General features: G+C 54.3%; 2 protein-coding genes across 2 annotated transcripts in view; both read right to left on the bottom strand.

The window, feature by feature from the left end:
* The window catches only part of Trpv4 (transient receptor potential cation channel subfamily V member 4), a 20,164-nt gene extending 8,636 nt beyond the window's left edge, over positions 1–11,528 (bottom strand). The window contains exons 1-6 of the mRNA XM_051176471.1: positions 11,117–11,528; positions 6,871–7,043; positions 4,204–4,356; positions 3,298–3,438; positions 2,340–2,638; positions 1,225–1,404 (exon numbers count right to left, since the gene is read on the bottom strand). Of these exons, the coding sequence (XP_051032428.1) occupies positions 1,225–1,404; positions 2,340–2,638; positions 3,298–3,438; positions 4,204–4,356; positions 6,871–7,043; positions 11,117–11,502 (1,332 nt within the window). The 5' untranslated portion in view covers positions 11,503–11,528. The remainder of the gene's footprint in view (positions 1–1,224; positions 1,405–2,339; positions 2,639–3,297; positions 3,439–4,203; positions 4,357–6,870; positions 7,044–11,116) is intronic.
* A 22,962-nt stretch (positions 11,529–34,490) lies between these two features.
* Positions 34,491–52,506, bottom strand: Gltp (glycolipid transfer protein). The gene is made up of 5 exons (XM_051176469.1): positions 52,292–52,506; positions 39,549–39,607; positions 38,019–38,152; positions 36,673–36,823; positions 34,491–35,694 (listed from the first exon to the last, which is right to left on the bottom strand). The coding sequence occupies exons 1-5, from the start codon at positions 52,392–52,394 to the stop codon at positions 35,512–35,514; spliced, it is 630 nt and encodes a 209-aa protein (XP_051032426.1). The 5' UTR covers positions 52,395–52,506; the 3' UTR covers positions 34,491–35,511.
* Positions 52,507–60,948: the final 8,442 nt, after the last annotated feature.

Consider the following 60,948-nt stretch of genomic DNA (forward strand, 5'->3'; position numbering starts at 1 on the left):
CAGGGCGTCCCTCTCTCTCTCTACGCCTCCTCTCCTAAGCCATTCTCCGCTACACTCTGGGACGCTCAAGGAGTCACATGGTCTCAGCGTCTGAGGTTCTGCACAATTCTGCCTCAACTGACCCTTCATCTTCTGAAGCACCACAGAACCGGAAATTCCTTAAAGAACACCTTTCTGGGCCACCAGGACGGCTCCGCAGGCAAAGGTGCTTGCTGTGTAAATCTGAGGACTCCAGTTCAACCCCAGAACAGAGGCCACAGAGGCCACAAAATTGCCCTCCGACCTCGACATGCTCGCTACAGTAAGAGTGTATACTGTAGCTGAGTTTGCTGTCACCCACCTGAAATCATAGCACTTGGGAAACTGAGGCCAGAGGATTCCAAGTTCATGAACTACATGGCAATAGCCTCTCTCTCTCTCTCAAAAACAACAAAAACAAAAACTAAGGATTGCCAGGCGTTAGTGGCACACACCTTTAATCCCAGCAAGCAAGGCACCGCACCACAAAAAAGCAACCCCACACACAAATACTTTTCTCATGCTCCTCAAATCTGGTCGCTGAAAGTATACATTCTTGGTTCCACATTCAGAGAGTCTAATCAGGGAACAGATTTGGGGCATTGAGCTCAACAACAATACATCACTGATATGCCATAATTCTCCAGTGATGGATTTTTCACCCAAGGGCAGGCATCAGTAATTGAGCCCTGCACAATAGCTCTCTATACAGTTCTCGCAGAAGATGCTAGCTGTGGATTGGTTTGCACTAGAGACACCACACCCACAACCTGGATCTATGAAGTTGGAGTCTCATCTCAGGGATGAGGGAAGACCTCCATGCCAGAGCCATGAGCCACAGGCAGGGCTGGGAGGCAGGCCACCCACACCTACCCCCCAACATGTTCTGCTCATTGTCCAGCGTGTTGCCCATGTAATGGCTGGGATCCCCATGATAACATAGCCATAAAGCTGATAACATAGCACATTCCTCAGAGTTACGAGACTGACCACAGTACAAATGAGAAAGCTGACTCAGAGACATTAAGTCACTCACCCTGGATCACACAGCATATATCTGACAGAGCAGGACCCTCAACAAGACCTACCTGTCCCGAAGCCCACCCTCCCGCAAATCTGACCTGTTCCCTAGCTGCTGGACACTGGTCTCCCACTTTGGGCCACAGAGGTCACAGCCACCGCCAGACCCCGAGCCCAGGTACTTACCTCAATCTTGCTGTTGTACACCAGGATCTCCAGCACAGACACCTCCTCTCCACACGTGTCCAGGGAGGAGAGATCGTAGAGCGAAGAATACACAGGCCCATAGGCCCAGTCCTTGAACTTGCGAGACAGGTGACGTGTGTCCTCATCTGTCACCTCCCGCCGGATAATGTGCTGGAAGACCTAGAGAGCGGACATTTGCTCTCAGACAGATAGATGATTGACAGGGACATATATGATAGATTGACAGGTTGACATATATGATAGGTGACAGTCAGATGATTGACAGAGACATAGATGATAGATGATTGTTAGCAGATGGATCGATCGATCAATCGATTAACTGATTGATTTTCAGTGCTGGGGGTAGAACCCAGGGCCTTGCATGTACTAGACAAGACTTCTACCACTGAGTTATGTGCCTGGTCTTCCTTTCTAATTTGAGACCCAGCCTCCTCAAGTTACCCAAGTTGTCCTTGAACTTGCTCTGTACCGAGGCTGGTCTTGAACTTTAAATTCTCCCACCACAAGCTTCCCAGTCACTGGGGCTTCAGGCTGCCCTTCGGGCCTGGGTCCTATGGTTAATCCTACGCCACTTCCTGAGCACTTGCCACCACCCTCAGCTGCACAGCAACGCTCCACCACATAAGGAAACTGAGGCACACAGGGGGCAGGGTGGGCGGGGCCTGAGGATCTCACTGAGAAGCACTGAAAACTACAGCCTGGTTCCTAAACGCAGGCTACCCTGGCCTGGCTCTCAGTCAAGGCAATGGCGCCTCCCAAGGGACAGTCAGGCGGAGTCTACAGACACCTTTGACTGTCAGTGCATGGCAGGGGGTGCTGCTAGCATCAGTGGATCAAGGCCGGGATGTCCCACAACACACAAGACAGCACAGACCAACCCACACACAGTATCCACGGTGCGAGGCTGGGAGTCCTTCTCCAGAGTGCTGAGAGGCTGGGAATACCGCCGGCTGGGGCCCCCCCTCCCCCCCCAGCCGCCGCGGGGCTCAGCGCAACGGGAGGGAGCAGCCAGTGGGGATGACATCAGGGTTCTAGATAAAGCCCAAGAGGCTCCTGGGTAGGCAAAGATGGACGGGGGAGCTGGGCCCACTCACCCCGATCTTGCCGGTCTTGGCAGCCATCATGAGGGGTGAAAGGCCATCATTGTTGAGGACGGTCTCCAGGTTGCTGTCAGGGAAGAGGCGGGAACACTTGAGGAGCAACAAGTCGTACATCTTGGTGACAAACTTGGTGTTCTCTCGGGTGTTGTCAGCGATGGCCACCAGCGCGTGCAGCACCGTGTTGCCTCGGGAGTCCTGTCGCCGCATGTCAGCTTTCTTGTGAGGGTTCTCCGTCAGGTAGTTGACGATGTGTGGCTGGTTGGTGCAGGCTGCCAGGGACAAGGGCAGCTCCCCTGGGGAACGGAGGGTCAATGCAGGGTACCAGGGTGGGGCTCTGCTTGTCGCGCTGGGGATGGGGACAGATGCCACCACCTGCTCCGCACAACTTGGTGTGGGCCTGGGGCCTCCCATGGTGACTGCTGGAGCCGCAGGAGTTGGCTATCTGGGGACACGGCCCATGCAATCTGGAAGCTGTGTGCGTCTGGGTTCCTGGTGGCAGGATTCTTTGGGCAACTTTGGCTCCGAGTCCCATGTCATGTACGGTGTTAGCGGGGTGACGTTCAGGAAATTTCATTAGTCCAAATTGTGGCAACGCAGTGGCAATTGGGACCGTGAGATCCCACCCTCTCTACGGTGTTAGGCCAAAGGATGCTAACACATTGGGGTCCTGACACCCCCCACAGCCCTGAGCATTCTCCTGATCTCTAGCGATGGATGGAGAAACTGCATTTCATGCGGTCAGCCACGTACCCAGGGGAAGCAAGGTGAGGATTTGAACCCAGGTCCCGTCTCAGCTGCCTGCAGAGCTCCCACACTGAGGCATGGCCCCAGCAAGCAGGACCCTGGGGTGGGGGTCCCTGCCACAGGGTGGGTCAGGACCTGTGGTAGCAGCTCTGCGTGTGTGGAGTCATCAGACCTGTCCCGTCTCCCACCCCCAGCCACCCCTGCTCACCGAAGTAGAAGTAGCCGCCCTCATCCTTGGGCTGGAAGAAGCGTCCTCGGGCCTGGGCGTGCACGTCGGCCCCCTGGGCCACCAGCAGCTCCACGTAGTGCTTGCAGCGGCGTTCAATAGCGATGTGCAGGGAGGTCTGGCCTGGGGAGGAAGGCACAGAGCGGACTACCCGATGTGGTCAAGCCTTGGCCAGCGATCCCCAGAAGGCTGACATGGGATTGGAGGCCACGATGGCCACAGGAAGAGTGATTTGTGAGCTCCAAGAGCGAGATCTCAGACACACAAACTTTAAGGGCATGGTGCCCTTCCGGGCCTCACAATTTCTTGGACTGCTCCATGTAAGAGGCATGCGCATTGAGTGCTCTCTTAAAGTCTAGCGGGGTGCAAGCCTCTCAGGGGCCACTGATGGAGCACACAGCCTGGGACAATGCCCATGGCGCAGTGGGGGAGGAAGGGAACCCCCACCCCGCCATAGGGTCAGCAAAATCAACCCTAGAGGTCAGAGGGGTGAGAGGTTAGCCAGCTCAGGGGCCTCCCACACACACGTGAACTTCACAGACCTGGTTGGTATTTTACGGCCTTAGTAGAGGCCAGCTTTTGTTCCTAGGCTGTCAGAGTCGGGGAGCAGAGAGGTTATGCACAGGGACAGTTCTCCCTGGAGCCCCTGGCTGAGCACGGTGCCCTGCGGAGCCTCCAGTGGCCTACGTATCCAACCCCACAGTCTCCACGGTTCAGTTCCCTAGGTCATGGGCACCATCCAGCAATGGGATGCTGCATCCCAGAGACTCAGACTCTCTCACTCTGAAATTCAGAGTAGCAAGTGCAAGGGGTAGATGCTACCCCTCCAATCATTCACTCACTCATCCGTTCAGCGACGGCCCATCGACACTGCCCAGCCAGACCCACCTCGGTAGTAGATGTCTCTGAAGGGCGAGTTGATGAACTCGCGCATGTTGCCAGTGCGCTCTGCAATGTCCAACAACACCGGAATGGTGTCGTTGCGCCCGTTGCTCAGGTTCAGCAGCGCCTTGGGCAGGCAGGTCTTCCCCGTGGATGGCTCTGTGGTGGAGGGCGGGAGGAGACAGGGCTTAGCGCCTGGCTGTGGGTCCCTGGCCTGGCTGTCCTACGTGTCTGCGATGCCTTCTGTCTACTTGGTGGGGACACAGTCTCGTGGTGCGCAGGGCGTCCACGCACTTACAGTAATAGATACACTTTGACCTACGGGAGGCCACAGCCTAGACCGGCATGCACGTAATCATATTCGGGGAGAGCTCTCTCTCTCTCTCTGACACAGGGTCTCATTATGAAGCCGAGGCTGGTCTTGAACGCTCCGTCTTCTTGCCTCAACTTCGCGAGTGCTGGGATACAGGTGTGTGCTGCCGTGCCCTGCGCTTGAGGGACATTTTCATTTTATCTATGTGTATGGGCGTGTTGCCTGCATGTGTGTCTGTGGACCACGTACACACAGTGCCCATGGGTGTTAGAAGAAGGCATCAGACTCTAAAACTGAAGTTACAGGTGGCTGTAAGCCACCAGGTGGGTGCTGGGAACTGGGCACAAGGGAAGTGGGAAACTAGGTCTTTGTGCCTGGGCTCCCGCGCCCTCCTTGGTTATGGAGAATCTGGGTCCAACCACTGCTAGGGAGGAAGCAATTCCTCAAGTGACCACCAGGGGGGCTGTCTCTGGCTACGGAGCCTGCTGGAGCCAGAGGCCCTAAATTGCCCATTGACAGTTGTGAAACTACCCAAATTAGGGGCAGGGGGTGGAGTGAGGCTGAGGACAGAGATTCCACCCTAAAATTCAGATGAGCTCATCAGCCCTCCAGCCAGAAAAACATGCAGGGGAGAAACCAGGTTTTGTGAAGCCCGAAGTTTGTACAATTGGGAGGCTCTGCAGGAGGGTTGTGAACTGTAAACACAAAAACCAGTCTAAGAGCCTAGACAGTTTGTTCTTAGCAAGAGAAGCCCTAAAGCTTTGCTGGTGTTGCAAGTCCACACCAGGGCCCCCTGTACTCACACTGCAACCTCAGGCCCAGCCGAGCCCCCAAATTCACTCCGGTATGTCTAGGGGTTCGGGACCAGGCTAAGGGGGCCGTCACCTCAGCCCCAAGCCCAGGAGAAGCCAGAAGCTTGGAGGACCAGCTCCTTGGGGCTCTGTCCTGCCCAAAGTTCTGCACACTGGCCCTGCTTCCTAGATCACTGGCTTTGTGGGGTGCACAGGAGAGGGGGTACATGGCCATTAAGTGTCACCAACATACTCTGTGACTTCTCCAAACTTGCACCCACCACAAAAGCGGGCATCACAGTACTTTGTTGAATCCAGTAATTCTCAATGGACAGACACTATGACTGTGTTAGTAATCAGTCGAGGAACTGGAGAAATGGCCCAGCAGTTAAGAGCACTGCCTGCCCTTCCAGAGGACCCGAGTTCAATTCCCAACAACCTCATGGTGGCTCACAGCCATCTGTAATGAGATCTGGCGCCCTCTTCTGGCCTGCAAGTGTATATGCAGAAGGAACACCATATACATAAAAATCTTTTTTAAAAAAGAAAAGAAACCTTGTCTTAAAAAAACAAGGTAAATAAAAACTAAGTAAAATGTACAAATAATTTACTATTTTAAAAAAAATCAGGTTGATACTCTTGAGTTCAAGGCCAGCTTGGTCTATAGAGTTGAGTTCCAAGACAGTCAGGGCTACACAGAGAAACCTTGTCTGGAAACTCCTGCCCCCAACACATCCCCTCCCCTGCAAAAGAATCAGGCTGATAAAAAGCAAAATACAACAGTAAGAGAGAGAGAGAAAAAAAAAACCAGCCTAGAGAACTCTAGGGAAAGTGACCCCCAGCCTTGGTCATCTGCTTTGACACTAAATTTACCCTGAAGTCTCAGAAGAGGGGGGGGCTCTGGTGACCGCCTCCCCAAACTTTCTCACACTTGAGCTTCAGGCCAACCAGGCACTTTATATCAGGGGCCACACTTTGCACTGACTAGTGGGGTCCTGTGGCCAGTCATCACCAGTGACCCAGTACCAGCACAAGGTTGCAGCTGGCTTGGAGGAAGGGTTCACAGGCCACGAGCCTGGGCACAGGTAAGGCCAGGGTAGCTCACAGAGATCTGGGGTCCACAGAGGGATCTGAGGTTGGACAGGACAAACGGGCCCTGCAGAGGGATAGTTCAGGGTGGTGGCCCAGGGAGCCAGATCTCTAGAAGTGCAAGCAGGAACCCCAACCTACCACCCTGCTACCCTCCAGTCCTTACCGCTGGGGGACAGGGGATCCTAGCTACCTGTGATTAACACCGTATGGCACAGTCGGTCATGCCATGGAGAAGCCACACCACCATGTTAAGTGGAGTTAGAGTCCCTGTGGTTAAACTCTGCATAGCTACTACATGGATGGATATTCGGAGCAGTCAAGACCCAGAGGGATTTTGTAATGTGGGAAAGGGCACACCCAGACTCAGCCCAACGCTCTACTGATGGGTTTCGCCTAAAGAGATAAGCGGTAGGGGAAGGGCATTACCCAAAGCTCAGCAGAACCCCCCACCCCGCCATGCCCGCCAGGGCAGCTCACCCCGGAACTCCTCATCAGTCAGGCGCTTCTTGTGGGTCAGTAAGAAGGACAGCAGTCCGTCCAGGTCAGCAGTGGAACCCCGGGATACGATGTCAAACAGGATGGGCCGGTTGAAGACCTTGAGGATGGGGGGTGGCTGTGGCGCAGGAGCCTTGGGGCTCTGAGGCTGCTTCCTAGAGAAAGGAGAAGGAAGACACTAGGTGCTTATCCTGTGTCTGCCCTGTCTCCCTGCCCTTGAGGAGCCAGAGGCTGGGGGAGATGAAATGCAAAGGGAACACCAGACTAAAGATGCTTTATCCAGGGAGGGTAAGCTGGATGCTGGATGCTGGGCAGAAAAACACAAGGAAAATCACACAAGCCTGCCCATCCTCCTGCCCACCTACCACCCTCTCCCCCTCCATCTAACCACTCAACCAACGGTCCATCCATCCATCCATCCCTCACCCATCCATCCATCATCCACCCATCCATCAATCCATCATCCATCTATCCATCCATCCACTCACCCATCCATCCGTCATCCACCCATCCATCCGTCCATCCATCAATCCATCATCCATCCATCCACCCACCTATCCATCCACTCATCCACCCATCCATCCATCCATCCACCCACCCATCCATCCATCCATCCATCAATCCATCATCCATCTATCCATCCATCCACCCACCTATCCATCCACTCATCCACCCACCCATCCATCCATCCACCCACCTATCCATCCACTCATCCACCCACCCATCCATCCATCTACCCACCCATCCATCCATCCATCCATCCATCCACTCACCCATCCATCCGTCATCCACCCATCCATCCACTCATCCACCCACCCATCCATCCATCTACCCACTCATCTTCCTATCCATTCATCTGTCTACTCGCTTCTCTATCCATCCTTCCATCCATCCACCAACCCCTCTACTCATCCACCATCTACTCAGCCTTCTCCCCATCTGCTCACCGCTCCATCCACCCACCTGTACATCTATACACTCATCCACCTCCCATTTATCCTTCGGTCTCACCACCTAGTTACCGCCCACCCCTCCTCACACATACCCACTTACCTTCCCTACCCCTTTGTCATCCACTGAACCCTGGATATTATGTGTGGGGGGGTGGGGGGGAGAGAGAGAGAGAGAGAGAGAGAGAGAGAGAGAGAGGAGAGAGAGAGAGAGGAGAGACAGAGAGAGGAGAGAGAGAGAGAGGAGAGAGAGAGACTCATGTCTGGTTTCCTGAGAGACATGCAGCCCAGCTTGATCTCGAATTTCCTGCCTTCACTCTTGAGCCACCATGCCTGGTTTCTGCTGGGGATGGAAGCCAGGGCTTCAAGCACGCCAGGCTGGTACTCCACCACCTGCACTTACTGCCTGGCCCTTGCTGAAAACCATCTAAGGTAGATGAAAACAAAGGAAGCAGGGAAGGAACAAAGTAAAAGAACACGTCTCGTTCGCTCCATCACTCACTCATTAATTCCATCATCTGCAGGGGCTTAGCCCAGCACCCACTACACAGTAAACATGCCATACACGTAGCCACAGTCACCATCACCCCCAGAGTCATGTGTCTGAACCCTCTGTGTTCATGGGAGAGGTGCTGAGCTACAGAGGCAGGCAGAAGGGTGATGTGACCCAGAGGGCCGAGGGAAGCAGACACTCGTTCAGCCATTCAGCAAACGTGAAATGGGCAACGGCAGTGTGCTAGGCTCTGGGAGAGAAAGGGCTAGCCTGGACATCATGAGGACAGACACTCCTGCTCTGCCATGTGTCCAGCCCAGCCTTGCACACATGGAATGCAGCAGAACCTGTTAAGTGAGTAAGAGGGCAGAGAGGCCCCGGTGGAAGCAGGGGGCCAGGGAGGGAGGGAAAGGGGGAGCAGCTACAGGGCTGGGAGAGGCAGTCTCTCCCCTTCCTCTCTGCCCAGGGCCCAAGGGAACCATGGGAAAAGGGGCCTTATGAAGTGCGGCCCTGTCCACAGGGGGCATGCTCCAAGCAGAGCTCCTGAACCTGGACCTGTGACCCTCTAAATAGAAAGAGCGCCCGCCGTCCCCACCTGGGGCCGCTGAATGTCTTCACGCTCCCAGTCTCTCAGCTTTGTCCTCCAAGCTCTCTCTAATGCCTTTGGGGACCAGGGACCCAGCTAGGATGAAACCTCAAGAAGACTCGGGAGGGAGGGAGAGAGGGAGGGAGACAGTGACCCCAGCATGCAGGACCCCAGGAGACCCGGCTCAGAGACTCAATACACCGGGGTTCCTTGCTGCCCTGGGCCTCAGTCTTCCCGTCTCAACCATGGGTGGACATCGTCCCCAGTATGTGGTGGACCATGACCTCCCTGGTCCTGACGAGTCACACGTCTGCTCATGTGTTTCCCCCTAGCCTGGGATGTTCTCCTAGTCATGTAGTTGCCCTGTCCAGATGCCACCTTCCTGAGAAGTCTTCTAGAATCACCGCTCCTGTCCCCGTCCCCCCCCCCACTTTCTTGACCTGTCATTGCCCCAGCCACCCTGAAATTGAAGGACACTTCTGCACTGGGGACTGAGATCTGGCCTGACTCACTGCAGGACCCTTGGGACCAGTCCCTTCTGGAGCAGCTGAGGTGCTCCAGAAACACCGGGGGGCCCACAGCCCTTAGCTGTGCAAGGATGGAGACTCTGTGGGGAAGCCAGCCTGGGTGGGCAAGGGCTGGAGGCCCCAACAGCTCCAGGCATCTCTGGACTTCATGGTGGCACTCTAGGACACACAGAGGCCCTGAGGGTTTCCAGGAAGGAAAAGGGCTGATGTCTAAGCCTGGGTCCGCTCAGGACACATTGGAGACAGCAGAAGGGACCCAGGAAGTGTGTGATCATCTACTCAGCAAGATCAGAGGTGGCAAGTCCTCTCATCCTCTGTCCCCTTCCCACAGGCAGAAGCCGGGGAAAGTCTGCTAAGTGCTAAGAGTCAGCTGGGGGCAGTTCATGACAAACACAGGGCTGTGACACTCTGCTTGGCAGGACCCATGGAGAAGACAAACCTAGATGAGTGTCTGGGACTCCCGTCCACAACTGGGCCAGCAGAGAACACAACCCAAGGGACCTATACTGTCACCCATGGGGTGGGGGTGGGGGGATTATCAAACCCTTCCATTTTCCAGCCAGGCCTCCTTCGTGGGAGAGAAAGGGTTAATATCAGGGAGCGTCCAACTCTAAGCAGCCCTAGAAGGCCCTGGGAGGAAGGGAAGCTGAAGGTGTGTGATGATGGGCAGGCTGCAGGGGAGGGATGGGAGATGCATGTATGACTGAGTGAATGCATCAGTGGCCAAGGAAGTGGAGCTGGGTGAGTGGACTGGTGGCTAGGGAAGGGAAGGAGGAGAGGGAGGGGGAGGGGAGAAGAGCCAGGCAGCCATGGAGCAGTCAGTGTGGGGTGGAGGCTCACAGCAGACACAGGAGGAGCTCTGTGAGTTCCAGGCCAGCCTGGGCTGCAGAACGAGTTCCAGGCCCCATAGACATTTCGAGAAGTGGCAGATGGATGAGAAATAGATGGATAGATGACAAATGGGACAGACAAGCAGGGAGCCATTTGAGTGATTGGATTATGGATGAGCAGACTGGACAAGTGGGGGATGGGCAGCTGGATGATGGTGAGGTAGAAGATGGCTGCATGGGGACAGACAGGTGAACACATATGTGGATCATGAGGAACAAGGGCACGATTGGGTGTGTGGGTGGACAGATGGACAGACAATTGGACAGATGAGCTGGTGGATGAAAAGGCTAATGAAAGGCAGGGTGTGGCAGCCACACCTTTAACCCCAGCACTCGTGAGGCAGAGGCAGGAGGATCTCTTTGAGTTCAAAGGCCTGCCTAATTTACCAAGTGAGTTCCAGGACAGTTAGAGTTCAAAAAAAAAAAAGAGACGTGACAGACAGCAATAGGCAGTTGTATAAAGGAGTGGACAAATGTATGTATACATGGATAGGGAGATGGATGGAGAGACGGTGGATAGGTAGAAGGGTGGATAGATGAGGGACAAGTGGATTGATGAATGGGTGGGTAGGAGGTAGACAGACAGATGATAGATGTACCAGTGTATGGTTGGAGGATGGATGAACAAAGAAGCAGACAGACGGGCAAATGGGTGGGGATGATGGATGGGTGGATGGGTGGGTAGATGGATGGATGGGCGGGAGGGTGGGTGGGTGGGTGGGTGGGTAGGTGATGGATTCACTATAGAGGAGACTGCCAGACAGACAGCAAGGAGTACTCACTCTATGACCTTTCTCCTCCATCTCTTGTTGTCACTGGGGTGGTGGCGGTAAGTGCCATAGTCGAACAAGGAGTCCATGGGTGCTTTCTTGGGCCCAGGCACTACCGAGGACTCATATAGGGTGGACTCCAACAGGTCAATGGGGTTGGGAACCCCCTTGCGGAAAGCACCTTGGAACTTCATACGCAGGTTTGGTCGTCCATCACCAGAGCCGGCAGGGCGGCTAGCATCAGCCGGTGAGACCGCGGAGGCGCCTTCCTCCCCCTCAAACAGATTGGCCAGGGAAGAGAGGGGGAAGGCCTCCCCACCGGAGGGGCCACTCTCATCTCCAGGGGGCTCAGCCACCTCGCCAGGCACTGCGCGGGGGCTGTCACCAGGATCCGCCATACTGGCCCCAGACCTGTTGGTACTGTTCAGCCTGGTGGAGAATAAAGGGGGTCAGGCAGAGCCCCGTCAGTAGTGGAGGCTCCAGGAAGCCCCCTCCCACGTGAACAAATAGCACTGCTTCAAAGCCACCGTTGTAATGACAGGGGCTGAGGTGGCCACTCCCAGATGTGGTCAGCGGCCAGCCCCAGGCAGGAGCCATAACAGGGGCCTCTTTGAGGAACCTTAGAGACCCTGGATCAGCCTCCAGCTCAGCTCCCCTGGACACTAGCCGGACAAGAAGGGCTGGGAGCCACCCTGAAGCCTGGACACTGACCCCTCTGGCCTGGTTTCATAGCCAGGCTTCACACAGCAGCTGTGGGACACTAATCAATCAGCATTCCACAGTCTCAGTGTCCCCCCTCTGTGAGCCGGGGACACCAGACCTCTCAGGGAAGCGAGGAGAGAAGATGTGGGACCGTGCCCTGCATGCCTAGGGTGCCACTTTGACCAGTGAGGAGCCGTGTGGTCCCCGAAGAAGCCCCTCCAGCATCATCGTTGACCCCTCCTGCAGGTCTGTAATGGAGGCTCCCAGATTTAAATTGTTGAGGCCAAGTAATGCCTTTCTCCTCAACCTGACTGACTCCTACCCATCTGTGTACCCAACTGTCCCCTCCTCTGAGAAGTCTTCCCCTATCCTTTACTCTCTCTCTCTCTCTCTCTCCCCCCTCCCTCCCCTTACCCCCAGATTAACTATCAGGCCATGAAGCAGGGAACATATCCATCCTAAGTCTCCATAGAAGATCAGAAACAAAGGCGTCCTTTGTACCCATTTCTCAAATGAGGAAACAGAGACATCCAGGGAGCAGACACACTGGCTTGTGAAGACGGATTTGCCCAATGTGTACTCACCCAGACCAGGCACGGCAGGGCCCTCAACAGCTAGGCCCTGGGTACCCTGGAATTCGTTTCCCTGCCAGTTGGGTACTGGAGTTTGTGTGTGTGTGTGTGTGTGTGTCCTCCTTGGGTCCCACACGAAGAAACACACTGATGCCCACCATGTTTGTTCTGCAACTGCCAGGAGGCTTGCCCAGGTGGGGACATGGCAGCAGGCTGCTCTTGTGGGCAAAGCCGGGCACGGAGAGGGAAGAAAGCCTGGCAGGAGCTGCCTTGTCTCTTGACACCGACAAGAAGCAAAGCTGAACTCTGAAGTCACTCAGGCTTCAGTTCTAAGCCCAGTTTTGCTATTTACACAGAGTGTGCCTGTGGTCCAGTTACTGGAGGGCCAGAGCCTCTGTGTTCCCCTCTGGGTAATGGGCACAATGGTGGCTTCTTCAGACCTCTGGCAGGGGGAATAAGGCTGAATCTAGTTGGGATTTCTCTCTCTGGGCCTTGGCTTTCTCACCTGTAAAACTGAGGTGACTACACCTCTTCCTGGGGTCTCCCAGGCACAGTGGACCCTTGGGGACCGGGGACCCCAAGACTGGGGAGAAGCAAGCCAGCCAGGTGCCGTCAGCATTACTGACCATTACACACCAGGCCAGGGCAGCCCTGTGACCACGCCAAAGTCCCACTAAGAAGCTGCCACCATGTCTCATCTCCTCCCCTGCAGAGCTCCACACCGGACATCATCTGGGTTCCTGAGGGGCGACCCTAAGTCAGGACACCCGGAGTCAGCCAGCCGTGGTCATGCCACATGCCGCTGGCATGGCCACACTGATCATGATTAGCTTGGATCACACTGGGATGATTACAAAATCAATCGCCATTGTTGGGAATACAGAGCTTTTACTGCACCCGGCCTCATACACGACCTCCACCCAATCCTCCTGAAATGATGGACCGGGGACGTAGGGCTGTGTTCATTGACACACATGGTTGTCCTACTGTACAGGGGAGTGAGCCACTGGCATCTAGTAGGTCAAAGCCAGGGTGCCATGAACCCTCATTCAACAACACCCAGGGTAACACTGCAAAACAGCCAGCCCCAAAAGCCAGTGGGGCAGAGGCTGAGAAACCTGCCCCGGGGTGGGTAGGCGCCACTACAATTACCCTGGTAAGGATGAGGAAACACAGAGGTTCAGAGACTTGAAGTAAGTTGCCTGAGGCCACACAGGCTAGTGGCAACGCCAAGATTCAAATCTCTAAGACAGCTTCTGGGCCACCCAGGGAGCGAGGCTCATCTTCCTCTAATCCCCTTGAGCCTCGGTTCTCTACCTGTGGGAGGGAGGTGCCAGACAGCATCCTCCACTCCAGGCTGTGGCGGAAAGTAGGTCATATGTCTCCAGGGCACCAACCTCACTGAAGATGTAGCCACTTGTATCTAATCACCATTGTCACAAAGTAACAGTTCTGAGTGTATTCCCCCACTCCTCCCCCTCCCCCGCAGTTCAGCCGCTGGGGAAGCTGGCCACGCCCCTCACTCAAGTCCCCTCCCTCCCTACCCTGATGGACAAAACTGTTCCCATTTCACAGCTGAGAAAAACAAAGCCACCAGGGAGCAAACGACTCTGGAGAGTCCCTGAGAGGATCCTTCTCCCCTCAACCACCCAGGATGCGCGTCCTCTCCCTCCCTCCCTCCCTTCTCTCTCTCTCTCTCTCTCTCTCTCTCTCTCTCTCTCTCTCTCTCTCACACACACACACACACACACACACACACACACACACACAGACTTCCTTCCACTCCTGCTGCCGGGCTCTTTCTCTGTGGCCAGGAAGAGTTCACTCCCTGTTCTAATTTGCCCCAAAGGCTGTTATTACGCATTCCAAGCCTGTGCCAGCCAAGCAGGGAGGGCCCAGCAGCAGAGGGCGGGGGGTGGGGCAGTGTCTCCTCTCTCCCATGTTCTGTTTCTTTCTCCATGTTCACACACGTGCCCATGCTGGGAGCCAGCACGGGCCTTTGCCCCTTCAGGCCAGCATGGTTTGCTGACGCCACTAAGAGAGAGGGGCTCTCCGCTGTACATCTGAGACAGCGTCAGCGTGCATGCAATCAACAGACACCCTCAAACAACGTCCTCACCCCTGCATATTTTAGTCCCAAGTGTCCTTACTGTGTTTTTTTAATTTATTTTTTAAATCTATGTATCAGTCAGACATGGTGTTGCATGCCTGTTATCTCAATATTTGGGAGGTGGAGTGTGTGTGTGTGTGTGGGGGGGTAGGTCAGGAGTTCATTTTGCCACACAGTGAATTTAAGGACAAACCCTGTCTCAGAAAAACATAAGGGCCCAGCGTTGGTGGCACATGCCTTTAATCCCAGTACCTGGGAGGCAGAGGTAGGCAGATCTCTGTGAGTTGAAGACCAGCCTGGTGTTCAGAGCGAGATCCAGGACAGGCTCCAAAGCCAGAGAGACCCTTTCTCAAACAACCAAAAAAAAAAAGAAGAAGAAGAAGAAGAAAAACATAAGGGAATCAAAAGCTATACATCAAAGGGATCCACGCCTTGCCATTCCAGAACTAAGGAGAAAGAGGCAAGAGGCTCAAACTCAAGGCCAGCCCTCCCCCAATCTATTCGGCAAACTGTCATACCCACACACACACACATCATACACACACACATGTCATACACACACACACACACACTCACACACACACATGTGCGCCGTGCGCGCGCGTACACACGGCAGCTTCGAAAGGTCACAAGCCTGTCCACTCCTACAGTCTACACGTCTACAAAACCCTCCTCACTACCTACTGTGCGCCAGACCCGTGTCTGATAGGAGATACCAATGTGAGCAAATTTGGTAGCAATCCCTCCTCAGGGGCAACACACTACACAGAACAGCAAAGTTAGCCAGTGTAGTTGAAGGCTGTAAAGCCCAAGAGTGGCCCAGGGAGGCGGTGTGGGACCCCAGTGGGACCCAGGTCCAAGTCAAGGTCCCCTACCTTCCTTTCTGCCCACATGGCCATGATGGCACACTCTACAGTTGCAGCCCCTTGACCAGTGGGGTGTGGAGAAAGGTGTGCAAGCTGACATTACACTTTCCGAGGATCTGATTGCAGGCCCTAGCTAACTGGTTTCTGCGCTTGCTCAAGGGCAGAGGTTACCAGGTGAGCCAGCACCTGACCCAGGAAACATCAGTAAACAGCTGCTCCAAGGATGCCCAGTACCGAGACCCCAGGATGCCGTGTGACCAGAGGGCTCAGGTGCCAATGTCTGGTCTGTTTGCACAGGGTGGAAGTGGGACCCAGGTTTGCTGGCCTCATGGAAACCTTGGCACAAGTCTACCAGATGCCGACCTGATTATCTGAGCCAGGAAATCTGCTTAACTCTGGGGCAGGTTTGGGCGTGCAGGGCATCTCTCCTCCTGGGGATGGTGGCAGGGGGCTGGTTTCTCTTTTCCTTTTGGATCAATACAGTCCAAATGGGTAATTGTTAGCAGCCGCCTGTGTGCACTGCTCTGGGATGGGCAAAAAGGGATGAAGGACAGGATACTCTATAGTGTGGGGAGGAAAGGCTGGTGGCCTTTGCCTGGGCCATTTGCTGCGTCCGCCATGCCTTCTGTCACTGGCTGGCTCTGGTTCACCCTCAGCTCAACATTTCCTATTTATTTATTTATTCTCCCTCCAATGTTGGGGCAGGAACTCAGGCCTTTGAGCATACTAGGCAGGGCTCAACCCAAGCTGCCTGCAGCCCTGCAAGTCTCCTTAAAGAGACACGCCTTTCTTTAATCACACAGATCTTTGTGAGCTTGAGGCCAGCCTGGTCTACACAGTGAGCTCCAGTCCTGCTTAGTGACACCCTGTCTCAAAGGTGAGGGGTGGGGTCTGCAGGGACGGCCGCTCTTGCAGAGGATCCAGGTTCAATCCCCAGCACCCGTGTGTTAGCTCACTCTGTAACATCAGTCCCAGAGGACTGGGTGCCCTCTCTGGCCTCTGTGGGCACCAGACACACGTGCAGAGGAAACATCCACACACACTAAAATGAATGAAAGCATTTTAGTTGTTGTTCTTGTTGTCTGGATTACAGCTCTGGCTGTCCCGGAACTTGCTCTGTAGACCAGGCTGGCTTTGAACTCATAAGAGCTCTGCCTGCCTCTGCCTCCTGAGTACTGGGATTAAAGGCGTGCACCACCACCACCAGGCCAGAGAGGGAGGAGCAGGAGGAGGAGAGTTTAAAACAAGTAAAAAGGATCACTGGTCTGGAAAGCTTCCCTGGTCTAAATCAACTTTTTGTGTCACGCTGTGGGTGACAGGTGGTGTCTGTGCAGCACATTTCACATCAGCATAAATATCATCTGTTTATCTTCTCTCTCCCTTCCGGAACCCCAGTCCTCTGGGACTTAACACCACACGGGGCCACGGTGGGGCATCCACCAGTATCTCTTCTCCAGACCACCAGGGACCCGAGGCTCCTGAAGGTGCTGGGCAAGGGAGCAAAGTCCTGGGGTGGGGTGGCTGGAGGTGCAGGGCGTTTGGACCAGAGCTTCCTACTGATGGGGGATGTTTCTCTTATTGGTCGATGAATAAAACACTGTTTGGCCAATAGAGGCAGGAAGGTAGGTGGGGCTAGGAGAATTCTGGGAAAGGTAGGCAGAGGGCACGCCATGCAGCCAAGGGAGGAGTAGCAGGTCCGTCCGGACCCTTGTCCGGTAAGATGAGACCACATGGAAACACTTAGATTTATAGAAATGGGTTAATAATTAAGACAGAGCTAGCCAGTAAGAAGCCCTGGCCATTGGCCTACAGCTTTATAATTAATGTAAGTCTTCATGTGTTTATTTGGGACTGAGGAGGGCGGCGGGAGCTGGCGGAACAAGAAAACAACAGTTAGCCCCGACCTACAGTGGGATAAAAGGTGAAATTCAGAAAGTACAGGGCAAGGGCCAGGGGCGAGTGAGTGATTGGAGGAGCAGCCCAGGTAGGAGACCCTGGATCCGACAGACCTTACAGGCTTCTTCCTCTCCATCCTCCGGCTCCTTGGCCAACCTGTGGGAACCCTGGTTCCTGTGGAGCCTCAAGACTGTTGCTGAATGTTAATTGAAGATGTGTTATGTATGCCGTGGAACATTTGTTTTAATGATGCAAGGTTGCGTTGCATTCTTTTATGTTGCGTTTGTTTAACCCTGTGAAGCTGTGTCACTTTGCCTGCCTAAAACACCGGATTGGTGTGATAAAGAGCTGACAGCCAATAGCAAGGCAGGAGTGGGTTAGGTGGGGCTGGCAGGCAGAGAGGATAAATATGAGGAGAAACGAGGAGGAGGAACAAGAGAACAAGGACCGGAGGATGTCAGGGGCAGCCGCCCCGCCGCCCCGCCGCCCCGCCGGACATAGAATAGAAAGGAACGGAAAGAAATACAATATACACAGAAATAGAGAAAGGTAAAAGCCTACAGGTAATAGGCAGACAGGATCATTTTGGTTTTGGTTTTGTTTTTGTTTTGTTCTGAGACTGGGTTCCTCTGTGTAGCCCTGACCATCCTAGAATGAGACCAGGCTGGTCTCAAACTCACAGAGATCCACCTGCCTCTGCCTCCTGAGCACTGGGATTAAAGACGTGCTCTATCACTGCCCAGCCTAGATGGGATAATTTAAGTTAAGAAAAGCTGGCTAGAAACAAACCAAACTAAGGCCAGGCATTTATAAGTAAGAAGATGTCTCTGTGCGTAGCTGGAGCTGGGTGGTAGATCCCTCAATGAGCAAAGAATTCAAAACAAAACAACCAACTACACATAACCATGAATGCTTGCCATCTGGTTTGGTGTGGGGGAAAGGGGCTAGAAGGCTGGGACCCTAAGGCTATCGGGTACCAGAGAGAGCACCAGCTTGTGGCCCCGCCTTCTAGGTCAGGAAGCTAAGGCAGGAAGTCACATCACCACTTCCTGGCTCCTGGAGGGGTAAACAGGGCAACACGCAGACACCGGAGCTGAATTTTCTTTGGAGACAGAGTCTCTTGCCTCTCAAGCTGGCCCTGGCCTTGCCGAGAATCCAAGGATGGCTTTCAGCCTTTGCTCCTGCCTCTACACCTCCCAGGTGCTGGGGCTCCAGGCTTGGACCACCACGTCCGTCCAGCGTATGTTAGGGGGAAGGGATTAAAGCCAGGGCTTTCACGAGCCATGCTCTAGCCATTGAAGCCACTCCCCCAGCCAGGCCTGTGCCTTTAGTAGGCCATTTTACTCAGGGGCCTCAGGTAGGTGAAGGGACAGGAGGGAGACTCTGAGATAGTGCCCTGGCTTTCCTGGGTTGTAGGCGAATGGTGTCGACAGTGGCGCCCTCCCCAGCATAGGGGTCAGGTGACACAGAGTGAGTTAAGCACAGCCAGCACACGCTGGATGGATAAGGCCAGGCTGGTATGTGAGCCCTGGGAGTCATCCTCACATTGTTACTTTCATGAGGACACTCGTGGGCAGGCAGGGGATGAAGGATGAGTGGATGGGTCTGCCTGGGAGGTGGACTCTAGCAGCCACCCCAGAGCAGCTGCCACTGGGAGCGACTAACGGGACCTCAGTCCCTTGGCAGAGTGAGACCCAGGGCCTGCCAGGCTGCGGCTGCCCACAGCTCCCCAAGCCCCTGGCAGGCGGCAGCAGGGTACGTCACACCATGAAGGGCCCTCCCTGCTTGTATTTACCTAGTCTCAGCCCAGCCCATTTCCTGGTTGCTGCACAGTGGCTGTCTGTCCAGAGCAGACAGAGCCCCAGTGTCCTACGGGGTCCGTCCACCTGGAGGGTGTCCCCCTCGATGCTCACACCATCCAAGCAGGACACGGCTGGAGTGAATCACCAACCACAGAGAGGGCCAGGCCAACGTGGCCACAGCAGTCACTTTTTCATAAGCCTTGGAGGGCTGGCTTATGTCACAGAAATACTCCTAGAAACTCTCAGTGAGATGGAGGCATCTCCAGCAGACCCCAGCTCTGGAGGGCTGGATCGGTGGAAAGGCATGGTTCAGCCACTAAGCATCCTGTGGGACTCCCTTTCCTGGTGGGGCGACAGCTCACTCCGGAGTTAGTGGCGACGTTCATTCAGCTGGCACTACTAAAAACCCACTGAGCTGTACATCTTCACAGTGCCAGGGGTGGCTATGTGCTCAGGCCGAAGTGGCCCTTCCAAGCTCACTGACCCCAGCAGCTTCTTGCCGCATTGGGAAGGGCTGAACACATGTAAAACCCCAGCAGCACAGAGCCTGGCACAGAGTCAGGAAGGCTCAGTGTTCTCCCACGGCCCACCAAAGCCAAGCCCCAGCTTGGGAAAAGGAGGGACTGATGGTCTTAAAACACAAGCTTCCTTCTCCCCAGTCAGCTCCTGTCCGGGGGGTGGGGGGGGGGAGTGGGTAGTCCCTGCCATAAAGAACCCTGGAGAGGGTTTTACAGCCTCAAAACATCACCTGGTCCATTCTGCGCCTCTCCGGCTGCTGGTGAAGCCACTCTCCCTACCTGAGCCCTGGTTTTCTCATCTGTAAGTTGGGGGTAAAACTTTCTACCTCCTGGGGGCAGTTGCTCCTATTGCTGTTCATAATTATCTACTTGGTGCACTACGTTCCTGCCTTCAGTCATACGGTGGGGTGTGGCAGCATCCACCTGTTATCCCAGATCTTGGGAGTCAGACAGGAGGATGTTTAGCCTAAGGCCAAGGCTTCTGAGCTCGATGAAGAAGTCCTATCTCAAAAATCCAAGAGCTGGGCCATGTACCAGTGGTGCAGGGGGCTTGGCTGGCATGTGCCAGGCCCCAGGTTTTACCCCCAGCACTGCAAAAGCAACGGCTCCTATCACGAGGGTCTTTGTGAGGATTAAATGCTATCGTTTCAGTCTGGCACAAAGGGAGGGATCAGTAATGGTGATATCAGTGTCACTGTGTCTAACCCCCCTTCAACTCCCAGCAGGAGAGGGAGGACTGGGTAGGCACTGGGACCCAGACTTCCTAGCTCCGAAGCCAGGGCTGGTCAGGGCTCCTTCGGGTGGAGACCTAACCTTTGGAAAGGGCTTTCTCCATGCCTGTCCCCAACTCTCATGTCTGGAAGGTGGTCAGGATAGCCGGAAGACGGAGCTCACCCCCAGTCCCTTAAAAAGTCCTGAGTAGATAGCAGCCCCACAGCAATGGGGCTCAACAGGAAGGGACTCAGAGGCATAAATCCAATCAAGGCCCTGTCTGGGCTGTCACAGCGGGCCACTCTCTCCAGGGATTCTACTTGGAATCACAGGGGAGGCTCAGCTGGAAACCCTGCCCACAGTACCGACAGATGCCTTACACCAATGCTGTACGCGTGCTCCGATCTAAATCCAGCCTCCTCAAGCTAGGTACCACTGTGCTCCCCAGAGGAGCAAACTAAGTCACAGGGCAAAGAAGGATCCAAACTGACGTGTGATGGGGACAACCTTTTACATCTCTCTTATCAGGCAGAAGGGTCCAGATTCTCATCTCCTCACACCAGAGGCCCGGAGACACCCAGACACACACAACTGAGTTCACAGTGTGTGAGGTAAGACACTGTCCTTCCATGATGCCAGCCTGAAGCCCCGGAACGCCCTGGCAGCTGGCATCATGGGTAGTGAGGAGCTGACAGGCTTGGAGTCCACAGATTGGCTCTGACGCGAAGTAACTGTGTGTACAGTGAACAGCTAGTTCACTGTACCTCTGCACCTGCTGTGGGATCCTTGGTCACTGTGGGTGGCATAATGATGGAGTCAGAGATGCAAGTAGTTATCCTCCTTAGGAAGTAGAGCGTCTACCCACGTGACTGCCCTCCTGCCCTCACACAGGTAGTTTACTGAGCACCTGCTGTATACAGGGCCGACTGACCTATGAGATCCAGCGTCCCCATAGCCTGATGCTTCACCCTGAGTCCCTTTGTAGATAAGGGGGCGGAGGCTCAGTTAGGCAGGTCACTCCCCCTAAGTCCACCGGCTCTCAAAGTCAGAGCTTGTGTCCAAATGGGGTTCTGGTGGCGTTCACGGTGCCTACATGCCTGTCCTTCCCTCCTGCCTCCCTCTCCCAGTTCATAAGCATTCTTATGCCCTGCTGTGTCAAGATGATACAGGAAGGAGCCAGGCCAATGGGCCCCCACCCGCAGAGCTAGCTCCAAGACCACTGTCCCCACTCACCTATGGGCTCAACTCGGATCCCGTGAATCCACCACACACACACACACACACACACACACACACACACACACACACACACACACACGAAGACCTGCCCATAGGCAGTCATCTCTTTGGTCAACCGGGCGGACCCCAGGCCACTCCACCCTCAGGAAAAACAGTCGCCCAGGGGACTGAAAAGCTCTTTGTGCAGGGCAGGGAGAACAGTGGGGGGCGGAGGGGGCAGCCTTACTCATTACCGAAGGAAAACACCAATTCCCGCTGCCTGGATGCCCACTGCCCACCGCACCTACTGGGGCCGATCCAACCCCCTGACCTCATCTGGAGTAGCCCCCAGATGATTTCCTGCATCCCCGGCCTGCTGCTGTGGGGCCCTCCCTTACTACTGAGGGACTGTGACTAGACAGGGAGGTGATGTCCCTGGGCTCACACAGCTAGGAGTGGCCAGGGTCTGGGACAGGAATGGGCTTGAGGGTGGGAAAGGAATTCAGAGACAGCAGAAGGGAAGGCCTGGCCTTCCTGCCTGGCCAACTTACAGGACCAAGTGGCCTAATGTCCAGCTCACAGGACCCAAGGCACCCACCGTAGGGAAGCCCAGGCCAGGCCAACGGTGGTAGCTTAGAGTGACCCACGCCTCCCTCCTGCTGGCAGAACTCTGATCTGTAGCAATTCCTGGGAGGCAACTCTGGGAACAGAGAGGTGAAGCCACTTCCTGGAGTCACACAGCAGAGCTGGGGAGTGGGTCAGCCTCAGGATGGCTGCAAGGTGGCTTCTGTGACAACAAGCTGAGCCACTCACTGGCTGCCCTGGGACCCCAGGGGACCAAGAGTTAACCCAGTGCGGGGGTCCAGCTCTGCCAGGGGCCAGCTGTGCCTGTGGGCTTCCTCCCTTCCTGATACATGGTGACTCGGCAAGGCATGTGCAGGCGGGGAAACTGAGGCTGGCGGAGCCCTTCAATCACTCGGGAGCTGGGCTCAAACCTGGGCAGCTGAGGGTCCCTGGAACTCGGCCACCGCCCAGCACTGCTGTGTGGCTGAAAGCCTACATCCTCCATACAATGCAAGTCTAGCTTTGCCTGCTGCCGGGCACAGAGGGCTCCCACGGTGCCAGGAAATTTATCCTAGACTGGACGGGAAGACCAGAGCTTCAGGGTTTGTCTGTGGGTCGCAGGCTGGCCTGGCAGAATGAACCTGAGAGTGAGCCCCTTTCACAGGTAAGGAAACTGAGGCTTGGAAATGCCCGATAACTTTCCCAAACTCCCAGCAGAGAGTAGCAGGCTTAGGGGTTTAGAAGCAATTCCTCAAGTCTCAGGTCATCCCCAGAGAGGGCCCCAACAAATGGGGATAGGCCACGGCAGAGATTAAGGAAATGGATTTTGAAAACAAACAACCAAGACTTAGGTTGAGGTCCCTTGGGAGCGGAGCGACTCTAAGGGAAATGACTTTGCCGTGCAGACCTCAGTGTCTCCCTCTGAATAATGGGTACAATTTTGTTATCTGAATGTACTTAGCATATCTGGCCTATCACCTGGGACATGGCAAGTACTCAGCACATTCTTGTTGGCCAAGGCACAACTGACTCTGTACCCAGAGTTCATAGCAGCAGTTATGGGGGCCAGGACCTTGAGTATCTCCAGAGATCAGAATTAATCGTTAACAGGCGCTCCGAGTCAGTGACATGGAACATTCTAGAGGACCTGTGGTGTGAAACGAATGTTCTCTCAGAACCCTAGATGTTGTTACAGACAGGAACCATCTTCCAGGTCCCGTGGGAGATGGACTGGACTGTCTTCCCCATAGACAAACGAGGAGAAACTGAGGCAGAGCACAGGGCCAGAGCCCACAAGAGGTAAAGACACTGAGTCTCAGACCCCCATACTCTATGTATACAAAACACTAAGGCCCTCTTGCAAGCATTTGCTCAAGGGTTGGGGTACAGCTCAGCGAAGCCCTGGGTTTCTCAAGACTACCAGATTTCCCTAGCCCTGGTACCCATGGCTTCCCAAGCCACCACAGGCTTCCCAGGCCAGCTCCTACAGTCATTTCCACTCTACAGCTAAACAGGACTTTTCTATACCACACTAGCAAGTGCAGAGCCCCTCACCCCAACCTCCAGGGCTTTTAAGTCAGCCTTGGCCTGGCTCACACATTCTGGGCAAATGGAAGTCTCTGATCCACACACCTTACACCCCCCAGCGGCTAATACGAAAGACATGTCTTAACCAGCACTGGCCCCTCCAAATGCCCTCTCCTCTGGTTCTACATTTATTCTTCAAGGTGTGGCCCGGACCAAAGGCACCCTGATGCCTTCTGGGCCCGCCCTCCGCCCTCCCCACCACCTGTGTGCATCTTCCCAGCCCTCCACGATGCTCCAGTGTGCCCTCCTGGAAGCCATCACTGCATGGGGGGGGGGGGGAGACACGCCCTGTTCACACCCCTCAGGCTACAGCTAGGCTAATCTGAGGTACCTGAGTGCCAAGTGGTATCAAGCTTCCAGAGCACCTACTGGGGACAAAGAAGTAGGCAATGCCCAAGAGAGAGAGGAAGATTCCTTCTTTCCTGGCCATAAGGTATCTGGATTTCCCTGGGAGCCTAGGTTCTCAGGGCTCATAGGAATCCTGTCTCTGTATGCCTCAGGTCCCTCTCTCTGGTGAACCCCATGTAAGCACCATCCCTTGTGGCTTCAAAGTGAGCCAGAGCAAAGCGAGAAAGGAGTTTGCCAATTGTGGGGTGCCCCCTCTCCCAGAGACTTCCAGAAAAAAAAAAGTCGAGTAGGGATCTCCTCCGTCTTCAGGTTCCCACATTCCCTGCAGAAGGGCAGGAGGAGGCATAAAACAGGCTTCTTCCTGCTAAGCAGAGGGAATGGCCAGGACCAAACTCCTTCAGGGCCCCACAACAGCGCTGGAGCAAACAGGAAAACACACGGCCCAAGCAGCTAGGGGACTAGGCCAAGGTCACACGGCAGAGCAGGGCAGAGCATGCCCAGAGCCCACCCAGGCAGGGCTCCTGGCAATAGCAGGGCCTGGGCCTGAAGGCACCTCACCTCGGGCAGCCTCAGGCCTGAGCTGTCCCCACATGGCAAAGAGCCAAGGCAGCCGGACTCAGCTCTGCCAGCGTTTCTTACCTCCCCGAACAAAGCTCACATGTGACTTGTTCTTAGAAGTTCAAGGTTCATGCCACCCCCTACTCCAGTCCCTACAACTTCCCAGCCCCAAGCTCTGGTGTGCAGAGCTGGCTGGGGGCAGGCCAGTGGGGAGGGTTTCAAGCCACTTGGCTCCAGCCTTACCCCAAGCCTGGGTGTTTTCATCTGCCCAAGGGAAAGGGGGTGGCCGGGCTGGGCCCCTCTGGAGTGGAAATAGCCCCAGGGGAGTCTGAACTTGGGTTTTCAGTCAGGTGGGGAGTGCGGAGGTCTCTCTGTCCTTGGAGACCACCAGGAGTCTCCAGAGTGAAGCTAAAGTAATGTAAAAGATTTGCAGCCTCAGGCTGAGCCATCTCTCTCCAACTCCAAGCAGCCCGGCCCGCCCGGGAGTCTGCCAGCTCGCAGTTCCCTCGCGCGCGCTCACCCCTGCCAGGAGCCCTTGATGGGGCCGGACCCGGGCAGGTGGCGGCCCTGCCTGGCCATCGGTTTGGGGACTTGGGTCTAGGTGACCAAGATCTGCACCCCTCAGGCCCAAGCCGGCGCCCAATCCACAGGTGACACTCAGAGTGGCGGCGCCTCCCGCTTCCCGCGCGCGGCGGGGACCGCGAGTCTCGGACCCCGTCGGCCCGGGGCCGCCGGGACATCGCGGACCCTTCCCCGTTGTCGCCCCACTCACCTCGGGACGCGGGCTCAGCGCCGCCGCTTCCTGATCGCGCCGCGTCCTCCTCCGGCTGCGCTTGGGCCGCACCGCCCCGCGGGGTCCCGCCCACCCGCGCCCGCCCACCCCAGGGTCCTCCCCGGCCGGCCGGCGCGCAGACACCTGGCTCTGCGCCCCGCTCTTCATTCATCACTGGTCCCTGCTCCCGGGCCATCGCCTGCCCAACCCCGGAGCCCGCTTGACCGGCGGCTCACGTCCATCAAGGCTGGTGGGAACGCCCGGGAGGCTCCCTCACTGCAGAGGATCCCGGCCAGCCACACAGTCTATCCACCAAGCCACGGCCCCCGCTGCAGATCCTGCCCGTCTGTGCCTCAATGTCCCCACTCGGAAAGCTCCACCTGGCCGGCACCAGAAAGACGCTGGGCACCAGGACAGAGCCCCAAACATCAGCCACCCTCATGATTACTTTTCTTCAGCTGGAGGCTGCCCTGGCGAGCACAGGGAGTCCTGGCTCAGCCTTCACAGCACAGCGCTCCGGAGCCCCAGCTGGGGCAAACACTGGCAAGAGGGAGGGGTGTGGGGGTGAGAGGGGCAGGAGGGGTCTAAAGAGGAGCAACACGGGGGAGGGGAGAAGAAACAAATATTATTAACTCACTGATTAAGGGTGTGGTAGCATCAAGTAAACGTCCTTCAGCTGGGCCTGAGGTGAGCTGCCGGGCCCTCTTACGGGTGGGCACAGGGCCAGAAAGAAGGGTGGGTCCCCACAGGCTGCAGCCGCAGGGTGGCCACGGTCTCAGGCAGAGTGAGCTGCCAGTCGTAAGGGGCCTTCTAGGCTGCCCCTTGTCTCCCTGACAAGAAGCCCCACAGCTGAGGCCTTTCATACCTCATGTTGGGGCCGAAACGGGGTAGGGACCCAAGAAGCTGACTTACTCTCCTCCAAGGTCAGCAGAAGGAGCCTTCAACGGTAGCCATGGTCGCCCAGCCTCATCTCACAGACAGGGAGACTGAGGTTCCAAGTAGGAGATGTCTGGCTTGGGCTAGGAGGCTGGTGATTGACAGCCGCGTGGACACCTGGATAAAATCCTGCCCTGCCACGGATCAGGCACAGCCCCCACGTGGTACTCTAGGATCTTCATCTAGAACATGGGTGTTTGAGGAGGTAGGGGACCCAGTGTCCAGTGGACAGGACAAACACCTGGCGCGTAGCAGATACTTTTAAAAGCTCAGGTTGAGGGGCCTGGGAGATGGCTCTGTTGGTAAAATGCCAGTCTGTAAGTGGGAGGCCCTGCATTCAACCCCCAGGATGCACATTTAAGAAAACCTTGGCCTGGTTCCACTCAGCACTGGGAAAGTAGAGTCAGACAGATCCCTGAGACTCACTAGCCAGCTACCACGCCTACTTGGTGAGCTCCGGGCCAGGGAGAGGTCCTGTCTCCAAGAACTGGCGGAGAACCCCAGGAAAACCTGAGGTAGACCGCTGGCTTCCACCCCCCACACACACACACACAAAGCGGGTTGATCAAGGTGTGCAACCCTAGCAAGAAGATGGCAGAAGCAGAAGGGTCAAGAGCTTGAGGCTAACCTGGGCTACATAGCAAGAGCCTGATTGATAGAGCCTGGGTAGAACCTGGGTCTTGTTTGTTGGGCGGAGTTTTAGCTTCACAAGAGGTGGGGAATACAGCAGGTGGATGGTGTGATGGCTGCCCAGTACCAATGTCCTTGGTACCACTGATCCGTGTGCTCTTGAGTCAAGACAGGCTGGGTAGAGGGCTTGCTGAGTGTGAGTCTTTGTGTTCTATCCCGACTCTCTCTCTCTCTCAAATGATGATCTTGATGAACACCTGACTTACTTTAGCATGGGAAGTGAAAACTGAGGGAAACAGGGTTAGTTCAAAGCAGGATATGCCCAGGTAGAAGGGACAAGCAGAGAGACAGAGAGAGAGAAAGAGAGAGGGCAAACCAGCAAATACACACTGGGACCACTGAATACTGTGGGTCCCCTGGTGGATGGTAACCCTCCTGACTACCCAGAAAGAGAAGAGGCTATTGGCCTCTTGCTGGGAGGGAGGAAACATATGAAATCTTTAGTGATGGGGAGTCCCACAGAGCCACAGGGGTGGCTGTCAGTCCTGAATCCCACACAGCTCCAGGATGGCTTACCTGGTGGGCCTGACCACTCCCCTTCCAGGGCCTCCTGGAGAGCAGCAGAGAGCCCAGTCCTTTGCTCATAGGGTACCTCTTGTATGCCAGACCCCGGGCCATGAGACGTGGTGTTAGGACCGGATTGCTAAACAGGACAACTGCACCTCACTTGACAGTTGTCAGAACAAAGCTCTGCCTCATCACCAGCCTGAGACATGGCCTACCAGCCTAGGAGGGTCAGGTTCTCACACCAATGAGTAGGAAAGCCCCGGAGAGGCCACTTACAGAAGATGCTGTCTCTGGAAGGATTCGAACCCAGGCAGCTGACCCTTCGGCAGAGCACATCTGGCCCCACCACGGTCTCTACAGAGGACTTAGTACGAGGATTTGGACACACAGCTCCTATGGAAAACAGGCCCCTAGTTCCTCAAATGTTAAGAACACATGACTCAGCAATTCCACTCCTAAGGGACACAGCTGAAGGAACTGAAAGCTTATGTCTGACAAAAACATGCGAGTGTTGAGAGCTGTGTTAGTCAAAACAGCTTAAAAGGGACCCAAATGCTGAGCAGACAGTGCAGGCTAGCATATCTGCTCAGCACAGGCTAGTGTATCTGTTCACTGGTAAATACAGTTTCACTGTATTCACAGTGAAAAGAAACATTACTAATTCATGGTTCAATACAAACGAACCTCAAAAAAAATGATGGGCCAGCAACATGTCCTGGTAGGATGTGATGTAACAGTTTTGATCGAAACATTCCATCTACAGAGAAGCACTTTGAGCGGGAAGGTAAACAACTCAAAATAGCACCAGGAAGTCCCTGAAACTGGGCAGATTCATTAGGCTCCTCCCTGCCACAGTAAGCAGAGCCAAGCTGGGGAGAAGACTCGGGTAGGCTGAACTGCAGCCATCTGGAAGAAGCAAAACCAGCCAAGCTGCCACGATGTGCTGTGTGATCCAGTGTCATCCATATCCGGTGGGCTTTGGTGATGCAGGTGTCTTTGAGTCATTTCTACCCTTTTAAATAACCCTCACGGGTTATTTATTTAAATAAAACTCACGGGTCCACCTAGTTGGACTTTGTCCAAACTGTGCTTTGGTCTGTTGCAGGCTCTCTATCTGGGATGAATAGATGTGTGTGTGTGTGTTGTCCCACCAAGGAAAGTTTTGTCACACAACAGTGGGTAAAGGTACTTGGCCATCAAGCCTGACAGCCTGAGCTCGACCCTGCGATTCCACATGGTAGGAGAGAATTGATTCCAGCAAGTTGTCTTCTGACCTCCACATGCATGATGGCATGTGTATGAGCACATAAATAAATAAAGCAGCCACACATTGTATGGCTGAACGTTTAGAAATGACAAGACTCCATAGAGACAGAAGTAATTGTGGTCACAGAGCTGAAGAGAGAGGACCATGGGTGACGGCTTGGAGGTGGGGGCATGTTTTTAGGGTGACAGAAACCCTGTGAAGTTGACTGTGATGATGGCCCCTAGTATCTAAGACCATCCTGAAGATGGCTGTATCACCTGCCTCACCTGGGGCATGATTGTGTCCTAGGCTGTCAGGAGAGTAAAAGAAAAATGTGGCCTCTGGTGTCCATCAGTTTCAGGTGTAGCTCTACCATACATCTTAAGTTGTGTGACCCTGGACAGAGGTGACCCTGCCTTCCAGAGCCCGAGTCCCTTTCCTGTATGATGGGGCAGAGCCTCGTGGATTGGGAGGATTAACGACAACAGTGTTCATAAGTCAAGGGTAGTGCCATGGATTCTGCGACCTCTCAGTAAACAATCATGCTCAGTGGTGGGGGATGGTTTGAGAAAGCTGCCATCAGGCAGATTAGCTTTTCTAGAAACACCCCAGAGTGTGTCCACACAGACTAAGGTGGCTATGGTGTCCCTGGGCAGCCTAGTGCCATAGTTCTCATGGCACTTGGCCTTGGTCAACTTGCCATTGTTCCGTGCCAGACTCCGAGGACACAGCACACTGCTTCAGCCTGACCAATTTCGTGTGTTCGCCAGGTTTTCCAGGGCCTTCTGCAGTGCAATGCCATGCTTGCCACTGACCTTGTGAGCGGCCTTTAGTGTCCCACTGTGACAGCAGACATTGCTAACAGGGCTCTCATCCTCTCCCCTACTGCCCTGGGCCCCCACCCCTCTCTCTTCCCTAGGACCCTCAATCCTGCCCTACACTGTGCCCAAGGGCTAGTGACTAGGTCCCCGAACTACAGACAAAGCCAGAACTAAAGCAGAAGAGAAGGGGGAACCAGGCTGGAGAGTCGGTTCAGCAGTTAAGGGCACTGGCTGCTCTTCCAGAGGACCCAGCTCTGATTCCCAGCACCCACATGGCAGCTCATGGCTGCCTGCAACTCCACTTCCAGGGGATCTGGCGCCCTCTTCTGGCCTCTGCAGACACCTGCATGCATGTGATGCCTCAGACTCATAAAGACATGCACAGGGGAGGAAGGGAGGGAGGGAAGGAGGGAGGGAAGGAGGGAGGGAGGGAAGGAGGAGAGAAGGCCTGACCCACCTGCTTTCCTTGGTTACCAGAGTCAACTTCGGCACAACTGGTAAAACCAAAGCTGCCAGCAGAGTTAATGTATTTTCCTCCACACACCTCAAACAAGGATTTAAATGCAGCAAATGAGGGTTGCTCCCTTAGGGTCAGAGTGTCTGTGACCTTGAGTTTGACCATGTTAGTGTTCCTCATTCACCCCCGAATCTAAGGAACAGTGCAACCTCATCAAAACACACCTTACAGTTTCATTTATAAAAGGCATTTTTTAAAATAGTTGCTAACATAGGCTGGCCTCAAATCCATTACAAAGCCAAGGATGACCTTGAACTTCTGAACATCTGACCCCGACCACCCTGAGTGCTAGGTAGTAGACCTGCCACCAAGCCTGCTTTATGCGGTTCTGGGAATGCAGGGTGGCAATTCATGTGCCGCCGCATCTCAGCCTCCTTCAGCGAGAGCAGCCAGCTCATACATTTCTGCTTCTTTTGTTTGATTTTTTGTTTTGTTTTGTTTGTTTTTTGAGACAGGGTTTCTCTGTGGCATTGAAGCCTGTCCTGGAACTTGATCTGTAGACCAGGCTGGCCTTGAACTCACAGAGTTTCATCTGCTCCTGCCTCCCCAAATGCTGGGATCAAAGGTGTACACCACCACCACCCAACTCTCTGCTTCGTTTTTAAACTGAAAATGTAAGCTTGGCTTAACTTTTAAATGTTGCTATACATTATTTCCTTTCCACAATATAAAGGTAGCATGTATATTTACACGTGCACACACATGCTCACACACACTAGGACTGGGAAATGTGCATTTATGTAGCACCTGCTGTGTGCCATGTACTGTGTAAACCTTTGTCCTTTTGAACTCCCTGTGGATACAAGAGAGGAAGCATATACTTACACCCGGAGAGGCAAAAGACAACTAACTACCCAGAGCCACACAGGCTAGGCCAGGATCAGATGGGCTCCCCATGAAGTCACACCCCCCCCCAAGTCTTCCCAGAAGCCATGGAGACACAGGGTGCAGCGAGGCTGGGGATGATGAGCTGGTTTGTATACCCTGGTCCTAAAAAGAGCTGGCTTTCTTCCCAGAGCCTGAGACTCCACCCTGCCAAAGACCCAACTTCAATCAGGCTCTTCTGGAATTCTCCCTAGGGCAGAAACCTGAGGCCAGGTGGGGTGGAAGCCCTTCTCCTCAGATGACCGTTACCATGGGCACAGCCACTCCAAGGGCTTAGCCACTGGGTGTGATGCCAATCCTCCAGGCAGCTGGCCTGGCAGCCTGTGGGTGTGGCCTAGCCACTGCTGGCCAGGGGCACTTCAGAGATTGCACAGGGAGGGAGAGGCCATTTAGACTTGTTAACAGGGGTCCCTGGATGGCCGCTGCTGTGGATGAAGGTCTCTGGGCTGTGAATGAGTGTCTGAAGCAAGGGACTATGGTGGTGTTATTTGGAGACCACAAGTATTCTGGGCTTGCTTTGAATTTGCTTTGTAGCTGAGGGTGACCTTGAACTTCTGATCCTCTTGCTACCATCTCCTGAGTCTAGGATAAAAAGCGTGTGCCAGCCACCACACCCAGTCTATGTGATGCTGGGGCTTTTCCTGGCTTTGCCAAGTGCTCTAACAACTGGGCTATAGTTCTAGACTCAGGACCATGACCCTATCATGTCTGTCCACAAAGGCAGGTAATACAGGTACCCTTGTCTGTACCAGCAGGAAAGAGACAGGTGTGTATTAGGACAGGAAAGGGCACAGCTGTTTTCTGGAGCCCATAACAGGGCCTCCTTGAGCACCTGGAGAACAGCTGCTTACAGTATAAACTTGTCACTGTCTTCTCAGGAACTACAGGGCAGTTCCCTGTTCTTAGGACAGAAACCAAACCCTCCTGCCTAAGCTCAGCACCTAAAGGCAGCACCTTTCCTGACTGTCTGCCTCTGGCTACCCTGGCCTGTTTGCCCCCACTCTTGTCTGGGGCATGGCTCAGTGGTAGAACTTGCCTGACCAGGAAAGACAGAATGCTCCCCATCTGCTCTTTCTGACTCCCTGGCTTGTGCATCAGCTACTACCCGCCTCGCTTCATAGCCCAGTCAGATTTCAGAGAGCTCGCCAATCCCCAGTTTGAATCAGGACTTCACAGATATTCTCATGACACTACCCTCTCTGCCACCCTGCCTAGCTGACTCTCCTCCTCTGCTCTGTGCCTGAAGGCAGGCACCTATGTGCCTTATTGCAGGATTCGCTGAGCCTATGTCAGGGTCTCACACACAGTGCTCAATAAACAGGAGCTGAAGGACTCGGCCCTCTAGGCAGTGACCTCAGACCAAGGAATGATGGACAGTCCATCAGAGCCGCGATTGGCAGCCTTCCCCAGAGCTCAAGACTGCACTGAGCCCCTGCCCTGCATGCGTGGTCCCATCCCAGGCCAAGGACAGAGGACCGATATCACTGCATAGATAGGACAAGCCCAAGGATGGTCTTAGGGCTTAGGTGTCCATTGCAGATTAACAGAACTGGGGAGCCAGAGCTCTGAAACATTTAACCCCACCCTTACCCCCCCCAGTTAAAGATGATAAAACAGAGGTCCCAGAGTCACACAACACACTGGGGGGGGGAGAAGTAGCAGCCAGACTATAAGACATGTTCTAGACTGTTTGTTTGTTTTGAGATAGAGTCTCACTATACAGGCCTGGCTGTCCTGGAACTCACTCTGTAGACCAGGCTGGCCTCAAACTCAGAGATCAGCCTGCGTCTACCTACCAAGTGCTGGGATTAAAGGCGTGCGCCACCACACGGGACTGCTGGGCTGTTCTCTGTTCTTTATCGATGTGTTGCCCGATGTGCGGCACTGGACTTGCATCCTAGAACTGAAACTTTGACTGACAGTCAAAATTTCCCAGGACTCTTCCAGCCAGAACGCGGAGGCCGGCTGGCCCACTATGGGCGTGGCCACCTGCCACAGGGAGGAGGGGCTGGAAGGCCCCGCCCCTGGGTCGCCAGCAGCAGCGCGTATCGACAGCGCCACCTACCCGTATCCTCGGGAACTGCACGCACGTTTCCATGGCCGAGCTAGGACCTGTAGGTACTGGAGCAGCGCGGGTCGGGGGGTGGTGTCGCACCAGGAGCTCTACACTCGGTCACAGCCCACACGCCCTCCAGTTGGGGGTGCAGTCTTAACACTCGCCAAGCAGCTCCAAACCGTTGTAGATGCTGAGGTACGATTTAAACTCAAGCCTGGTAAGACCTAGGAAACTGAGCCCAAACAGCGTTGGTCTGTCGTCGGTGTTGGTTTCTAGGAAGCTCAAGCTCCGAAAGCAATCATAGCGTGGGAAGAACAGCGGCGTTCTGAGTCTGAGCGATATTAGAACACATCACAAAGTAGGAGACAGTTAAAGACTTGGTCCAGGCTTCTATCCCTTATCCATATCTAAGACAACCTTCCAAATTGGGTTATCTGGAGGCTCCAGCTTGGTGGGGTGATCCGTAATTTCCAGGGTGAAGCCCCAATACCATAGTAACAGCATGCGTTCCACACATCTGAGCCCACTCAAGGTCACGACACCGTGTGTGTGTGTGTGTGTGTGTGTGTGTGTTTATGTGGTGTGTGTGTGGTGTGTCCTGGAGTGCCCTCTTCCTGACCACACCCTTTCTTGCAAGCTCTGATTCCTCAAGGTGCACCCTGGGGTGTGGATCTCGCCCAAAGCCCCAACTCCCTGACTCCCTCCGGGACTGGCCCACCTTCACACTAGGTCTATCCAGTCTGGTCAAGGGAAGCATTTCCATCTTGTGTCACCATTGTACCAGAGAGATGGTCAGCATTTGGTCAGAGGGCTGGGCAGGAACCAAGCCAAGGGATGGTCCTTTTTCAACCCCTTATTAAGAATGATTCTTCCCCGCCCCTTGCTCAGCAGTTTTGCTATGTAGCCCAGGCTGGCCTGGAATCACAGCCCTCCAGCCTTAGCTTCTGAAGAGCTGGAATTACAACCACATGCCACCACGTCTGGCTCCTGGTGTTTCAAAAGGAGACACATATGTGACTTTTCTGTGAAATATAACTCAGTTATATTCTTAAAATCGGAGGCCAGAAACCAAGTCCTTGCAGGGTTTGGCTTAAGGGTCCCTGCTCTAGCCCGCTTTCTGTGGCTGTGGCCAAAACCTCAGACCAAAGGCATTTCGGGGGATAAAGAAATCATTTGGCTCACAGGGCAGGCATGGTCCATGGTCCGTCATGGAGTGAAGTCAAGGCAGGAGGAGCCTGGAGATGAGACCACAGAGCGACAATGCTTACTCTTCCTTATACCGCACAGTCTCCTGCCTGCGGGCGGGCGGGTGGGCAGGAGCATCCAGGTGGGCTGGGCCCTGCTGGTCAATTAGCAGTCACAAAAGTGCACCTCAGCTGGTCCCACAGGCCCATCAGGAGGAGGCCATTCCTCAGCTGGGGAAGCCATTCCTCAGCTGGGCCAAGTTAATGGCTATGACATTGCCCAACTGTAACATCCCACACAGAAAAAAAACATTCAGATATGACTTCAAAATAGATTTATTTAATAAGGATTATTTAATTTCGGCATAAAAATCACCAATTGTCCCTCATTGGGTTTTTCTCTCCTTTAACACACATCGGGGTTTGTTTACCCCAATACTTTAAAAAATATAGCTCTTCTTAGCGCCAGAAGGACACTTAAGGCAGCAAGGCAGTTTTTCCTTGGGTCTCCAGAGCTGGCGGGCTCCAGTGACAGGCAGTGTCTTAGGTAGGAAAAGCCATCCCTGAAGAAAGCTATTATGCAGTGGGATGAAAATTCGGTCACAAATGGTCACCTGTGTGTGCCTAGTCATTTGTTTGAAAAGGCTTGCTGGTACATTTCGACTTAAAAACGAACAAAAAACAAAAAACCCTGTCTGACAAAAGACAGAGAGAGAGACAGAGACAGAGAGAGACAGAGACAGAGAGAGAGAGACAGACAGAGAGAGAGACAGACAGACAGAGAGAGAGAGAGAGGGAGAGAGAGAGAGAGAGAGAGAGAGAGAGAGAGAGAGAGGGGACAGGGCAGGCAATGCTAGGTGTGTAAGCCATGTCCATGTGAGAGCTCCCGACAGCTTGCTTTTTCAACAGATGCCACAGTAGGGACCCTGCTGACTTCCAATCAGACGGCTTTGTTCTCCTAACATCTAAGACATCCTTGGGCCAGACGGACCAGGTTTCTTTACTGGGTGAGGTGTAGGCCTCCCCCTAGCTGGGTAGGGGAGGAAGAGACAGAAAACCCTAGGAATTGATCGTTAGCAACGTTAATTGGTTTTGACCACTCTGGGGGGGAAGGTAAAGCCCCGCCTGGGCTTCTGGGAAAGCAGGGGAGTGAGCAGGTGTTCACTGTTCCATTAGAATAGGAAAACAAAACAAAGCGAAGACAATGGCCTCTAACAAGCTGATGCTGTCCCCTGCAGACCCAGGCGGCTGCAGACCCTGGCGGCTGAGCTGGGGAACCCCAGCCTGATTCACAGTGATTCAGGGTTGCTTGCTCCGACGCGGGGCTGTGTGTCCGGGCGCCTACACTGTGTAGTCGAGCTCCGCGTTCATCTTGGTGTACAAGTCATAGATGGCGTCGATGGTGGCTGTGTAGTTGACCAGGAAGAGCCGGATCTTCTCCAGGCACTCCTCCTCCGTCACGTTCTGCCCCTTGGAGAGCGCCTTCAGGAAGTCAGACTTGTAGGGCGCGGCGTACAGCGCTGCCTTGAGAGGGAAGAGAGAAGGCAGGAGCAGCTTTAGCCCGGCGAAGCCTGAGTCCCTGACACCTGTGCTGGGCGGGTCTCTCTGCCCATGTTGGAAGGGAAAAGAAAAGTGAGCGTCCCTTTTCCTTTGTAAGGGACCCTGGTTTATGCGGTGAGGGGGTCACACAGGGCTTTGGGGCCCTGAACCTAAGACTCTGTACACTCTCTGCAGATGACCCCTTCCTTTCCCCAGAGGTGTGAGAGGTGGGGCCACTGAGCTCAGGGAGGCAGGCTCCCAGGTGCCCACTTTTGTTTCTGAGATGGGAATCTGACTATGTTGCCCAGGTAGGCCCAGGCTGAGCCATGGGACCTTGAGACCATCACAGGGCAGAGTGTGAAACAGCGCCCACTAGCGGTGCACTTGCAGGCAGCTGGGAGTGGATACTGTCAGGCCCCAGGGGTGTTTGCAGGGACTCTGCAGGGAGAGTGGGCTGCCCAAGATGACCCGTGGCCTCAGGCCATGTCCAGGTTGAAGGCCCCGAGGTGGCCACACTTCCTGCCTGGACCCTTTCTGTCAGAGCCTGGGCTTCCTGGGGAAGGATGGTAGTCTGACGAGGACATCCTGAGGGGCAGGGTAGCCGGGGACATTTGGGGGGCCTTTTGCTATTCCTTAAGCCTCCCAGCCTGATGAACCTGGGTACCCAGGCTGGCACAAGAGCCCTTTCCAGGAGCTGTGGCCAGTGTCACCCCAAGAGAGGACACAGTACACCGAGGGCCAGAATGTCTGCCTTAGCATCTCCTTGGGGGCTGGGCTCTTCTTCCCCTCTGCCTGGGGTGAGGGGCCCCCGGTGACACTAAGGAGCGCCTGCAGCCACACACAAGGTTGGCTGTGGTTGGATGAGGGCCTCTGCACCAGCCCCAACCCACAGTCCTGCTGGGACCTCCCTGGAGTAAGCAGGGCAGTGGGCAGGGCCCAAGTCTCCCTGCCCCTGGGGCTCACCTTGAAGATTTTCTGCACTAGCCAGCCGTGGTATTTCTTTAGGGCCATCTCATAGGCCTTGTTGGCGTTTACACGGATGAGGTTGGGGTGGTTCTCATCCCGCTCCCCGTCACAGATGCTCTGCAGGAACACCTGGATGAAGCGCAGGCCCCTGTGGCCCAAGGGCACAATCATTTAGGACCGGGGCCCATAGCAGTGCCTCGTTCTGCACACGGGACCCCGCATCCACAGCCAGGTGCCCTTCCAGCCGCTCACCAGCCTCCTGCCTTCTCTGCCCCTCACAGAACCTGACTGCTCCCTTCCTGCAGGCAGGGGGCTGGGGGTGTCCAGGCCAGGGCATCTGGAACAGGGCACTGAGAACAGGCCTCCGTCCCAGCTTGTCCTGTCTGGAAGCTTCATATGGCAGGTGCCTGCCATACTCCATCTGTGCTGGGTTCCACAGCCAGCACCGCCTTCCTAGTCACCCACAGGTCCACAGGTGACTTAGACATGAGCAGCGGCATCACCTGCCTGGGCAAATGAGCTACAGGATGTCCTTCAGTAAGGCCTGCTGACAAGGTTGGGCAGTGTGCCTGGGCAGCTCCCAGGGCAGCCATTCCCTGACCACTACCCGGGCCCTGGAAAGCCGACTTCCCCAGTCCAGTTCACCACAGAAACAAGTGTTGGGGGCTGGGAGATGGGCTTCAGGGGACAAGGTGTCTTCCTGGGTCCTGGCCCAGACCCCTGAGGGCGGGGCAAGGTTCCTGCTTTCTTAGCAGCTGCTGGAAACCCACAGCTAGGGAATTCTGGAGCTACTAGACCACTGAAAAAACTCAAGGCACCTGTGCAAACCCAAGAGCATCCCTACAGGGGTTGGAGGCTGTCCTGGAACTCACTCTGTAGACCAGGCTGGCCTGGAACTCACTGAGATCCACCTGCCTCTGCCTCCTGAGTGCTGGGAATAAAGGCGTGCGCCACCGACGCCCGGCTTCCTACTGTATTTCTATCCAGGGTCATAGCACACAAATCCACTGTGCACGACCTGCCTGCCCCTGTGCAGCACGCCACCTGCCCCACTGCTCAGGCGACCCGGACTGTGACTGGGCCTCCAGATGTCCCTGCAGCCTCCTCCTGAGATGGAGAGGGGCCACAGCTGACTCACAGTGTATGAGACTCTATCAGGTGCACAAAGAACAGAGGCAGAGACTACGGCTGGAAAATGCAGTTCCCCTGCCTTCTCTGGGGCTAGAACAAGGACGCACCCTCACAAATGTCAGTCTTGGGAAGTTTCTTGTAGCTATTAAACGGTAGCGTTGGCGTGCCCTGCCCAGCATGGCCCAGCCACGACCCACCCCCTAGCCCATCACCTTTTGAGCCACAGAAGTGCCAGCGTGGCTCCCACTTTGGGCCACTCTGCTCCGTACATCCCCTTCTCCACTTCCAGGATGTTCTGCAGGGTCCTGTACTTGGCTGGGTCAGTGTCGTACACAGCTTTGATTTTCTGGAATACAGCACAGGTGCCCTCCCATCACACACTGTCCCGCAGTCAGCTTCCGTGCGTGCGCTGAGCAGAGTGTCCCATCCCATGGGCTCTGCCACCCGCCTGCCCGGGGAAGATGGGCTCCTGAAATGCTTCAAGTGCCACCCCCAGAACCCAGTCAATGGACTGGGACCCCGAGGCTCAGGGGCGCTGTGTCAAAGGCCACAGGTTTGGGACAGGGAGTGGGCCCTAGCCTGCTGGCTCCAGAAGCCCCGTCTTCCCGCTGCTATTACAGTCACAGGCAGAGACCCCAAGTCCCGCGGTGAATGGGCGCAGGAGAAAGGGTCCAAAGCTATGCAGACAAAACAGCCCCTGAACTGGCACACGCCGGATCAGTCTGTTGAGACCGGCTGAATCTGGATCCCACCGGTCAGGCTCTTGCTGTGTGACCTCAAATGAGTCAGCAGCCACTCTGAGCTTCAAGCTCCTCATCTGTGTGAAGGCAGTAACTCTACAGAAGGACCAGGCTCAAAGTTCCCTGGCTTGGAGAAGTGAAACCACATAGCAGATCCCAAGCCCCACCCTGCCCTCAGTGTGCCTCTCTGCGGAAGTACCCAGCTTGGAAGAGCCAAGATGGTGCCACCACGAACTTGATTTCTTGTTCTTTTCTTGGGATGGGATGCTTGATGGATGAGATAGCCTAGGCTAGCATGGAACCTCAGGCCTCAGCCTGAGTGCTGGGATCACAGGACTGCATGCATGATGATGCTTAGCTGGACGTGTGTGAACACATGTCTGTATGAACAGGTGTGTGTATGTGTGTGTGAACAGGTGTGTGTCTGTGAGTGTGTGCGCGTGCGTGCGTGCGTGCGTGTGAGTGTGTGTGCGCGTGCATGTGTACACATGTGAATGCCAGTGGAGGCCAGAAGAGGGCACTAGATCTCTGCTAAGGGAGTTACAGGCACTCAAGAGTTGCCCAGTGTGGGTGCTGGGATGGAACTCCAGGCCTCTGAAAGAGCAGCAAGCACCCTTGGCCACTGAGCAACCTCAGCAGCCTTCCCCCTTATGTTCTAGGACATGGCTTCTCGCTGGCTGGGTGATGGGCAGCAGGGCCCACCTCTCTCCACCCTCCAGCACTGGGTAACCCTTGTGCTGCCGGTGACGCTTTTCAATAGGTTTCAGGGTCCCAGCTCAGGCCTGCATGCTTGTAAAACCGAGCCATTTCCCCATGTCCGGAGATCTTGTTTGGTGGGGGGTGGCAGAGAATCTGGCCAACCCTGAATTGTGTGCTTGCAAGGGGGCATTGAGAACCCCTGGCTCTTCAGGGGAGGGGCTAGGGTTACAATCATCCGCCTTCTTCCCCGACCCCAGGTGGGAACCAGGCTGGGGTGGGTTCAGACCCTGGTGATGTACTTACCGTGATATTCCCACTTATGTCCGCCTTAATGGGCGTGAACACCGGGGACCCAAGGCAATCTGTGAACAGAAGAAGAAGAGAGATTTAGACTCCCAGCCATGAAGGCGTTCAAACCATCACAGGCCGTGGACGACCGCCACCTGTGTGTTTAGGAGCCAGGAAGAATCATTTGCAGGTGTTTGGAAAGTCCCGTGGTCAAGTGAATTCAGGAGTGCTGGGCTCTGGATGAGAGCAGGTTGTCATCTCCAGAACTGACCAGAGCCTCTGAGGGCTGCTGGAGTTCTCTCCTCATCACAGCACCATCCAAGAAAACTCTACAGGGGTGGAAACGCCCCCCCCCCGCCCCCCTGCACTGTCCAGCTGGTAACCACATGCCCTCACACCGCCAGGGGCGGCTTGGACACTGCCTTTCATCTGAGCTTCAAGTTTCCCATCTAGTGACCAGGACAGTGTGTGTGACGAGCAGCAACAGACACCCATTCTGTTCACCCTGGAGCACAGTGTTTCCATGCGGAGGTGGGAAGCTTTTTTGGCAGGTCCCAGTACAAGCAGGGACACCTTGGAGCAGAGGGCCCACAGATCAGGAGACACCTGGCCATGTGTGCTTCGAACCCAGGCTCCACATGGGATGAGAACCACGCTCCTGCCTCTTGGCAAGCCATCACCACAGCGGGAATATCACGCCGGCCAAAGCTGCTCCCATAGGAGGGACACAGCCTTCGGCGTCACTCTCGGGACCTGGCAAGGCTGCCTTGCTCTCCTGACACCTTCTTCCTGCTGGGAAGTGGGATACTATGGAAAGTCAGAAGTAGGGGCTGAACCCACAGACGGGAGATGGAGCTGCCCGGAGGCAGACAAGGGCTTAAGGACTTCCGGAATGACCACAGGGGAAGAACTTGTACAGGTCAAATCCCACTGAAAGTGACCAGCACTCAGCGCTGGCCATCCAGAAAGCTCCTTCACTGCCGACTTGAAGAGGTGTGCGGGAGCTCCTGTGGTGACGTCCCACACACAGTGGGACAATGGACGAGGAACCAGCCGGGCGATAGTGACACTGGCCCGACATCCCCTGAGACGAGTCTCCCAGACCGCATGCCTGTTTCCGCCCACGAGAGTCGGGGCACAGAAATCAGGGCTCAAGGCTGTACCAGCCAGGCCTGTGCCGTGCACCTGTAACACCCGCACTTAGGAGGCAGAGGCAGGGAACACCGAGAGTTTGAGGCCAGCCTGGGCTACAAAGCAGAATCTCTGGAAAGAAAAGAAATAATGATGTATCTGGGCTGGGGCGTCATCACCAAAAAACTAAATTAAGGGCCAGAGAGATGGCTCAGTGGCGACCAGAGTTCAACCCCTGGGACCCACATGGAAGGAGAACAGATCCCCACAAGTTGTCCTTTGACCCTACTCAGGTGCCATGGCACGCGCGTGTGCGCGCACACACACACACGCACACACACGCTCACACACACGTGCACACACACACACACACAAATAAATGCAAAACTCAAAAGAAAATACAAAAGAAAATACTTGGAACCTACTTAGCAGGGTGCCCAGCATGGGGCAAAGGCTGGGAAAGGGGCTTTGATCATTCTGTGACTTCCTAGTTCTAGGGTCCGGCTTCGAGACCTATCTCCCAGAACCTCTGCAGAGTGCAAACCCTGCTACACCCCACGTTTCTCTTTCTTCCTGAGATTGTGTCGTGTAGCCCATGGTCCTCCTGCCTCAGCCTCCAAACGCTGGCTGACAGGTGTGTACCACCACATCCATCCCACTGAAGTCCCTCAGGGAGGGACTGCCCTGGTAGCACGGGCACCCTAACCCTGGCTGGGCACCGTGAGGTGAGTGAGTGGCCTCTCCTTGCCTCTCGCCGAAGCCGGTGCCCACTTACTGGGCACGAATCCAGCTCCAGGGATTCCCTGGTCTCCACCCCCCACCCCATACAGACAGCCCAGGTGCTGTTTTGCTCCCTTGGGTACCAGGTGTCCAAACTCAGCCTCGCGATGGCACAGCAGGCACTTTACCAACCACGCCGGCCCCTCCCCCTTTGTCTACCCACCCTCCCCCGCCCAAGACGGCGGAGGGTCTGTGAAGCAACTTTGCTTCAGTTTTGCGCTCTGTGAAGTGAGACTGGGATCCCACGCGGGCTGGGCTGATGCGATGGGAGATGCAGGCTGTGTACATGGCAGGTGTTGCGATCACCAGCCACAGCCTTCGAAGGGAGATGCCGGGAAGCCGGGCTCCGCAGGCTAATATAGGACACGGCTGCGGGCTGTGGTATGGGGCTGAGCACCGCCCTGGTGGCGGCAGAAGGGGCTTATTGTTTGCCATTCTCCTGACAGCCGAGGGTCACAGAGCCGCTGTGGTGAGTGGGCACTGTCCCCACAGCAGTGCTCATTGTGTGTGCCGCCAGTGGCTGCTGCCAGGGCCAAGGCACCCACTCTGCTGTGGGGGGAAGGGTGTGGTGGGTGGAGGCAGATGCTGAGGCAGGGATTGCAGGCTTCATTAAGAAAGAGAGTGGGCCTGGCCTGTCACCCCAGCATGCTGGGCCCTGATGCAGCAGAGTCATGAGTTCGAGGCTAGCTTGGGGGCTACACAGTAAGAGCCTATCTCAGAAAGAAAAAGATGAGGGTGCTGGTGGGAGGTTCCCCACCCTTCCCCACCCTTCCCCACCCCCGTGGATGGGCAGGAAAGGCCCCTGGGGATGTGGGTGGTTTGGCTGGGCAGCTGTGGGGAAGCTGCCTGTCACGTGGGTGTGAATTGTGACTTAAGAACTCTGAGTGTGAACCCTTCACTTTCCTGCAGCCCAGAGATGCTGCGCAGAGAGAGCTCCAAGGACAGAGGGCTGAGGAGGGGTCTGCTTCCCGTGGCTTACATGGGGGCCACAGCAGAGAAGCCAAAGCATCCCACTGACCCGCCTTAGCTTTCTTGAAAGCGCCTGTTGGTGTGAGCTCAGGGGCAGGACCCCCTAAAGCAAGGCTGAGTCCCCACGCTCATGGTGGCCTTTCTAATAGTTGAACCTGTGCTGGTCCCCACCCAGTTACCTGTTCCCACAGCCTGTCAGCCTAACCGCTCCCCCAGAATGCAGCGGGCCCACAAAGCACCTTTCTTGTTTGGCTGGTTTTGCAGTTCCCTCAAACTTGTTTGGCCTCCTTTAACTGTGCTCAGCCAGCCTGGAGGCAGTGGGCGCTTGGATGGTTTTCCAGTTTGTCCTGTAACCCACAGAAGGAAGGGAGCCGCCGCCTTTGACAACAGGAAGGCCCACAGTGGCACGGCCTCCTGCCGCCACACAACCAGCCCCAACAGGCAGGCTGCACGGGGGAGCTGTGGTTTTTTAGAACCGTGTGAAAGGCCTCTTATGACTAATAAAAGGATTTTCCCCCTCAACCCAGAAGGATAAGAAAAGGTCAATAAATCTTATTACAAAGCCCAAGGCCATCAATAAACTGGGGCAGGAAGTGGAGAAAATCAGTAAAGGCTATTTACTATCCCAAATATGTAAAGAGTATTTACGGAACAATAAGGAAAAAAAGTAACTCGTGTTGAAGAAGAAAAGACGCCTGAAATGCAGACGTCTCCATTAACTAAGTGATTTTATGAATACATCAGCCACTGGCTTCGCCATTCTGGATAGTATTTATTAAGACGTAGCAAAGGGGTTGCAGAGACGGTCTAACAGCACTCACTGCCCTCCCCAGGGCAACTGAATTCAGTTCCCAGCACCCTGTCGAGTGGTGTCAACCTCCTCTAACTCCGGGATCGGGGGTCTGACTTCCTCTGTGGGTACCCACACAGACACATATGCACAAATGGAATACTGGACGTTCATTCATTCCTCTTTCATAGAGCAAGTCATTTGTGGCCTTCTAAATAGGGTCATCATAAAGAATATAAAAGGGTGTCCTGGTGATGTTACAGGTTCCCTCAAACCTTCATCACAGGGCGCTGCTATATTGAATGTTTTCCGTCTTTTCAAAAGCACCTCCGGGCAAAACAGCAAACTGTCAAAACTACCCGAAAAAAACAAGAGGAAATGGGAACTAGGAGGGGAATTCATGTGTGCCTTCTGGGACAACTGTGTCTGGACTGGGGCCACCTAGGGCCTCCTGCCTGGGTCTCTACCACTGCCCAGATGAATGACATTGCCCAGAATTGTCTGTCCACCAGCCAGCTTGTCACTACATGCCACCCAGAAACACTCATTCCTCCTTCAGCACAGCTGAACACAGGTCACTGTATTCAGCTCAGCTGGGGTGTGGCTGGGTGTCATGGACAGTGCTTGCCAAGCATGTGCAAGCGTGTGCAAGGCCCTGGGTTCGATGTGGTGGTGCGTGCCCATAGCCTTGGCACTTGGGAGGTTGAGACAGGAAAGTCAGTTTGGGGACTGACTGGGTAACTTAGTAACTGACGGAGTGCCCCCTACAATCTCTCCCCAGAAAGGATCACGGCCCACATCTGGAAATTTCCATCCTAGACTGCAAATGTCTTCACTGGTTTCTCTGTTTGCGTGTACATTCATAAGGGTGCAACAGGTCATCCACAAGGGTCTCTCATTGGCTTGTGGCTTGTTAAGTGAGCTAGACTGGCCAGCCAGTGAGCTCCAGGAAGCTACCTGTCCCAAAAACTTAGTGACGGGATTGTAAATGTGCTCCACCACACCTGAGTTTTTACATGGGTTCTGGGAATTAAATTAAATTCTTCCCATGCCCTGTCTTCTCTCTGTCTGTCTGTCTGTCTCTCTCTCTTAGAGATAAGATTTTTAGGTATGCAGGCTAGCCTTGAACTTACTTTGTAGCTGAAAATGACCCTGAACTCCTAAGCCTCTAGCCTCTACTTCCCAGGTGCTAGAATTACATACAGGCCTGCAGCTTTATCTATAACAACAAAGGGTGTTCCCATTGTCCCAATTTGGAGCAACAAAGTAAGAGATTAGCCATGTCCTGAGCTCATCCACCCACACACACATGACTGAACATGTGCCAGTGGGTACACACACACACACACACACACACACACACACACAAACACACACACTTCCTCTCAGAAATCATTTTGATTTAAGAACAAAATGTCACCCCAGTCCTCGGGGCCAAGGCAGGAAGATGGCGGGTTGAAGGCCAGCCTGAGCCACCTGGCCAGATGCTGTCACTGGTAAGTGAGCAAACACATGAAAACCCAAGATGCGCTCTGCTTTTGGTGGGACACACCTAACTCAGCCCCTGAACAGTTTCCAAGGAGTGGTCACTGTGGGGCAATAGATGCTAGGTGGTGCAGGGAGGCTCTGCTGGGAATGCCTTCATTACAGTAAAATTTGTTAGTCACTCCCAGCAGATTAACGTTACAGGTCCCAAGTTACAAGGTCAGAATGGGTGGCTCACATTACAGCTGATGGAGATGTGGAGATGAATCTTTTATTAATTGGGGAGGGGTGTCCAGGCTCAGGTCACGGCTGTGTTCTGAAGAGGACGCAGACATTCTAAGCCCGTTCTGCTTTATCCTACAAAGGGGAGAAAACACCAGTCCAGAGCCCTGCTTTGAGAAGCCACCTGCGTTGGCACACTGTCTGTCCACAGCAACCCTCTTTAGTAACAGCCAGTCTTGGAGCCAGGCATAGTGACACACACCTTTAGTATCTCCACACTCAGGAGGCAGAGCCAGAGGCAGAGCTAGAGGCAGTAGGATCTTCGTGTGAGGCCATTCCTGGTGGTCTACATAGTGAGTTCCAAGCCAGCCAGGGCTGCATAGTGAGACCGTCCCCTCGCAAAAGCCAGCCTTGAGTTCAGCAAGTACGGTTGGGGAAATCTGACTTGCTGTGTGACCTGGGGGAAGTTAGCTATATCTCTGAGCTGCACTTGCCTCGTTAGTAAAATAAAAGTAATGATGACACCCATCTCACAGGGAGCCGGCGAGGCCTCAGTGAAGGGCTCAGCACAGTGCCTGCAGGGCACCTCAACAAAAAGGCTTATTATTTATTATGCTTATTACATGGCACATAATCTTTCTCAACAGGCAGGGCTTTCCAGAAAGAACATCTAGAAAATAGTGATCCTGGTTTCTGGGAAAGCAGGGGACTGGATCTATGGCACAGGCCTAACATGCGCAACAAGGGGGACTAAAGAAATCTGAGAAGGGAAGGGACGGAACACTGATAGACGGAGGAGGAAAAGCCAACAGAAATCACCCAGGCATGGCTCCAAGGGTGATACAGGGGGCTTGGGTGGGAGTCAAGGGACGTCCTTGGAGCAACAGCCTACAGAAGACTTGAGAGGCTGGGGAAGCTGCCTGCCTTGGGACAGGCCCAGACAGAAGTCTGGTGGTCCCTGAAAGAGCTTAGAAAGTTCAGTTACATTGTAACAATAAAGGGAAGAGGTGTGTGTGTGGGGGGGGGGGTAAGGATGTAACAGAAGCAGGAAGACTCACAAAGACATTTAAAAACAGAAACAATGAAACCTAAAACCAGAGCCTCTTCCACCCCACAAGCTCTAAGCCGTCATATGTCACACCCACCTTCCTCTCCCCAGCCACACAGCAGCCCAGGAAGCTTTTGCCCAGAAGAGGACTCCCCACAGAACACAAGGCTGTCCCAGGGCGGCATCCGACTCACCGTCCTCTTTAAGAAACACCAGATTGCTGGATAGTGGTGGCACACACCTTTAACCCTAGCACCCGGGAGGCACAGGCAGGTGGATCTCTGTGAGTTTGAGGCCAGCCTGGTCTACAGAGTGAGTGTCAGGACAGCCAGGGCTGTTTCATAAAGAACCCTGTCTCAAAAAAACAAACCAAACAAAAAAGCAAAACCAAACAAAACAAAAAACCCGCCACAATCCCCTTGTTTCTTATTCCTTTCATAAGGTTTAGAAATGAATCTCTGCCCACTTCCACGCTTGCCCCCGGGAGCCATCTTAAAGGGGTCAGGCTAGCTGTGGTGGTGGCATACATGTGTTTCACAAGGTCCTGGAGGTCACAGGAGGCCTGGCTTTGGCCCTTAGCATTTTCCCTGTCCTGTGCCTCACCCCTCTGCAGGCCAGGTGAGGAGGTGCCATGATCTGAGAGCCCTTTTCTCCTCTGCTCTCACACTAACAGAGGCCAGGCTCCAGGCCTGGACCTCAGAACCAGACGCCCTGAACAGAGAAAGTCCGAGGAGCCATCTCAGGAGGCCAGGACAAGCCAGTGGATGACACTAGTGGCCCAGACCCACTCCACATGGCTCTCAGCTGCACTGGAGTGATTCTTAGATAGAAGCAGCCATCAGTTGGCCCTGGGCCTGGGCGGTCAGTCACCAACGCTCAGGAACGCTTTCTCTGTGGCAGAAGCGTCGCCCAAGGGCTGAACTGCATGCACTCTGGTTGCCTCTCTCACCCATGCAAACGTGGGGTGACTGTAGGCATCAGTCACCATCACCACCTTGTGAGCTCACCTTCTGGGAGCCTCAGATGGCAAGTGCGTGGACATGGACTAGATGCTTCTGCCGAGATGCCAGCAGAACTCAGCTGGATGAGAGCGTCTGTGTTTCTGTCCATTCACCTGTCCCAGGCGTTCAGGACACGGGTATGGGTTCCTCCCCTCTGCTCCTCAGAGTCAGCCGTCCTATGGACACTCCTAAGGTGCTCACTCGGCCAAGGGCAGCACTGGGCAGGGCTCATCATGCCTTGCTCACTACACATTTGTAAACGCCTTCCTCTGATGCCACGGCACTGCAGGGCTCTCACAGAGCAGCAAACCAGGGCGGGAAGCGTCTCTTTGGCTCTGGTCCCCACCGGGTACTGTTTCTTCTTCTAACTGCCCCTGTACCAGCGCAGTCTACATCCCCTGGTCTGTGGCTAGAACCCAGGTCTCCACATTCCGCCACTGAGATTGTCGCCAGCCTGCTAGGGCGGAGGGGAGGCACAATTCCACCGTGCCTCTCTCAGGAGAGTCAACAGACATAAAATACGGCAGGGCTGTGGACAGGCGTCCTGGAGACCGGCTTCCCTGGTGGCTGGCTGGCTGTCCATCCGGATGAGAGGAAGCACTGTCCCGGCTGGGGTTCCCCAAGCCTAATGGTCCCCCAGCCATTCTGATTTGTACAGCAAGAAGCAGGAGGCACAGGCTCAGAGTGGCAGGAGGGTGCTTGACAGAGGTCCCCTGGAACGACACATGGACATCTAGTTCCTGGCCACTTGCTGTATGTGCCAGGAAAACTACCGGACTTCTGCAGGGGACTGATAGGCTGTGTCCACAAGGTGACCCTCTACTGGACAGGACTCCAGGAGCAGGAGCACTGTATGAGGAGTCCAAAGGCCTGAATTCTGGTCTGGGCAGACTGGGGACTCATTGGCTATGTGACCTGGGCAAGCTTTTTTTTTTTAAAACAATTTATTTAACTTTATTTTATGTGCATTGGTATGAAGGTGTCAGATCTCCTGGAACTGTAGTTACACATAGCTCTAAGCTGCCATGTGGGTGTTGGGAATTGAACCCAGGACCTTGTGCTGTTAACCACTGAGCCATCTCTCCAGCCCCCTGGACAAGTTTTATAATTTCTCTGGCCTCGGTTGCAAGAAGCAGAGGACTCTGAGATCCTAAAGTACTTTGGCCAGCCACCCCAACAGAGCAAACATTATATCAAGAGACAGAGAACCACATTTTGGACTCATTTTAGAAACATTTAATGCCAGGCACCTGCAAGGCCAGGTCCCAAGGGCACTTATTTAATTGCGCTAAGAGTCACAGATGAAGGAAACACATCCCCAGTATTAAAATCTCAAGAAATGAGAGGCAGAGATCATTGCCTTAGACTCCTCCAACCCAGGCTTTTCCTTAGACAATGACAGCTAATAGTTGTCATAGCTGTCACCTCACAGACCAACTTTAATTGACCAAGAGAGTGGTCATTCTAGGAAAGATGCTAAACTCAGAAAGCAGAACTGTGATGGATTAGTAAGGCGTGCCACATGTGTAGGTTGGGCAGAGGTTATGCCTTCTGATCTAATCCCATATTTTAATATGGATTAGCCAAGCATTTTTGGCCAGAACATAAAAGAATGGGTATGGAAAAATAAACAAAAATAAAAAGCAAACAACCCGCCCCCACATCCAGACCCCCTTCATGCAGCCAGGTGTGGTGTAGATCGGTAACACCAGCACTCTGGAGGCTGAGGCAGGGATGATGTCACAAATTCAAGGACAGACTGGGCTACAAAGGGCCTCAAAATACAAAAAAAAAAAAAAAGTAAGTAAAGAATAAAGGACACAGTCAGCAAATGTTCCAGCTTGCAGAGTCCTGGACAGAGAGGCCACTCAGAGCCACAGAATGCAATAGGTCCTAGGAACCACAGGGAGGGGGAAAGACTCTGGGCAGGGTTATGGCTAAGCCAGTTCCTCAAGGGCGAGTGGACTCCAGCCAGACAAAAGGAAGGAGGCCTGTGGGTGGGCGAGTGGACAGGTATGCTGACTGAGGAGGCTAACACGGGGAACGCTCTGGGGACAGGTGGCATATGCCATCTGTGGGTCTGGGAGTCACTCAGAGAGCTGGCAGCTCGGAGTTTAGGATGGGGAGCCACTGAGCCTTCTGGCCGGGGTGGGGGGAGGGAGTGGGGGGCGTTGAGCCTCTTGGACTCTAGAGTGGCTGCATAGCCGACCTAAAAGATAAGCGAGCAGGAGTCACAGGTCAGTCTTGTAACCGATCAGTTGGGAGGATCCAATTACTGGGTCAGAGGGGGGGGGGGAAGATGGGTAAAGGACCGGCCTCTAAGTGGGTATGGGCAGGCCTGAGTGAGCGCAGGAATTCAGGCTGGAGATACAGAGGGGGGGATGAGTCCCCAAAGGGAGCAGGATGACATGTGGCCCACACCCATAGGAACAGAGAGAATCAGTGTTGACCACACCCAGCCAATGGCCCCAGGCCACACCCTGAGGAGTTAAGGTGGTTGTCCCAACAGGCCCTTGGATCCAGCAAGTTCACGTCTAAAATTGAGAAACACCGGAAGAACTACGCAGAGAAGTAGACCCGGGGACGTTGGCAGCAGCAGCATCTACCACGGTGGCAAGGAAGAAGCAATTGGGTGTCCAGCACCAGGAGACTGCTAAATTATGGCCACATTCAAGTAGTAGAATCTTAAGCCACTATGGATATGACAAGTGGCATAGGAAGGCAGCTTCACTATGCAGTTAGATGGAAAATGAGGTCGAACATTCTCTCTCCCTCTCTCTCTCTCCTTCTCTAAGATACAGAGAGAGGAGTGACAGCAGAGAGGTTGCCCTTTAAAAACCCTGCTTTGAAAGGCTGTGAGATGCCAAGTGCGTAGCTCACACCTGTGATCCCAACTGTTTAGAAGCTGAGGCACGAGAAGCAAGTTTGAGACCAGCCTGGGATGCACAGAGTTCCAGGACAGAGTGAGATCTTACCACAGAAAACAGACAGACAAAAAGCAATAGGTTCCTGACACCGAGTATGGTGGTACTAGACCCTTAATACCTAGTATAAGTGTTCAATAAAGGGCAGTCATCATTTGGTTTTGCTGATTTGAGAACCTGTTCTAACAATGCCTCTCAGGCTCCTTGTGGCCATCACTCCAGACCAGCTGTAGGCCAGGGCCACACATACCGTGCCCAGGTCACCCAAGTGATCAGGGACACCCCAAAGATGTAGACCAAGACCCCCACCTTAGAGTTGACAGTGGGTTTCCGGCCCTGACATCTGAGTCCACAGGAGAAAGCTCCACCCAGAAAGAGCACATTCAAAATGTTTTCTTTTATACAAGTGCCAAGAATGACCCTCTTTGAACAGCAAATGGCTCCAGGGTGACCCATGCCAGTTAACCCTTCATAGGCCAACTCTACTGATGCTTCTGTCTAAATGGGGCTTCTGTCCACAGCTGTGACATCCCAGAGCCCAGGGTGGCAGCAAAGACAAGAGCCCTTTGAGACCAGGGTCAGGGAGGGAGGGACACTCCCCTGCCTTGGCTCCAGCTCCTCCTCCCATCTCCTCTCAAACCAGTAAGATGCTCCTACGGACAAAAGGGTGCCCCCCAAGTGGAGAGCCGGCATGTCGCCTTGGTGAAGACAGGGAAGCCACACCATCATCAGTGAAGACAGGCTTCAGCACTCTGTGCCAGGGCTGTCCTGTGTGTTGAGGGGTATCTACAAATACCTGGATAGTGCCCTGTGGCACCACCCCTTCAACTACAAAGGACAAAGCCATGTCCACACCCTGGCAGATACCCACAAAGGAACAAAACTGCAGTACCACCAGCTCCAGTAGATTCCAAACCCATGTCAGGCTGGCTCTAACTAGCAACTACTCAGAGAGCCCAGGAGGAAACAGACACACAAAACACAGTAATGCCGGGGTCGACCAGATGGCTCAGTAGGTAAAGGAGCTTGCTGTGAAGCCAGATGGCCTGAGTTCAGTTCTCAGGACCCATACGGTGGAAGGTAGTAAGTGACTTCTGAAAACTGTCCTCCAGCCCCAGCATACAAACGCATTCAAATACATAAATATATTTAAAACAACAACATGTTCATAAAAAAATCAAAGCTAGAGCCAGCACTCCCTGCCTGGAGATGAAATCTCATCTCCAGCTGAGATACTGATGAATACTGATGTCAAGCAGGTCTCACACACTCAACAGGTTTGACGGAGAAACTATTGGGCCGTGCCGGGGCACAGCAGTGGCTGAGGAAGCCGAGACACCCCCACCCACCCCCACAACCCCCCCAGCTCTAGGTGGGAACCTCTCACAGACAAGTGCATTCAGGGTTGGGTTAACTCCCATTAGACATCGATGGAAAGGGACAAAGATTAGACTCAAGAGCTTCGCGCATTACTTTCTGTCCCTCCCTCCCTCCACAGCAGACATCTGCTCGTCACAAAGTCCTCGTTCATGAACCATATCCAGCCTAGACCAACACCTCCATTTCACAGATGGGAACGCCGAGCTTAGGAAAACGGGTGTACACATCTCACGGCCACACACCAGCTGTGGGAGCTGCTGCCCCCCCCCCCAGCCCTCATCATCTCCAGGGGCCAACCAAGCCACGGCGTGGGTGCCAGGCCTCCTCCGGCTGAGCTCTGCCCAAGTGTGGCTTGCCACCGGACTGTGCCCTGGGGGGGGGGGCTGGTGTCATCCTGCAAAGTCACTAAAGAGCTAGCGGGGCAGGGCACTGGGAGCGGAGCGTCCCCACCAAGGAGAAAGCGAGGCTCAGGTCGCACCCTTTGCGGACCGCAAGGCAAAGGGCACTGGCTTCCCTTGCTTCCACTTTCCAACCAGGCCTGGGCTGGAGGGAGAGGGTCTGACGCTCCTAAGCGCCTGCAACCTGCGCGGGCTGCCCTGCTTTCTCCTTTCCTAGCCGCAGCGAGGCAGGGACCCGGGACCCGGGACCCGGAGCCGCGCAGGGCGCCGCCGCCCCCGCGCCCCGCGCCCCCGCCGCCCGCCTTCTGCTGACCCCTCCTAAGCGGAGGGAAGGAAACCTCTGCCCGGCTTCCCCTCAACAGCGCCCTTGAGCTTTGCAGCTCCGTCTTCAAACCCTTGGAGGTGGGGGTCGGCATTCGATCCGGGGTGGGGAGAGGCTGGGGCGGGGTGGGGGGGGAGGGCTTGTTTCTCTTAAGGGTGGGGGAGAACTGGAACCGAGGGTGAAGGCGTGCGTTCGGGGGTGCGGCGGCGAGGCACGTTTCGGCGGGGGGCGATGGGTGCACCTGAGGGGAGGGAGGGGGGCAGGGAGATCGGGGCAGGTGGGAAGGGCTGGCGGCGCCCGGGGCTCACCGAAGAAGGGCGGCAGGTGGGCCACCGCCTCCAGGAACGGCCCGGTCTCGATCTGCCGGTCCGCGGGCAGCGGCTTGAGCAGGTGCTCGGCCAGCAGCGCCATTTCGGGGTCGAGGCCCTTGGTGATGCCCCAGCCCGCGCCGAGGGCGTCCGCGCCCGGGCTGTCGCCGCCCGCCGCCGCCTCCCGGGACGCCAGCGTCGCCACTTCCGCCCGCGCCTCTCAGCGAGCGCCGAGCGCCGCCCGCAGGCCGGAGCCATGGAGCGCTCGGCCCCGCCCCTCCGCGGACCGGCCAATAGGCGCCCGCCGCCGCGCCCTCCCGCCCAATGGGAGCCCGCCTCCCCCGCTGCCGCACTGCCATTGGCCGGGGGCGGGGCTTAGCGGAAGCGCGGGCGGCGGGCTCCGGGTCTGCAGCGCCCGGGGTGGGCGAGGCAGGGCGCCGCCACCCTGTCGCTCGTTACCTCCACCCCTAGCCTGGGGTCCGGGCCCGCGCCGCTCCGGTCCCCACCCAGTGTCTCCCAGTCCCGGGTCCTCCCGCAGCCTGCACCCGGGGTCGCCTCAGCCAGCCACAACCCAGCCTCGCTCGCTCGCTCGCTGCTGAGCCAGCCCTAAAACCCAGAGCTCAGTGCAGCCCGAGTCCCTCGCCCTGGAGAGCCCGCTGTGCACCCACACTGGGCGTTCGAGGGCCCTGCTCTGCGTGGCTGTGCACTCCGTGCAGGGCACAGCCCCCGGCCTGGAGCCACAAGTCTAGTCGGGACTCCGTGCAGCACAGCCCGCAGACTGACAGTTTCGGAGCTGGCTTGTGAGTGAAGGAGAACAGAGCAGGCATGAGGGTGTGGCTCGGCTGGGCCTGCGTTGCATCCCAGCACCCTGTAAACCCGGTGTGGTGCATGCCTGTAACCCCAGCACCTGGGAAGTGGAAGGGAGCCTGAAGCCTGTCTGGGGGTAGAGATCCTGTCCCGAGATAAGTGAGCCAGGCGTCTGGACGGACAGAGGATGATTAACTTGATGCAGAGTGACACTGAGCTGGGAGCTGAAGGGGCGGAGGGGCTTGAGCAAAGCCTGAAATTGAGGGAGTTAATGGAGGGTGCAGGAAACCAGGGAGCTGTGAGGAGTGGGCAGGGAACGGGATGTGCTGGGAGCTGGGGTGGGAAGGGTGAGCAGGGGCTGGGGGGTGGTCAAGAGCTGGCAGCCCCTGAGGGCAGTAAGGAATGACTTGTGTCGAAAAAGCATATGCTAGACCTTGTTAAATGATTGTAATTCACACTTTGGGGGGGGCAGATGACAAAAGAGATTGATCCAATGGACAGGCATGACCCCTGGGAACCAGGAAGTCACAGGCTGGGGAAGATAGGGCCATTATTATCTCTTGCACACACACACTATAACATGCCACATCAAGTTAGATCTGTGGATAGGAGCCCAAGCCAACAACTTTGGCTTGTTCCCACCCCACCCAGCCTGGCTGCCTCAGGCTTCCCAAGATACAATCTTACTAAAGCTACAACAGCCCGCCTACAGTCCCACCTCTGCCAGAGCTCCACCTAGCTTCCAGATACCTCCATCCACTCCACAGAGAGATAACAGCTTGCGTGTGTGCGTGGGGCCTCTGGTTTCTCAACCTGCTCATCCCAGCCAAGGCATTCTGAAGCCATGTGTGACTCAAGAACACTGACTTGATGTCCTGGGGCATGGCCTCCTCTTGGGTTTGTGGTGTCTTGAAAGTTTATCCCTCCTTCCCTCCTTCCAGCCATCTACTCATCCATCTGTCTGTCCATCTGTCCATCCACCTACCCATCCACCCAACTCTCCAGTTGATGCTTGCCTTCCCACAGCTCTCAAGGATGAAGTCTGGCAAGGGGGTGTGGCGGGCTGTGTGGTGTGCTGAGCAGTTGGGTCAAGACTGGAAAGTTAAGGGTCACACAGTCCATCTAAAGGACACTATTATGCTGTCCACCCCACCAGCTGTTGTCCTTAGGATGTTCATTTTTCACATCTCATAAAACAAGTCTAAAACTTAGGGCTTTTTTTTTTTTTTTTTTTAGTTTAAAAAAATCACTTTTCACATATTAGCTACTTAAAAATTCCATAAGCCATATAAAAACATTTCCTGCCTTTTCTTTCTCCTGTCTTCCTTCTTTCCTCTTTTTCTTTTCCTTTCCCCTTTTATTTGTTTACTTCTGTTTATTTATTTACTTATTTACAGAGAGACCTTGGCTGTCCAGGAATTCTCTTGTCCACACGAGGCCTGTCTCTGCCTCCTGAGTGCTGGGATTAAAGGCGTGGGCCACCACAGCCTGGCTTACTTTTATTTTTTATTTTTATTGAGACAAGTATTACCGTATATTCAAGGCTGGCCTAACATCAACTATGTAGCCCATGCTGACCTCAAATTTCAGGCAAATCTTGCCTCAGCCTCTCAAGTACCAGACAGTTAAAACAAACAAAACCGAAACATACACACACACACACACACACACACACACACACACAATCTTAAATTCTCAAAGATGTTGCAAGCCCCATGCAAATGACCTGTCACTGAAATTATCTTAACTACTTTAATGCTCATTTTCTCCAAAGGGGGGCATTCGGCAGAACCGTGGTTCACCGACAAGCAGAGCAACAATGCCATTCAGCAGTCTCAATCTGTCTTTTGTGTCTAGGGGCCCAGTGCAGGGTCATGTGTCCCATGCCGTGTAGTTGTCCTGGAAGTTGGTGTCCATCAGTCTGGAACATTCCTCAGTCTTTCCCAGACTCCCATGACTGACACCATTGAAGAGGACAAGCAGATCCTCCCATTTAAAACCCATTTTCTGTGTCTCTCAACACAGTGGCAGCACACGGAGTCCCCTCATGACAGACACACAGTGTGACACATGTGATTTCAATGGCCCTATACTAAAGTTGTTGAGTTTTGTTTGCTTGGGTTTGGTTTTGGTTTTCTGGAACAGGGTTTCTCTCTTTAAGAGCCCTGACTGTCCTGGAACTCGCTCTGCAGTTCCAGACTGGCCTGGAACTTACAGAGATCCTCCTGCCTCTGCCTCCGGAGTGCCGGGATTAAAGGTGTGCGCCACCACTGCCCAGCTTGTTTTATTTTTTTTAACAGGGTCTCATATGTAGATCAATCTCATCATCTAAGGCAAGGCCCCTCCCACTTTGCTCTACTATAACACGGTTTCTTTCTGAAAAGTAGCAAATACCCCACACTTTGTGCTCTTGCCACAGTTTGCACCTGAGGTGGCAATCCGCTGCTGCCGTGATCTGACTATCGCGGGTGTGGTCTGGGACAGCCCCTTCAAGCTGGCCTCGGGTCTGCTCAACCCACCCGCCATGTAGTGAGGACTTCCTCACTCACTCACACAGACTATCCCAGACTTGCTGGCTTGTCCCTCCCGCCCTGAGATTGGTCCTCTGTCCAGAGGCCTGTTCCCTTCGGGGGTGTGTGCTATTCAGAAGCCGAGACCAGGTGGCCACTGAGGTGACACTGTTCCTGGATCCTCTCAGGGTTTGGAACTTACATCTGCATCTGGAGCGGCAGCCCCAGTGGGTAAAGTCTGAACGGGAGGCAAAGGCTTTGGCTCTGGTAGACCTGGTCCTCTGTCCTTACTGAAAGTGCACCTAGCCCCTTCCCTGGCCTTCTCATTGGTCTGTTAATGTGAGCAAGTTCCTCTTGTTGCTTCAGCCCCAAACCCAAGACACCTGTCATGTCTGCATTTCCAGGAGTACACCCATTTCCTTCCCATGGACCCCAGTTTTCCCACTGGGCCACCTCCACCCATACGGACATCCTTCTTACTCCATTTACTCTCTGAGACTTGAGCAGCAGGCGCCCTCCCCTTCACCACAGACCCTTGTTCAAGAATGGAAGGGGCCAGGTGATATGGCGATTGCCTTTAATCTGAGGGACTGGAACTGACTCAGAGAGGGCGTTCACCTGAAGTACTTGGTTTTCCTGAACCAGCCCCACCCTCTGTTAACAGTGCCCTCCCAAACTGAATCACCAAACCCTGCCCTACCTCAGTGGCATCTAAGTTCACAGCCATTGTGACATTTCACCCAAGGAACAGCCTCCAGCACAGGATTGCTACATAATGATGGCATGGTTACGGCCACGAAGATGATCATCACGGTGATGACAGCTGGCATGTCCTGAACACTTGCCATATACACAAGGCAACACCATATTTACTCCAAACTAGCTGTGTGGCTGGTCGTGGAGGAGTCACAGTGTTTCCCACAGATGCCGTAACAAATGTCTTGGTGACTGAAAACTTAAGGTAGTTAGCTCACAGTTCTGGCAGCCAGACATCCAAGATCAATATCACAGGGCAAAAATCAAGGCCTGTCTACGATGCTCCAGCCTCTGTCTCCATCTGCATCCGCCCACCCACTCCGGTGTGTGCCTGAAGTCTCCCTTACAAGGACATTCATGATGGTGGGTGAGCCAGCTTCCTGTCTCCTCAACAGAACACCTGCGATAATTGTTTTATAAAGAGGAAGAGTGGGGGCTGGAGAGACGACTCGGAGGTTGAGAGCACTGGCTGCTCTGAGAGGACTCAGACTCAACTCCTAGCACCCACATGGCATCTCACAAGCATCTGTACCTCCGGTTCGAGGGGATCTGATGCCCTCTTCTGGCTTCCGGGCATGAACATGGTACAGTGTAGACATGTAGGCAAAACGCTCAAACACATAAAATAAAGATAAACGTTTCTTTAAGCCCTCAGTTTTGGATGCCTTTACCCCTGAGCCATTGCTCTAATGGACCACACCTTCCCCAGGTTGCTTTTTATCAGGTGCCTTGTCATCCCAATGGCAAAAGCAACTCAGATCTTTCCTAGAGATGAGGCAGCATTTAGATGTCTCAAGGGTTAGGAGCCGACCGTCGGCCCCCACCACACACCTCTTCTGCAGCCCAGATAGTCTCATCTGTCACACCAGGAGTCACAGTGGTGGTCTCGAAGTAAGGTTTTATGTGAATCTGGCCAATGGCACACTGGCAGGAAAAGCTGCCATGGATAGCACAGTTACTAAAAACTGATTTCTGGAGTTATTTCTACCCTGGCCGGCTGCTGGAGGGGAATCGACCCCGTCGATTGTGCCTCCCCATTGCCAGGTTTTCCAAAGGATGAAGGCGCCAAAGCGGCATTCTCGTGCCAACCTCCTTAATGCTAAGCGCCTCTGTGCCAACTGCCGTTCTGTTCCACAGGGCTGTCTGCCACCTCTCTCTGAGGAGTGCCAAGGTGACACGCGCCAACAGGACTCGCGTGCTGGTATCCTGGGAAGCAAAGCGACACATGGCAGCCAAATATTTGAAAGCTTTGTCAGCTCCTGGGGGAAAATAGCACTGTGGTCATTTAAACAGCAGAGTGATGTGCGTGTGTGTGTGTGTGTGTGTGTGTGTGTGTGTGTGTGTGTGTGTGTGCGTGCGCCTGTGTATGAGAATGTGTGGTTTTTGACCCAGCATCTCACTATGTAGCCCTATCTGTCCAGGAATTTGCTTTGTAGACCAGGATGCTCTCAAAGCCACTGATCTACCTGCCTCTGCCTCTGCCTCTGCCTCTGTCTCTTGAGTGCTGGGATTAAAGTTCTGAGTGTTTTACATATTTTTATTTTATGTATCTGAGTATTTGCCTGCATGCATGTCTGTGTCCCGTGTGTGTGTGTGTGTGTGTGTGTGTGTGTTGAGTGTGTGTGTGAGTGTGTGTGTGTCTGTGTGTGACTCACTTGTCTGCTGTACCACGGCAGTGTCACAGGGTCATGCACACAGTTATGGGGTGCCTTTCTGGAGGACAGCCCTAAGACCCAAGTGTCACTTTGGAGAGGAACTTGTCAACAATGGCAGATGCCCCATGGCTCTCATCTGACCTGTGTCCTGTTTATTCTGACCAAGAGACTGTCACTCAGCTCCACTGAGGTGGGGCATAAGCTCCACTTAGCTGGCCAGGTGGGGGCAGGCGGACAATGCAGCTGTCATTAAAAGCTCCAGAAGCCAGGCATGGTGGCACAGGCTCAGGATAGTCACAAGTTCAAGGCTAGCCCAGGTTGCAAAACAAACAAAAGACCAACCAAACACACACACACCACACACACACACACACCACACACACACACACACACCACACACCACACACACATCACACACACAGAAAAGAGAAAAGTGGGGGAGTGTGACTTCAGGGCAAGGCAGATGCCATTTTGGACATACATGCTCAACCAGTGAGTGGGGAATGGGGTGAGAGAGAGACAGGGGCAGAATCAGGGTGACCTGGGAGCCAGTTCCCTCACTTCAGCTAGGGTTGAACTAGACCAGGTTTCTCCAAGCGTTTCTAAATGGTGGTGTAGAGTGAGCAGACCTAAGGCTCAAGAGATCATGCTATGACTAGAGGAAGCCACCGTGACGTATCTGTGCAGCCCAGGAGGGGCAGTAAGAGGAACCATCAGCCTGGGTCTCCATGCCTCACTGGAAAGGGGCCAGGCAGGTGTGAAAGGCACCTCGAAGAGCTAGGGGAGGTGGACGGCTGGGACCGTCTCAGGGTGACTGAACCCTGATCTGGGCAGGGGATGCTGTGGAACACTATTTTAACTGTGTAGAGATGTGTTACGTCTGTTTATGCTGCCTTTGGGTAACTGTGTAAAGATGTGTTGAACCAGTTTCACCTTGCCTGCCTAAGGCACCTGATTGGCCTAACAGAAAGCTGAATGGCCAATAGCTAGGCAGAGAAAGGGTAGGCAGGACTCGCAGGTAGAGAGAATAAACAGGAGGAGTCTAGAATGAGAGACAGGAAGAAAGCAGAGAGCAAGGAGAGAGAGAGAGAGAGAGAGAGAGAGAGAGAGAGAGAGAGAGAGACTGGGCCATCCAGGCAGCAACCAGCTAGCAGACATAAGCAGCAATGAAAGTAAGATAAACAGAAGGGGAGAAAAGTAAAAAGCCCAGAGGCAAGTGGCAGATACAGAGAAACAGGTTAAGTTAAATAAGTAAATAAATAAAAGCTAGCTAGAAATGGGCCGAAGATAGGCCGAGCATTCAAAACTAATAATAAGTCTTTATGTCATGATTTGGGAGGCTGGTTGGTGGCCCCAAAGAAAAGACCTGGTACATGGGGGAATCTGCTTACACTCACAGCTATGCCAAGACTACAACAAATGAGCTCTCACGCAGCTCCCCAAGTGGTGCAATGGCGTCAGTCAAGAACTTTGTGAATGAGCTTTTAAGGCCACAAAGCCGCAGCCTTAGAGATATTTGAAAGGTGATGCTCACGTAGAAGCATTTGCCTGCCCACCCCCATCATAAAAAATAATCACACCCTGAGCAATGCTGTTCTAGGAAAGTCTGTCTATGAGAATGACTTAAGCACGAAATGTTTTTGTTTGTTTGTTTTTCCAGACAGGGTTTCTCTGTAGCTTTGGAGGCTGTCCTAGAGCTTGCTCAGTAGACCAGGGTGGCCTCAAACTCACAGAGATCCACCTGCCTCTGCCTCCCAAGTGCTGGGAATAAAGGCACGTGCCACCACCGCCAGGTTAGGAAATGTATTTTTTAATCTTATATAAAAGGGTCTCAAAGACATGTGTGACTTACACTCACCATCTCAGAAGGCTGAGACAGGAGGATTGCCATGAGTTTAAGACCCAAATTGGCTACACAGTGAGTTCCAGGCCATTCTGAGCTACAGTGAGACCTTATTTCATAAATAATAATAATAATAATAATAATAATAATAATAATAATAATAATAGAAGATCAGGCAGAAATGGCTCAGTAGGTAAAATGGTTACTGTACAAGTCTGAAGATCCAAGTTCAGGTCCCCAGGGCCTACATAAAAGCTGAGTGTGGTGGCATATGTCTGTAATCCCCACAGGTGTGTCCTGGGGTCTCTCTAGCCCGACAGTCTTTTCAGAATGATGAGCTCCAGGTTCAGTGAGAGCTCTTACCTCAGACAGTGAAAGACACATACACACATGTCTTCTGTCCTCCATATGCACATACATGGGAGAGAGTACCTGCACATACGAGTGCACTGCATACACGTGCATATATCACACCGACAGACAGGCACATAGCACCTTACATATATCACATATATGTATTTCATACATAACAGATGCAAATGTCACACATACAGATGCATATACCACACATACACATACCACCCAAACATGCATATGTCACGTGCACAAATATATCACACATGCATACACCCCACACACCCACATATATACAACAGATACATATACCACGCACATGCACAGATCACACTGATGCAGACAGCAATGAACATATACCACACACATGCATATGCCATACGGACATGCACTAAATGAAATAAAATCTAATAATTTTTTTTTAAAGGACCTAAGCTACGTGGTCAGGCTCCTTAGTTGAGTTTACTGCATTTTGTCATCGGGAACTAAATTCTCCCATCATTCTACTCTGGCAAAGGCGGTGCTAGGCGTGCTAGGTGGTTTCCTGCCCATGGGTGACAACCCAGTGTCACTATCTCCCCAGCAGATGTCCCCACTGGCCACTGAATGGAACTGTGCCTCAAGCCCACACCCATCCCTGTCACTCACGAGGAGTGGAGGTGTGCCATAGCTGGCTCAGAGGAATCGGGATGTGTATCAACCAGAGGGAGCAGCTGGAGCGGGGAAACTGAG

This window comes from Phodopus roborovskii, unplaced genomic scaffold (assembly GCF_943737965.1).
Source record: "Phodopus roborovskii unplaced genomic scaffold, PHOROB, whole genome shotgun sequence".
Classification (NCBI taxonomy): domain Eukaryota; kingdom Metazoa; phylum Chordata; class Mammalia; order Rodentia; family Cricetidae; genus Phodopus; species Phodopus roborovskii.

Excerpts from the sequence above, each read along its gene's own strand:
- Gltp (XM_051176469.1), bottom strand. The coding sequence starts at position 52,394 with ATGGCGCTGCTGGCCGAGCACCTGCTCAAGCCGCTGCCCGCGGACCGG. Across the intron at positions 39,608-52,291 it reads CCACCTGCCGCCCTTCTTCG|ATTGCCTTGGGTCCCCGGTG; the intron begins GTGAGCCCCGGG and ends TTCTGTTCACAG. Across the intron at positions 38,153-39,548 it reads ACATAAGTGGGAATATCACG|AAAATCAAAGCTGTGTACGA; the intron begins GTAAGTACATCA and ends GCTGTATTCCAG.